Source organism: Leptosomus discolor, chromosome 10 (genome assembly GCF_034619465.1).
Source record: "Leptosomus discolor isolate bLepDis1 chromosome 10, bLepDis1.hap2, whole genome shotgun sequence".
Lineage (NCBI taxonomy): Eukaryota > Metazoa > Chordata > Aves > Leptosomiformes > Leptosomidae > Leptosomus > Leptosomus discolor.
Genome location: NC_141400.1, coordinates 13814870 through 13884167, shown reverse-complemented (window position 1 = coordinate 13884167; position 69298 = coordinate 13814870). Strand labels below are relative to the sequence as shown.

Genomic DNA, 69298 nt, shown 5'->3' with positions numbered 1-69298 from the left:
GCGCTGTCATCGGGCTGCCCGGAGGTGAACGAACGAGCTGCCAGGCACGGGACTGACGGCTCGCCCGGAGCCCTGCAGCAGCTCCCTGGCTGCTCACTGAGGCAAGGACGTCTCTCCGGTGAGGGGACACTGACCACGGCACCCTGGGCACCCCCGCCGTGGCACAAGCAACATCTCCCCCGCCTCTGAAGCTTTGCGGCTTCAGAAACACACAGATGAAAGGGTTAAGCCAGGCTGGACAGTTGGAGAGGAGAAGGATGCTAATCCCCCTGCTCTGGCCACTGCTAATTATTTGCTGATTCAGCTGCCGAGCTGAGCCCAGCTCCAAAGAGGGCCTTGGCCCGCGCCTGCTGTCAGCACTGGGGATGCTCAGGGCTCAGCATCCCCTGTGTTCTCTCAAGAGGCAGAGCTGAGTGTGGTGCCCAAACCCTGTCTGCCCTTCTGCCTTGAGAGCGGCAGCCTGTCGCAAGCAGGTTTTGCAGGGAAACTGAGGCATGGGTTCTCCCTGGGCAGACCCAAAGGAGTCATGTTTTTATCCTCTCTCATCTTCCCATGGTGCCCCTGGTGAGCATGAGAAAGGGGGCTGAGGCACTGCGAGGGCTCAGTCCCCTAGGAGTTCCCTGAGCCCCAGCAAGGACTGGAGCTGTTGCCCACCGCGACAGCACTGGAACCTGCAGGGATGTGTTGCGGGGGCAGAGCCAGGCACTGCACTCCCACCTTTGCCGCCTACATCGCCTCCCCTCCTTTAATGAGCACAAGCTTCCAGCACTTCCCAGCATCAAAATCCCCTGAGGTTACCACTAACAAAGTCCCCTCCAAAGTCCATAAACCCCCCGTTGTTGGCTGCCACCTTGCCCTGGCAGCTTCAGCACTGAGTTATGGCCGGGGAGCTCAGCTCTTACCGGCGAAGTAGAATGTGCGTTCGGTAGCGGGCGGTGGCCGTAACTCCTGCCTGTACAAACACCTCCTTGCCCCAGCTCCTTCCCGACAGTGCTGCGACAGAAAGCAGCTGCTTTGTGGGAGAAGGGACCTTCGGGCTGCGGCCAGCAGAGGTGGAAGGAGCTCAAAAGATGAAGGCAGGTGCCCGGTTGTGCTGATGGGGTGATTGAACCTGAGCGAATCCGAAGCGACATTGGATGTGGTGTTGTGGGGTGGGAGGATGGCTGAGTCCATGGGGCACACAGCTTTTCCTTCCCATTGCTTCCCACTGAGTATGCTGGTGTGGGAGCAGAAAGTCCCTTGGAGAGGTCTCACCCAGCCTGCTCCCTGGCTCTCCTGCATGAGGAGGTTTGTCTCCTCACAGAGTTACCACAGGTTTTCCCCAGGGGGTGGCCATTCCTCCAGCCCAGCGGCTGAAATCGGCCCCGCAGAGAGTGTGCTGCCTCCAGCAAGGCCTGAAACGGAGAGCAGAGCCACTGCTTCCAACACAGTTGTCTTGTGGTACCTAAATCTGTGATGGGATGGTTGGACGAGATGGGTCTGAAATCCAGCTGAGCTGAGCTCCTCCAGCTCTTGCCCAAGTGAACTTCGGTGACGCCCAGGTGGCACCCCAAGAAAAACCAGCTCCTTTCGCTGAGGCACCCAAAACAAGATAAAACCAGCCCCTGGCTCCTGACCCCACAGTGCAGAGATGCTGGTCGCCCGCTCCGGACATGGCTGGACGTGATTCCCTGTCCCTGACTCTGGCGATGGCCAGGGTAAGGCTTCAGTAAAGGTGATCTTATTCCATTCTTATGAAACAAAGCAGGATTTCCATCTCAGGAAAAGTAGACAGCATCCTCCTGCTTCCAGCTGTTTAGGGGATGGTTGGGTTTTTTTTTCCTGTTGCAAATGGGTAGCTTCATAAAGAAAAAAAAAAAAAGACCGCATTCGTCTTGCTTTGAAAAGGCTGTAAATAAATCAATTCACTCCCAGGGATAAGCTCTGCCTTCTCTTTGCGGTTGACTCCTGCCAGTGCTAATTGGAGCCAATAGGCACATCATGAGGGGAGCAACCCCCTTTACAGGCAACACTTTAGCCTGGCGAGCATGTTTACAGCCTTATTTCAAAGCCTTAAGGAGGAGGGATCTGTCATAAACCCTGGCAGCTTTTGCTGAATGAACAGTGCTGCTAGAATATTTTAAAACCTAGCATTTGGGTGGAAAAATATAGAAAACATATGTGTTTCCATGCGAACTCTGCTGCTGCTCAGAGCTGGATTCATGGCAGTGCAGGGCAGCCAGGGAGCCTGGCAGGTCCCGAGGTGATAAAGAGCTGTCCCTGGCAGGGCTGGGGGACCTGGGCCCAAGGGCACTAATAGCTCAGAGTGGCCCTGAGGACCACCTAGGACCCCCATATAAGCTCAGTACAGGGCTCAGGGAGACATATTCCCTATACTGTGCTTCTAAAATGAGCTCTCCAACTTTTGGGGTGCTTGAAGACAGTGATTTAGAAGAAAACCACCTTTCCCTGTCAATGAGAATTTGGTGTTGGTTTGTTTTTTTTTAAAGAAAGAAATATCTTGGGGAAACTATAGAAGTTAGTAAAGATGTGTTCAGGATTAGTTTTATCTGAAGAAAATAAGGAGAGATTTCCTGCATTAAAAATGTCAATAAGGTTTATAGGAAAAGCACTGGGGATGGGTGAAGGAGCCATGCTCTGGGTACGGGATGAGGCAACCATGGCCACTCGGGCTGGAGGAGCAGCAGGATCGGCTGCAGGCAATGCTCCCCGATGCTGGATGCTGCATCTCTTGCTGCGGTGCCATCCGCTCAGCACAATTGCCTCATCTCTAACCCTTGGGGATAAACCAGCTGCAAATAATGGGCAATAAATCAGCTCTTCCCTGTGCAGCCCTCCTGATGGTGCCCTTTGCCAATCCCCCCTGCACACAGTAGCTAGCGGTGCTATTTCCCACTCTCCGCAGGGTTAGGACCTCTCTGTCCCAGCAGGTTAGGGAGCAGGAGGTTGGCAGGACTCCAGCAGGGACACGGTGCTGCCACAAGCCTTCCCCCAAAGATGAATGGCTGCCAGTTTTCTTAATCCAGCCACTTTGGAAAAATTGTTTGTTCTCATCCTGTTTGAAACAGCTTCAAAGTGGCTCCAGTCTAGACTGTGCCAAGATAAATTACAAACCCAAAGCGCTGATATAAACCATAGGGGAGGGAGTCATTTGCTCTAATGTAATTAAAACAAGGTATCATAATGTATGTAAGTATGTATATGTGCAGGCACGCTCTCTCCTGGCAGGGGAGTGGGGAAGGTAAAGGATGCTGCCAGGCTGCTCCCAGCAAAACCAGGACCATCTCCACCAGGGTGGGGGCTTCTGCCCCCTTTAAAGAGGGGTTGAGCAGAGAGACCACGCCCCCAACACCCGACAGCCAATCCGGCTGGGGCAGCCACCTTTGATATCACCACCTCTGCGCTAAAAGGTGAAGGGGCTGAGCTCCACTGTAGATGGGTGGTGGTTGTTGCGTGGTGGTTGGTCACATCCATGATCCTAGTGCATAGTTGGTTGTGTCCATAATCCTGGGGCATGGTAGTTGGTCGTGTCCGTGATCTTGGTGCACGGTGGTTGGTCGTATCCATGATCCTGGCGCATGGTGGTTGGTTTTCAACATGACCTGGCATACAGAAAAAGCTCAATGAAATTGGATCCTGTAAAGAGAAAAAGAGGCAATTACCAGCAAAATTGTGTGTCATTTTGTTCGGTAGCATTATTACACATGAAAATTAAGATATGTGTATCTACAGCTGGAAGTTAATACATGTATAAACACGTGTGTATGCACACATGTTTGTGAGCGCATATATGTCGCTATACCTCATCTCCCCATACTGCATTCCTGTTCTCCCACCGCTGTGCTGCAGCCTGACTTTAACGTCCCTCGGATCTCCTCTCTGGGTCTCTTTCCCTGCAGCTTGCAGCAGCAGATCATCCAAACACCGCCTCAGGTGGGAGATGCTTTCACCCCTGTGTTAACCACAACACAATTCTTTTTCCAGTTAGCCCTGAAATATCTTTTCCCCTGGTGCTGCCCAGATGCTGACCCTGAGGGCGCAGTGGCAGTACCGATGGGGTGGCAGCAGCCCCACAGCCTTGATGCCCCGATGTGATGTTTGACGGATGCGTGTGGAGTTTCAGCTCATGCCACAAGAGGTCTCACAGAATTCATTGGGACCACCAGAGGAATAAAATCCCTGTTAATGCGAGCAGGGGTAACGCTCGTGGGACGTCTCCAGCGCAGGTGGATCAGCCTGGGCTCTTACTCTTCTCGGGAACAGCCCTAAATCTGCTGCCTGACAGCCCGTGAGCCGGTCTCCAAAGCTACTTTATGCCTGGTGAGAAAGATGCACGCACAAAAAAAATGGCCCTCATCGTTCCCAGCAAATCACTCAGAATATATTTTTATGGGATGCTTTGGGAGCCCATGGGTGTAGAGAGCCCACAGCCACAGGGCACAATCCTGCCTGGTACTGAGCTGCTGCTTTCACCATATTTGCCCATAGTAGTGCAAGGTAACCTGCTTTGCTCCTTGCCTGCATCCCGTTTACACCCCACAAGAGACCTCGTTGGAACCACAGCTCCACATGGGCAAACTGTGGCCCCGGCACCATGTCCTGCCCACGGCCCCCTGCCGGGCTCTCTCCCCCCCCCTACCCCGCCAGCACCTATACGGGCTCTGTGGCCACATAAATTTCAGCTCGGTGCTTTGAAGTCCTCAAGGAGGAGAGTTGTTGTTTTTGTTTGCAGTGTGGCTTATCGCCGTGATGCCTCCTGCCTGTCTCTCACCGCACGGCCCCGGCCCGCTGTCCGTGCAGCCCTGCTGCCAAGGACCGTCGTGCTGCCAGCGCTGGCTGATAAGGATGATGGATGGGAAGAAGGCTGGCTCCACCACAGCCCGGCTGCTTCCTGGGAGCTGGAGCCAGCCCAGTGCTCCCTGAGCCTGGAGGAATGTGTGTTCAAGGGATAGAGAACCAGCACGGGATGCTGAGCCCTCCTCCAGCCCCAACAGTGAGGGTTGGTACCACACGTGGGTACCCCCGTACAAGCCTGGGTCCTTTCCATATCCCCTTGCCCACAGCATGGCGTAGGCAGCACAGACCCAAATCCACAGCCTGGGGAGGGGCAGAGGTGGAGATATCCACCACCCTGCTCCACCACCTCCAGGGTGGCTCTGCAGCCCACCCTGGTCCCCTCTGTAGGATGAGGGCAGTGGGTGGCTTTGGCAGGAGATGGAGGGGGACAGCCACTGTGCTGCCAGGCTGGCACTACACCTATTAGCAGCAGCCTGATGGCACAGGGAGATCTGTAAGTAGATGGTCCTTTCTTGTCATGCCTGGGAGGTGCTTTTGTTGAAATGGGGCTTCCTGGGGCAGGAGCAGGGCTGAGCGGGCTCTGCACACCCTGGTCCCTGAGGTGCGGTGTGGTGGCTCCAGCATCAAAAAACCCTGGGTTTAGGGCATCCCAGCCAGGAAACGACGCTGCAGCACATCCCTTCATATCTGAGTCTCCGTGGCCTTTGGGGAAGCTTTTGCAGTGATTTTCAGAGCTGAGCTGTTGCTGATGTACCTGGAGCAACTCCCTCCATGGGTCAGCTCTTGTTCCTCACTCAAAGCAAGTCAAGGGAAACATTTTTGTGCAGCCACTGCAAGGACCACATTGTAGTTTCTTTGCAACACCATTCTTGCTTCTTTCCCTTACCACGATTTTTCTTTGCCTCCATTTGACTCACACCTCCCTCCTTTTTATATTTCTTTCCCATTCCCTTTCTCCCAACTTGTGCCATGGAGGACTAAATGCCTCTGCTCTCAGGCTGGAGCTGCAGAAAGCAGCCAGCCCAAATCCTCTGCCCGTGGCAGGAGTCTGGATTCGGTCCCCTCTAACGGGCAGGATAACGAAGAGCCCAGAGCACAGAGATTACTGCTAGCCCATTCCCCAAAGCATCGCTCACCGAGTCGTGCCAAATGCAAACCCGGGATAAAACACACTAATTGCAGCGCCTCAGTCAGACAATGGAAAAATTGGATGCCTTTCCACGCCAGCCTCATTACAAGGGTTTCTTAAATGGAGGTTGTGCTTGTAATTAAATAGCCATATCTTGGCTCCCCAAGACAGGAGGAAAAGGCAATTTGAAAATGTATTAAAACAGGGAGTTTGGCAATTCTCCTGGATTTAGAACAATTCATGGATTTAAATCATTCCATTTCAAATATGTGTGCTTGCTTTCAATGGAATTAAATAAAGATGTGCAAGATGGAGGGAAGGCGGCGCTTTCCTGGATGCTTTTCCCTCTCTGGCTATCAAGGGAAGGGGTAACGGCGCTGAGAACTTCTTTGGCAGCAGTGTGTTTTCTGGGCTGCTCTGTGCGGCTGATGCTGTGGCTGACTCAGCTGATGAGTACAGGAAAGCAAGAAGTCCTATTAATGCCAAGTATTCCAAAGTTTTTCAGCTTGGCTTCTGGTTTTACGCTTACCTCCTGCACTCCCTACTGTGCTACTGCCACCGGTGGGACCATCTCCCCAAGCACAAGCTGTGACTGTCTGGGGATGGACAAGCTCCTCTTCTCCAGCTGCTTTTTCTGCAGAGATGCCACATTAAAAATAATAGTCTAAAGTTTGATAACAAAGGACTCCTTGGGTACTGTGCCTTTATTCACACCCTTTGATTTGGCATGAAACATTGGTAATATTATCATTATACAAGTTTCCACATCTACAGGGAGAAATGAATCAGCTATTTGAGAACCACATGAAAATCGAACACCTCTTTTACTCCAAGAAAAGAAAAAATCCACCCTTATTTTCTTTTCAGACAGCAGCTCTCATGCTGGGAACGTTTGTCTTTGCAATACCAGTCAAAGCTCCTCACTTGACTGTGGGTAGCTCCTGGGGAAGAAGGGTCCAGCAGCACCCCAAAAAGATGTTCCTTCTTTTAGGTAGCTCCCAGAGACAGCAGCCACTTTGCAGAGCACACTAGCACACCTTTGCCTGCTTGTGCATTTGTTAGTCACTTATTTCAAGCCCAAGTAAACAGAACTGTCCTCTCCCTGCTCCCTCTGGCTCCTCTGGCATCGCGTGTGTGTCAGTGGGCAGCTGAGAAGTGAACAGGAGATGAACTATGAGACGACTTACTCAGGCAGCAGGGAGGATGGAGAAGTAGTTTGAATCCAGCCCAAATCCTGAGCTCTGTGGGTTTAACATAAGCATTTAAGCCTTTGGTTGGGATCTGGCGATAGAAGAAGGCTGGAAAGCACATTTCTTTTGTGGTTAAAGGTCCTTTTGTCGGTCCATAAATCCAGAGGGAGGTCTGTTTATTCTGTTTACTGCAGTTACCTAACCTGTGAGCCTCCGTGTAAATCATGGCAAGCCATGATTTAGAGGGAAGCTGGTCTCCTTGTGGCGTGTGCACCGTGTCCCTGCCCAGACCCCCACGCAGGCAACGTGCTCCTCCAGAAGCCGGGAGATAAGAGTAATAAAAGCTGCAGCTCTCTCTCCAGCACCACTACTGCTTCATTTTTTTTGGCATGATCATGCATTACTGCTAACCGATGGAAAAAGGAACCCAAGCCCAAACTTTTTTAGGAAGCAGCAGGCATTTCGCGAGGCTCCCTGGCTACAATGTCCCATTTCCACCCCATCACTCCCAGGGCTGTCCAAGCACTGCTATCCGATGGGGCTTGGCCAGACAAGGAGGTGGCCAGGGTGATAACCCCCCTGTGGCTGCCCGGCGTGGGCAGCTGGTAACTCAGCCTTCCTCACCTGAGAGGTGCTGACTCCCCGGAGCTGAAATCAGCCGCCAGATAAGAGAGTGACCAAGATAACAGCACCAGCTGCTCCATATGAGCCCTCCGGCCCCCAGGGAAAACTGTCTGTGTTATCTGTCGGTAGAGCACGGGGAGCGAGAGGAAGAGGAGGGTCTGGGCAACTGAAGGGGGAAAAAAATCGCCTTTGAAACCCCAGCCCTGGCACGCTGGGCTTGGACACGCAGGTCTGGCGATGGAGGAGGGATGTTGTAAAGCTGGAGGACTGCAGCTGGGGAGCCAGCTCACCCCAGGGTGAGCAATCCCTCAGCCCGGGGAGGTCCTTGCTTCCCACAGTCCACGCTCCATCCTCCAGGGTCCCTTCAGCCCTTCCTCCTCCCGCCCGCCTCCATTAAGCAGCCACAGGATTCACTTGGCCTTCTCCGTTAGGATGTTGCTGCCAGTTTTGATGCTAACCATTGCGCTCCCCTGAGCCCCCCCGATTTCCAGGCCGGAGCGATGGAGAGTCGGATCAGCCTGGGTCCTCGCTGTTTAGTCTACCGATCAGATTGGTGACGAGGAGTCTAGCAGCTGGCAGAAAGCACTTTTATAATTGCTCAGATGCCGGCTTTGAGCTGTTTGCCCAGTGGATCTTTCTTTCTTTAAATCCTAGAGGAGGGGGAAGGGGAGGATGATTGGCAGGGGAGTGGGTGAAAAATGTTATATCCCCAACATTGAAGTCTGGGCAGCTGAAGAGGGCTCTCTGCTGACCTCAAGTGCGGAGGGATTTGATGTGTCAGTCAATGGGAAAAGTAAAACCAAGAGGCAGCTGGGCAAAGCACAGCATCCTCCGGGCAGGCCAGATTGGCTCGCTTCACCTTCAGGTTGGAGCACCCTTGGCTGAAAAGCTGGACAGGCAGCACATGGCTCTGGGTGTGCAGATGTGCATACAGATGTGCATGTGCATTTGCTGGTCACTCGCAGAGAGGGTGAGGGTCAAGAACAGCTCAGCCTGGAGTGCGTGGGCAGTTTGGTCCCTCCAGCCCCAGTCACGATGCAGCATGATGTCCTGCCTCGACTTCAAAGCTTGAAGGGTTGAGAAGACCATGCCCCACGTCCAGCAAGGGATAAATCCTGTTTGCTGGAAACCAGAGCTGCGTTTCTGAGCAGAACAGATGGCGGAGTGCTTTGCTGCATGCAGCAACACTGAGATGCACACCGGGGCTGGTGTGTGCCGAAGGGGGAGCCCAGGTGGCCAAACCTCTCTCAAAGCCTGCAAGTCATCTGTCTGGCTTCAACTCCTGTGTACGCTCCAGGGCATAGGCAAAGCAAGCAACCTAGGGTGGTCTTCAGAGTGTTGGGGTTCCTCCCTTGAACACCGATCAAAGTGAGCTCTACAGGGCTCAGGGCTGCTAGCTTGGGGCAGGATGCAGACGCTCGGAGGAGCCAGCACGGTGGCAGGGATGACGAAGTGGATGGTCCAGCCTGGCCAAAGAGATGGGGTTTGTTTTCTCTAGAAAGCCAGGGACAGAGGGGGACATGATAAGAGCCTCCCAAGACCTCTGAGACAACAGTGATCAATTGGTCTCAGGGTCTGCTGGAGTTGAGCCAAGATGTAATCAACTTAATTTGCAACAAGGAACCTCAAAGGTTAGATATTAAGACAAACAATTCAGGCACTGTAGGAGGACAGTCAAGCCTGGGCCAGGTTACATGAAGGGTATTTTAGAACTGACCTGGATGAGGCTGTGTGGGGAGCAGTCAGGTGCAGGTGTGGGGCTTGGAGGGACTTTAATCCCCTGAGCTTGGTGGCCAGGCAGGGGACACACAGCAGTGCCATGTTCTGAGGACATCCCTGCCCTGCATCTCTGGCTGTCCCCATTCCAGCAGTTTTGTCTGCCTCCAAATTGGCTGGACAAGCTTGACCCAAACCGTCCATCCCTCTGTCACAGCCCAGTCTGGACCGTTCAACATCCCCCCGGCAGCTCCTGCCCTGTGGTGGGACGAGGACTGGTGAGACCTCCCCAAGCCCTGCTGTGCCCCACAGCACTGCTCTGGAGGTGGCATTTCTAAGCCCAAGACAGGGAAGCTTGGAGGCTTTTAGACACTTACAAGCTATTTTACAGGAATTTTCTAAGCCTTGTTTTGGGCTGGTGCCTTTTGGCATTTTAAAGAGAAAAATTATGAGGGGGCTGAGGCTTATTAAAGTCCAAAACTCGACCACTCCTGCAAAAACAACTCTGCTTGTTCCAGGTTGGCTTTCATGGCTGTTATATATGTGTGATAAAAACTGGCTGGGGCTAGCGGCAGAGTGGTGTGGCTATTACTATATCCCAAACCGCATGTTCACGGGTGTGTTAGTGATTTGCTGAAGTGCTCCAACTTTGGAAAAGCTTCATTCAGAGAGGGTGGGGAGCAGTGCTTGTTTGAGGTTTCGATGGCTCTTTTCACATGAAGTTAGATCTCTGGTTAAAGAAGCAGAATTAATCAAGATTAGTAAAAGAGAAAAGCACTTTCCTGACTTTTGAAGGGTGTCTCTGAGGCTGCAAGGAGCATGCATGCTCCGTAGCCACCAGCTGCTGCAGAAAAACTCCCAAATCCTCTATCTCCCCAAGCCCGTGCTCCTGCCCGCATCCTTTTGGTCGGTGCCTGATGTCTGCTGGTGACTAAGGAGGTTTATCTGCAGGGCTTTGCAATCAAAGGGCTGTGATAGCCTCGGAAGGATTAACCCCAGAAGGGGAGGAAAATCCCTCGCCGGCCTCCTGCCCCATACATCAAACGCAGCAGTCCTGAGGCTAATCTGTAGCGCAGCCCAGCAGTTAATCACGGAGGAGCCCGATCGTTTGAGACAGAGGAGACCTGAGCTCTGGCTCCTCCAGCCACTGGCTAGGCTGGCACGGGACCCTCCATGTACCCGCCTTGGCCTATCCTGGCCTCATGGCAGCCCATCACCCTCCTCTGGGCTGCTCTCCTGAGTTCTCCCATGCCAGACCCTGGTGGGGCTGTGGGTGTTCATTTGGTGTCGCTGTTTGTGCAATGGGAGCCTGGCGGGACGTTTTGCCCCATGGCCATGGGACAGGTCGGGGATGGGGTGTTGGACACGGCCACTCTTGGCAGCCGGGCCGTGGGCAGCTCCAGCCCCCCAGCTGCCCACCGAGTCTTCCTGCAGCCCCAGCCTGGCCTTGGCTCCACCACTGTGGGGATCAGGGTCAGGGAGTCCGGGGACCAGGCGGGTCCTTAGCTCCATCTGTTGACAGGCAACTACAGCAGCCGGCACCAGCGGTAGGCTGGGAGAGCTGATCTCTGCACTGCTGGCGTGCGGTGCTGGGCAGTGCTGTGCCGTGCGGTGCAACGCAGGGCAGGACAGTGCAGGGCAGGCAGGGCGGTGCAATGCAGGGCAGGACAGTGTGATGCAATGCAGGGCAGGGCAGGGCAGGGTAGGGTAGGGCAGTACGATGCAATGCAGAGCAGGGCAGTGCGATGCAACGCAGGACAGTGCAGGGCAATGCGATGCAACGCAGGGCAGGACAGTGCAGAGCAGGGCAGTACGATGCAACGCAGGGCAGGACAGTGCAGGGCAGGGCAGGGCAGGGCGGGGCAGTATGATGAAATGCAGAGCAAGGCAGTACAATGCAATGCAGGACAGTGCAGTGCAGGGCAGTACAATGCAACACAGAGCAGGGCAGTGTGATGCAACGCAGGGCAGGACAGTGCAGGGCAGGGCAGTGTGGTGCTGGGGTGCAGTCTCCCCCAGAACTGGAGTGTCTCCCCTGGGGGTGCAGCAATCTTTAGGAGCAAATTGAAGCAGAAGTGATGTGATGGTGAAGGCCAAGGTGGGGCGACCCAGCTCCCTGCAGATGTCAGGGATGGTGGTGAGACCAGGGATCTGTAGAGCTTGGAGGGGATGGGCTTTGGGGACAGCCCTGTCACACACCCCTTGACTCCCCAGCTGGAGGCAGGAGCTTGGAGGAGGATTAGGAGGGAGACTGCAACATCCCCTTACCCTGCAATTGAGGTGGCTTGTGAGGCTACCCTGGGACCTGCCCTTCAGCCTCCTCTGCCTCATTTCATGGCCCTGTACGTGGCTTCCTCCCACATGGTTTCCATCACACAGGCTAACGCTTATTGCTGATTACATTTTTGAAGCTTTTCCCAATTACCATGAGGGGCAGCAGCCTGCAGCACAAACCCCACAATCCCGCACGTTTATGAACTTGCTACCTGTGTGGTTCCCCCCTTCCTTTTGGACAAACCTGCATGTCCTGCACCCCAGCCCAGCCCTTTCCTCCGGTGCCGAGTGCTGGATCACACCCGCTGCAGGCTGATGGTGGCGTGATGTAATGCCACACGGGCAATGCCACCATACACAAATGGTGCCATGCCGCACAGATCCCCCCAAAAGGTTAATCCCCACCAGGATTTCAGAGGGGAGTGATGGTGGCCCTGGGAGCTGGATGGATATGGCAAGGAGAGTGCACACAGCTAATGCCTTGGTGCCTTGCTGAACACAACAACCAAGAGCAGCTATAAAGTCCATCCGGCAGGTGAGTGGACCCTGAACAAGCAGTCTGGTATTTGGAGAAAAGCTCAAGGGTTTTTTTATGGGGAAAGATCCTGGGTTTGCAGCCGTAAGTTTCCTTAGAGGAGGAGGTGGCCATCCCCCTGCCCTGTCCACAAGCCATCCCATGGGAGGCAGCTGGGCATGGATGCTCCAGGCTGAGCTTCTGTAATCCATGGCCACGTCCGATTTAGAAGGAAAAAACCCTAAGACCTGCGTGGCAGCTGGGAAGGGAGTAACCAACCCAGCACTGGGGATTTGTGCTGCTGCTCTGGCAGCTGCCAGCTGAACAGGTTTTCAGGCAGCTGCTCGGTGATGGCCAAACCTCTGGAGAGCCAATGAGTCTCCCACCTCCCTTGGTACGTCATTCTGGCAGTTCATCCTCACTGCTCATGGAAAGGACCAGCGCTGGAGCAAGAGCGCTCAGTCAGGCAGGATGCAACTGGCTCCCAGGGTGCAGGCAGTGCAGGCAGTGCAGGCAGGCTGGCAGCAAGCATGTACATCCCTGCTCAGTGGGTTGTGGGAAGGCAGGACCTCCGAGGGGGGCTCTGCAGAGCAGCACAGGGTAGTGCCAGGCAGCACAGGGTAGTGCCAGACCCACAAGTGACAGGAGCTGAAGGCCAAGCAGGCAAGCCTGCAGCTCCGTCTTGTCTCCCTGCTTATCCGCAGCGGGAAAAACTCAAAAGGAGCGATGCAGCATGCAACGGGTTGGCCATGCTGCAGGGACTTCCCGACTACGGGTGACCATCACCTGGCCAGCAGCATCCCTGGGCAGGAGGTGACCTGGGATCAGCCACGGGGCCCAGCCAGGAGTGCTGGATTGGGCCAAACCCCGAGTGGAGCCACTGGCCACAGTCCACATGTGCCACCCCCTGGACACTCGGCGTAAACGACTGGAAACCACCGGATCTCGCAGCAGAAACCTCCAGGTCTGCCTGCTGTTGGTGAGAAAGGCAGGTATTTGGCACCCCTGGGACTCACCTCCCGGCACAGTGGGACCCAAAGGGGCACCGGGGCTCAGAGATGGATCCCTGGATGAGGGGGGCAGTGGGGTGACTTAACCATGTCGCCCCGCAGCCCTGCCAGTCCTCAGCACATCCTCCCAGCCGGGCTCTTGCTGTTTTGGGGTGGGTTTGGCACTCCCATCCCTGAGGAGCACAGGAGCACTGTAGGGAGCAGCAGCGTTTAGTAAGCGTTCCATTAAATTTTCTCCAGATTTGCAAAAAGCATAAAACCTCTGGGCTTTTTCACCCTCAGGTTGCTGCCAGCCCAGCGCTCCAGGGTGAGCTGGGGTGTCTGCGCAGCTGAGATTTGGGAAATGGGGGAAAGGAATCAGCTCTCACTGGCCCCAAGAGCAGAGGACACAGAAACAAAAATTGCCTCTTTTGGGAATCCACAGAAAATGGGATTTTACATAAATTTATTGCACATATAGATATATGGATCCATACGTTCACAAAGGCTATCACTCTTGCAGAAGCGTCGCTGTTTCTCCTGGCACCAGTGCTGTGGGATGCTGGCTCTGGGAGCTGAGATGCTATCTCAGGGACTAGCTGGCAGTCCCAGTCAGAGCCAGGGCGTACCAACCTGTACTGCTCTGAGGACATTTTGAAAATGTCTTGATGTCTTCCTGAGATTTATTTCTGGGCAGAGCCAGGCAGGAGGAGGCTTTCTCCAGGCAGCTGCCTGCCAGCAGAGCTTTCCCCGCCCCGGGCTAGCTGCTTTTCAAGCAAACCCTCTGTCCCCGCAGGTCAAACGTCTGCCTTCTGAAAGAGGCAAAGGGCTGGTTTTAACATTTTTTTGGTTGAAAGGAACATTCCCCCTGCTGAGCAAACCGGTGTTGTGGGTTTCTCTCTGAGCTGGGCGGTGCTCGGTCCCTGCCGGGCCGGGCCGGGCCGGGCGGGCGGCAGATGGCAGCAAAGCCGGGCTCAGGCTGCGCCTCTGCTCCCGGGGGCTCTCCGCTCCCAGGCCCGGCCTGGAGGAAGGCAGCAGCAGCAGCATTTCCTTCCAAACTGATTTTCCTTGCCGGGTAAGGGACTTTTTCTCCAGCTCTGCCATGCCTTGGCTCCGTTCCCAGCAGGAAACTGGTCAATTCAACCTGGCTCTGGGCTGCTGCCCATCTCCAACCATCCCAAAGCCACCACCGTGACCTCACCAGGGCTCTGTGGGGCACAGTGACAGTCCAGATATCTCTCTCCTGGTGCCATCCTGGGGTCTTTTCCCTCCTGGGAAGGATAAGCAATTCCCACTGTATCGAGCGGTGGTTTCTGATCCCTCTCAAGAGAGAGCCCTGTGGCACAGGGAGAGCGGGAACGCCCCCCGCCCCCCCTCGCCCCCCTCCAGGAAAATTTAAAAAAAAAGCAAAGCACAAGGCTGTGAGAGCCGTAAACAGATTTTCAGTGGGTTTTTGATGGCACCTGCCTGATGGCTGGGAGCACAGCCAGAGCCCATGGGGGTGCATGGCTGGCCAAGGCAGCCAAAGCTCTCCCTGGGCGCCTGTCACCAGGGTGATGCCAGGAAGGGGCCAAGGACACCCCACTTCTTGGGATGCTATGGGGTGCCTGTTTGCAGGGGCAAGTGGTTTTGTTGAGTAACAGGTCGGGGCTGGTAAACACCCAGTGCTGCTCCATCAGCTGGACAGAGGCTTGGGGCTGTGCCACCCTTGAAGAAAAGGTGAGGGGAAAAAACTGTAACCCCTGGCAGGGAGCTGGGAGCATCTTCTCCAGCCTCCTGGGCTCCTCTAACACCTCACTTGGTTAAAAAAAAAAAAAAAAAAAAATTAAGGAGAGAGTAGCAATTGCTTTGTGACCATGGAGCTCTTGCTGGTGGCTCCTGCCAGGAGGGTGGGCATGGGGATGGGGTCGAGATGTCCCCAGAGGCATGGTGGGGGCTGCAAAGCTGGAGCCAGGCCCTGCTTTGGTGCTGTATGATTTTAGGAAGCCCAAGCCTGGCCGCAGGGGCACACAAAGGCTGCTGCAAGCAAATAGTGAGTCCCCGAGTGCCTCTGAGCAGGGGAGGAGGTGGCTGGAACCAGCTGGGGATGCTGGTGGTGGAGGACCTGCAGCCTCCAGTGCTGAGCCACCTCTAAATGTCTCTCTTTTACTTGCTGGTTCTCCTCTCCCTGGAAGCAGGGATGGGGGGATTTCTACTATGGGGGCCTGGGGCTAGGGAGGGAGCACCAGCACTGGCATTGCCAGGTCCCGAAGGACTGACTGTGCAGGGAAACCCACCACAGCTGTATGACTTCTTGGGCTGCACCAGGGCCTGCCAGGGTGGGAAATTCTCCCTGTCAGAGGCAGCCCCCTCTCTCCCTCACCAGCTCTGCCTCCTGGGGTGCTGAGTTATCTCCGGCGCTGGGGTCCTGGGTGCCTGTGTCACCCCACCCAGCCTGGCTTGCCAGAGATGCAGTTAAGAGCCGGGGCTGCCCTCTCCTGATTACACATGTGGGTGCTGGAGCTTTTATCGTGGGCAAAGCCCTGCTCATTCACTCAGTCCCTTCAGCCACTTCCGAGAGCCCTGTGTTCAGAGCCCATCTGCGCTATCTCCCCTCTTCACATGAACCACACAACTTGCAGCCCGCCTATCTGAAAAGCAACACCAAGCAGGACAGGGTCCCTGGCCCCTGCCCAAGGGAAAGTGTCATTTGCAGCTACCTAGGGAACTGGTACTTCCAGGGAAGGACAGATCCTGATTGCTTTCATGCTGGTGTTGCGACCCCCTAACCATCAGAAGCTGCTCCTGGAACAAGTCCAGCCCAGGAGCTGGCTCCAAGCCCTATCGCATCCCCGGGAGTGAGGTGAAAGGGCAGGATTGCCCTCCAGCAGCCAGCAGACCTTCAAGACGGGATGAAAAGGGTTATGCAGTCTGTTAGAAAAATGTATAAATGTGAGCATCTGACGTCACTGCAACTTCCCTGGGCATTTTTCTGGTGTTTGGGCTATCACACAACCAAGTAGGTCATTAGAGGGGTTGCACTGGAGAACAGCTTCACTAGGCAAAGCATCCAAAATATCAGCACTTGGGGAGGCTCCACGGGACCATCTTCCACTGCCCTGTGAAAGGACAGTGCCATCCCAAATAGTCCCCAAAGAGCAGCTGGGGCCCCTGCATCGGTCACTGGATGCCCTGCTTGGAAAGCGGACAACATGGAAGTGTTTCATCCCCCAGGGAGCATGGGGAGGGGTAGACAAGCTGGAGACCCCTGGGAGGAGGTATTTGTGTTTGAAGATCGAGCAGACGACATGCCCAGGTGCCCTGCAGTTAGTATGAGCACCAGCAGCTCAATGCTCTGGCCTCCGCCAGTGCTATCGATAGTCGCACTGTGCTGTCACCATGTGCAGAAAGGCAGGAGGTGCCTTAATGAGGTTCACTAAAGTAAATTATTAAATTAACAGCTAAGGCAGTACAGCTGCAGAAACGACCCGCGCTGGCACGGGAATTGCAGTGCTGCTTGGAGCAGGATGGCTTGTGCCTGCTGGAGGGAACGTGTTGGGCAAAACTGCCTCGGGACCCGCTGGGAAGAGGAGCAGGGGAGCTGGGGAGCTGGCAGGTGCAGGAGGGGAGGGATGCGTGCGCAGGGACTGACACTGCTCTGGGTTTTCCTCTCTCTGGTGGCCTGGTCCCACGAGGCAGGAGAGAAAGTCAAAAGCGGACTCTAATGTGGCTTTTGTCCTATTCTCGTGTTGTATGGGTGAGGTCTCACATCCCACCAGCGTTAACTGTCCCTGGCTGCTCTGCAGGCTCCAGCTGCCATCCCGCTCCAGGCTCTGGGCCACTATCACGTGCTCCTCCCCACTCAGATAAACTACGGAGATGTTTTGGTTTGGCACGAGCTTTGGTTTTGCATCTTTAGGAGAGGAATTACAAAATAATAAGATAAGGCTGCAGACTGGAAGCAAGCTCAAAAAAACTGTTTCAAGTGTAATGAGGTCTCTCCTGCCCAGCAGGCTTGTGGGGTGATCTCGGTTTAGGACATAAATTGCTGCCAAGGGTTTCTGGAGAGCTGGAAAGCCCTCAGTGCTGCCTTGGGGTGGTCCTGTGCCAACCTAGTGCTGGCTCTGTTGAAACAGAGACAAGATTTTGCTGTGGCAGCAGGAGCTTAGAAGCAACTTGAAGGGGTGGAGGGGGTAATATGGGCTTTTTCCTCTGTTTTTTTTTCTGAGGATGGAGCGGACCTGAAAGGTGTCTCTCTGAAGAGGACGAGCTCCTTTCAGGCTCTTGTTCTTTCCACTCTAAAGTCCTGGCACTGCTTGCTGCCAGATGAAAAGGTGTTTAGGAACAAACAGGGTTAGCTGAGAAGCATGAAAATCGAACGGACTGAAACATAGGCAAGAAATCCTGGCTCCAACTGCATGTAACTTCACGTTGCGTTTATTTTGCTCATGATTTAACTTCCAAGTCTAACAGCCAGCCTGGCAGGAGGTCAGACTCCCTTACAGGTCAGCACCGTCCCTCTCACCAGACGAGGGAAAGTTCTCGTATCACTATGAAACCGAGCAGCCAAAATATAAGAAAATTCATTTGCAAATTCTGTTTCTGGCTGGAGCTGGTTAGCAGTTGTCTCTACCGCAACAACCTCCACCAACTAACATCATGGAGATTTCTTCATTTGCTTGATATAATTGATAGTGCTTGATATAATTGTAAAAATGAATGCATCGATGCAGAACATAGCCACTGCATGCCCAGCTTTGCAATTAAAACTTCCCATGCCACATTAATTTCCACTGACAGTGTTGGAGGCAGAGGATATCTCAGGTCCCTGGGGTGGGTCTCTTTTTCCTTCTTGCTCACTTGGCTGCCAAGAAACTGAGGAGCTCATTGGGAAGTACAGGGGCAGAAGAGGCAAGGGCAAAGATAAAGTCATAAAACACAGTCTCTCGCAGTGGACTCCTGGTCCACTGGCTCTCTGTGGACAGTGGATTCAGGATCCTTCTGGATGCTACACAGGAGCCTGTCCATGAGCATCCCGTAGTCTTGCTTGCCCCCTGGAGCTAGGAAAGCAGACATGCTATATTCTGGGGTTAATTAGAGATACTCTGGTTGATGCCTTTGCAGCTGCTGGTCTCAACGAGCCTTTCCCACAGCAACGGCTTTGGGCTGACTTTTTGAAACTACTGACGGAGCCTCCCCTTTCCATTGCTCCCATCTCCAGAACAAGGTGAGGTTCTCCAGCCCTCCTGAGGGCTGCTTCAGAACCAGGGAGCTCCATGCAACCTTCCAGGCACTACAGCATCGTTTGACATACCCAGCCCAGGTCTCTGCAGGGAGGGAAGCAGGGGGACGTGGAGGGTTTCCCTTGCCCAGGCCAATCTCACTCTGCCGTCCCCAGCCCTGTCACCCCTCTGGCTGCTTGGCCGAATGGAGGGCTGGCACGGATGCTGCACGACCGCCCCTCCACAGACCATTCCCATCCCTGATGACCTCCCTAGAGCCAAAGCACAAACACGAGCCCTTTTAGCTGCCGTGTTTGTATACACAGGCCTGCTGCTGACACAGATCTCTTAATCCCCCTGCCTGTGTCCCACGAACCGTGCTTGTACAACGGTGGCCATGGCTGGGTGCTGGCACTGCATTTTACTGAAGCCCTTTTACCTCTGACTCGCTGATCAGCTGCTGACAGGGTGTTATCAGGAGGCTGCGGCAGGCTCTGTGGCGGTGCCAGCATCCTGGCTAAGGGGACTGTCCCCAGCCTGACTCAGTGGCACCAGGACAGGATGCCGGGGGGTGAGGAGGACCGGTGTGTTCTGCTTTATGTTTTGGCATTGCTTTGCTTCCAGTTTATCATCTCTCCAACTTCGTGGGCCTTCAGCTTGAGGGTGAAGGTGGCTCAGCTCACAATTCAGCAGGATCATGTTTCCTTTGCGCCAGCAAAATATTTGGGAAAGCAAACACAAAGCTGGTGAAGCTGGGTGGGAGTTACAGCCAGAGATCCCGGCTCGCTGCAGGGCACAAGTGGAGAGGAGGGGATGCTCAGAGCAGGCTGGAGCCGTGGTCCCCCCTGCACCCTGGGTGCTGAGTGCACAGGAGACCGGCGCTGGCTGGTGGGGGAGCTTTTGTGCAGGATGGAGCTCTCCCCAAAAGACCACGTGGGGAGGAAAGCCAGGAAAACCTGCTCAGCATGGAAACCTCCCTGCAACTGGAGCAGGGGTGGGAGCAGAAACGTGCGCAGTGGAAGAAGATCCTCACGGCACCGGGAGCACAGCAGCCCTGTGCAGTACATCCCCGCAGCTAAAGGGAGATCAGTTAGTCACACCTGGGGGTCAGGCAGAGCCGGGCACGGAGCTGCCCCTGCTTCAACCTCTTTGTTCACATGCATGATGCAACTTTTGGCCACAGAGAGATGTGCTATCCCCTCCGGGGTCCTCTGCCACCTGCGGCGTGATGGCAGGTGCTTGGGGCAGGCAGACAGGCTGGGCTGGGCAGGGGGCCAGTGTGTGCAGACCCTCCGCTGTGGGTGATGGGAGGAGACCTGAGCGCTGTGTGGGAGAGCTGGTCATTCAGGACTGGCTCTTGATGGGGTTCCTGCCCGGTTCCTCCTCCTCTGGTACCACTGTGATGCTCACTGGAGCCTGGGCTGCTGACTGCTTCTGCCTAGTGCCGGAGCTGAAGGAGCTGCAGAAGTAGGAAGGAAAGCGTCGTGGCAGGATGCCTGGTGCCCTCGAAAGACTGAACTCTTGCACATATAATAAGAAGATTTTAACTTTTCTTCTCGCTGTTTCTCAATTCCCCAGCTATCCAAGGAGGAGAACAGCGCCCGTTGGATCCGTACGTATCGGTGCAGTGCACAGAGCCTAGTGTGCTGCCCGCCAGAGAAACATCCGGCAGCGATGCAATTGTGCTGTGGCTCAGGGTGAGATTTGAATGGCAAAGCCCAGGGCTTTGCTTTGACTGCAGAGGGGTAAAACAATATTTAAATAACTGCCAGCCACTGAAAGGAGCAGAAGTCCCATGGGAAAAGAGAGAATTTGCTGCTGTGCATGGCTGATGCTTTTATCACGAACATACAACCTGCAAAGGGAGCGAATGCACCTGCTGGGAGATGCCTCTGATTTAGTATTTCATAACTTCAGTGGCTGACACCAGGCCTTTTGGCTGTTAATTATCCTTAGGAGCTTAAAGGAAAATATCCCAACAATTCCACCCGTAAATCTTATTGATTCTCACCTTGAGTCTTTGGGAGCTTTCAGGGCACCTGCACAAGCTGCCACCGTTTGAATTAATTGAACTCTGTAGAGCAGCCGCTGGCTGGTGCCTCCCTGCACATTAGGCACAAGGCAGCAAGATGTATGTCCCCGGTCAGCTCTTGCACAAGGCGCCGATGGCAGAGAAACGTGGACTCCCGGGACCCACAGCACACTGCCAGCAGGCTTTGTTTCTCCATGGGAATGGCACATCCCCAGCTGGGCTGTGCCAGGGGCCTCTGGGGTTGCTGTGGGCAGTCGGGACCTGGGAGGGATGCAGGACCTCTCATCTGGAGCACGGATTGCTTACAGCATTTTGAAAAAGGATGCCAGAGCATTAATATCTCATTTCTCTTCATAGAAGTGTCTGAAATATTTTTGCTGAAATTTCTGGTGGCAGAGGGCTGGCACAGAGGGTAAATATCCATCGAAGAAAGAATCAGCCTCAGTGGTCAACTTACGCCGTGTTTCCACGAGCACCTGGGAACTGAAATGATTTAGGGGACATGTTAAGCAACCTCGGGCTAATGTATCTTCAGCAAAATATACAAGGTTGGAAATTCTGGTCTAGAGGAGGTATTGCTTTCTACAGCCAATGTCATCAATAACTAGGAAATAGGGGTGTTTTCGGAATTTTTCTTGAGCAGAGTGGTTATTTATTGGCTTTGGGAGAGTCCTACAAGAACTGTGGCTTTTGGATGAAAAGCTTGTGATGATGAAAGCAGTTATTTATCATTAGATATTCCCTCCCTCCAATCAATTTATTAAAAACATGCAAAGAACTACATAGCAGCCTTCAGATTTTTAATTACAGGATATTTACTTTCATTTAAATCTAACATCTTAACACCAGGAAAATCCATGCAGCGCTCTCTCGACACCGACACGTTTGCAGCACCACTTCCCGGTAGGCAGCAGATGGGTGGACGCGGTGAGGGGCCAGCGGCTCCTGCAGAGCTGATGGGAGCTGGTTTCTGCCCTGTGTGTGGCACGAGTGCCCTGCACGGTGCCTTCGGCCGGGCTGCAACATCAAACTGCTGAGCCCAAGCCCCTGGGCCGTGGAGTCCTGCTAAGTGAATGCACGTTTTAATGGGGATGTAATGGAACTCGTTAGTGTCTGCTGGTTTATTACACAAGTTGGAAATTACTTGATAGTGTGAACGCATTCACTCTTCATGCTGATCGTTCATGTGTTTTGTTAGAAGGGTCCAAGCGCATTTATCTCAGAGCCAGGGAGTACCTTCCTTCTCTCTGGATCACACGACTGCAGATAGAAAAGGCCCACAGGACTGTCCACGAGCACTCGGCGTGTTCTCATCCCCTTGCCCTGGCAGGAGAAGCAGAGAGTTTGCTGCTCTGGCTGTGTGTCCTGCTTTCGTGCATGACCCCTCTCCCCAGAGCAGGGACACAAGCTCTGTGGTCAAAAACTGGAGCAAGAAGTTCAAAGTCGGCTTAAAGAAGGAGATGTTGGAGGAGGTCTCTCCAGCAGAAACCTGCAGGAATGGGCACTTTCCTCTAGTTCTGAGCTAAAGCGGGTTGAAATGTCAGTATTTGGGGTAGTAGAATAAAAGGTTGGGGTGTTCGGTATTAGAAGTACTCAAGTCCTTTGTGATGGCCACAATGTGCCACTCCTGGGTGTCTGCTGGGGTTAGGAGGCACCTGTCATGGCAGGGTGACAGGGACTTGCTGGCAGCCTGTCCTCGGCCCCACTCACCGCTGAGGCTGCAAACTGGGACTGGCATTTGGACTTCCACTGCTTTGTGGGAGAGAACCTGATCCAAACAGAAATGATTGGGTTAAGAGTTTCCTGATAAGGATGCTTAGGGCAGGCTGGGTATTTTTCAGTGGGAAACTGTCAGGTTTTCCAAAACTGGAAATTCCCATTTCAATCTTAGGGTTGTAACTGGTGGCCCAGAGACCTGAGAATGGTTCTGCACCAGCATACACACTCTTCTGGAAAGGAAGACGTTTCTCTTCTGCGAATGAGCTTTGGGTGCCCTTTGAAAAGCTCTCCCCCCGTGGATGCCAGAGGTAGCCCTGCAGTTTGGTCGGTCACGCTGCATTTGCAAGTCCCTCGGGAGCAGGACTCTGACACCCCTCTGGGGCAGCTGGGTTCACTGGAGGGCAGCACTGCAGGGCTGCTGCAAGAAAATTTGCCCAAGCTTCAGTGCATCGTCCCTGACAACATTCTTGCCTGGCAGGATTCACGGAGCAGTAACAACTACGTAAATAAGTCAAAGCATATGACTCAGGGTAGGAAGTTTGGGCTTTTCTTGGCAAAACCCCCTTTCTCTTTTGCAAAGCGTTAAAGGTGCCTGAGCCTTAATATTTTGCCATCCACATGTAAAGCTTGGGCTTCACTCACCTCACCAGGGAACAGCAAAAGTAAAACTGTAGGAAGAACGTGTAATGGTGATCTCCTGTCCCCAGCACCAGACAAAATTAGGCAAGTGGAGCCTGAGAAAGGGGCTGAGCTACCATCCAAACAGGACAGTGGAGCTAAGGGGTGTATCAGTCACATCGGCTGCTTTGTGCTTTCCCCCCAGGCACACCCTTCGCTCCAGACCACTGAATTAAAGCTGTTCCTAAAGGGAGGGTCAGGACCTCAGGTGAGGTTGCCAGACGGGCAGAAATGAAACTGGGGATATTCAGGGCCAAGCAAGCCCCAGAGACAGTCAAAGAGTTAACGGCCACCATCAAAGCATCTTTAAACCTCCAGGCCAGTGTCAAAGCAGCCAGGCATCTGTGATAAATATGCAAGCCACGCTTCAGTCAGGGAGAAATAAGTAATCTGTTGTACACATAGCAAGGGAGGTGGGGAGCTCCTGGCCAAATCACTGCTTGGCAGAGGAGTTTCCCCAGAGACTGCTTCCTCAGAGCCTGCACGGGGCCAGCACAGGGCTGGGAGGCAGCACCTGCAGCCACTTGGCATGGCCCGGGCAGGCACGGGGACACACCTGGGGTGAAGGATGAGGTGGAGAAGCAGGCTTGGGGATGGCGTTTAGGTGCTTTTGTTGTATTTGGGGAAAGCAAAGCTGGATTACTTCCTGGTGAATTGTGCTGCAGAAATGCATCGACTTCTTGGCTGCTCCTCAGCAAGTCCCTGGAGCTGAGGAGCAGAAGATCCTAGTGCCGTAGGTGCTGGGTAGAGCAGGGGAAGACGGGTCTGGTAGAGATGAGGAGACTGAGGGAGCAGTGGGGCACGTGGAGCTTGCTAGACATGGCCAGTGTGTTTACACCAGCTGGAGTTGGTGCACACTCAGCTTCCCTTCACGTGAAGGATGGCTGTTTGAGAGCTGCCCAGCCAAGGTGATTTGTCCCTATGGCTGATGCAGAAAGCTTGCACGGACACTCCCCTTTCTCCTCCCCTCGCCCATGCATCTATCTTCTAACATTTAAAACTCTGCTGAGGTTTGGCCTGGCTGGCCACCGAGTGAGCATGGAGGGTGAGACTCACCCAGCTCCCTCCTGCCTGGCAGCTCTGGAGCCAGGTTGGCTCTCAGCCACGGTGGGCTCCTTCCCACTCACGTGGCAGGCAGAGCGGCGTCCCGAAGGGACTGAGAGGCTGGAACACTGCACCCCAGCTGGGGGACAGGGCAGGGAACCTTGGCTGCAGCCACCTTCCTCAACCAGCAATGGGCTGTGCTCCCCACCCAAAGACCCATTCCTAGAGAGGGTGAAGGCGTGAGCCTGGCTGGCGGGGAGGGCTGCCCAAACCAATGGGAGCTGTGCAGCCCCCAGGCCGGGTTGTGAGGAGCGCAGTGACCCGCCGGCAAACAGGGCACTGGGCTATACAGAGTACAGGACACGGCTTCTGTTATTGCAGCTCAGGTATCAGCGCATCCCTCTGGGTGTTCAGCCAGGCCAGCAGCCCGCTCTTCTGGAGTTATATATAAACCACCTCTTGGAATTTTACTGGCCAAATTCTGCAGTGTATTTGGGATGTGGCACACGCTGGCAATTCCCGAGGCTGTGGCCCACGAGGGTGCTCTCTGAGCCACGAAGTTGGACACCGAGGGATGCAGGGAGCCGAGATGGTCTCAGAGGAGCATCCCTGACAGCCTGAAACTCCCTCTGCAGATCCGCCAGACCCTTGACGCTGCTGCCCTTCCGCGTGGAGCGCTGAGCTCACGTTTGTCTCTCACCCTCTTCTCTCCTTCTAACAGCTCCACTGTGAAATCAGCTTTTCATCCTTCTCCATGCACCATCAGCTGGGGGCTACATCTTCAGTGCCTTGTCACGCTGCCGGGTCTCCTGGGGCTACAGGACATGCCGAGGCTTCCAGACGGACCTTTCTGGGGAGAAGTGGAGTGACGCGGTCGCTGTTAGAGAGAAAAGGTCGGAGGAGGCTTGATACGACTAAAAAGGGCACTGAGTAAGGGCCACTGTGACTTAAGCAGGTTCTGCTAAATGACATGGGCAGCGCCTGTTGCCTTTTAAATGTGTACAATTGGTGCGTACTTACACACAGGGTTTGGACTCTCGGTAAAAATTAGGGGACAAATACCTAGGACGTTGGCGACAACAATGAGCGAGCGACATCCCATCCGCTAGAGATCAATCCAATATTTTAACTGCCTCAGAGGAAGGTCTGAGGGTTGTGCCGGGCTCAGGGCACGGGAGGGGGTTTCCCCAGCACGGGGTTATTTCCCCAGGACACGCACTGAGCCCTTTCCTGCCCGTTCCGCTGGAGAAGGAACCACCCGCAGCCGCCCGGTCCGTTATCCCCGGGCGTGGGTACCCGAGAGCATCCCCACCCCTCGGCTCCGGGTTGAGGCGTGCAGCAACACCCCCGCGGCAGCCGTTGCCCTCCGCTTCACACGACCACCACCCCCCCCCCCCCCCCCGTGTTTCTGCAGCAGCGGAACCCCGAGCCGGAGCAGGGTCTCTCCCGGCCGGCAAGGCCGGGGTGAAGCCCGGCGGCGGGGCTTGCCCCCCAGCGCGGAGGGACGACGGATGGGGCCCGTACCCGCGCCCGTGCGGCCCCTTTAAGCGCCCCCCCCACCCCACCCCCCCCCCGCTCCCGCCGCGCAGCCGGGCGTTGCATCAGGCACGTGCGCGCCGCCGGCCGGCCCGCGGGGGCGCGCCGCGCCGCGCCCCGCCCCTCCCCTCGCCGGCGGCGCGCGCGGGCGGGCAAGCCGGCGCGGCGCGCGCGCCCCCGCGGCAGTCGCGTGGTCCCCGCGCGTCTCCATATTGCGGCGGCGGTAGCGGGGGGGAGGGGGGGGGGCGGGTAGAGCGGCGGCGGCGGCTGAGCGGCGGCGGGGGCTCGGGGGCGCCGCGTGCGAGGGGGAGTTCCCCGGCGGGGCGGGGGCGCGCAGATGGCGACGCAGGTGGAGGCGCTGCTGCCCGGCGCCCCGCTGCTGCCCGCCGAGGAGCGCGCCCTGGTGCTGAAGCCGCCGCAGGACGGCGGCCGGGAGAAGGGCGAGTCGCCCATGGGCCCCGACGGCGGCCCCGCGGCGCCGCGGCCGCCCAGCGCCAAACAGCAGAAGGAAGAGAGCAACAACCAGGAGAAGGAGAGCCTGCTGAGGGCGGGCGGCGAGGCGGAGGACAGCGGCGAGGCGGGCGGCGCGGGGCGCCGGGAGTTCATCGAGGCCCCGCCGCCCAAGGTGAACCCCTGGACGAAGAACGCCCCCGCCGCCGCGCCGGCGGTGAACGGGCAGTCGCCTCCAGGTGGGTGCCGGGGGTTGGGGAGGGGGGCGCGGGGGGTGTGTGTGTTAGGGGGGGGGGGTTGGTTGCGCCGCCGACCGCGCCCCGGCCGGCCGCGCCATGCGGCACGGCGTGGGGACGGCGCCGCGCGCCTGCGGCCTGCCGGGGAGCGGGGCCGCGGCCGGCGTGAGGGGAGCGCGGCGCCGGGGGGCGGGGGGGGACGGTGTGTGGGGTTGCGGGTGTGAGGGGGGGGTCGTTGGAAGGAGGAAGCGGCGGTGCCGTTCGTGGCCACGAGGCGGGGAGCGCCTGTGTGCGGGGGAGGGGGAGCGCGGCCCGGCCCGGCCCGCGGCCATGAGGCGGGGGGGGGGGGAGGGGGGTGGACGGGGACGCTGAGGGCCCGGCGGCGCCGCGGTGGGCCTGTGCGCTCGGCGGTCGTAGGCGCTCCATGGCCGGGCCCGGGCGCGGGCACGCGGTGGCCGCCCCGCTGCGAGCGGCCTCCCCCCCCCGCCCTCCGCTCCCAGCATTCCGCCGCAGCGAAGGCAACGTGGTCGCTTCCCCGGGCGCCGCCAGCGTGCGGCTTCCCCCGGGAGCGCGGCCCGGCCCCCACCCCCGGGAGGGCCCTTCCCCGGCCCGCGGCCTGGCGCTGCCCACGTGTGCGGCGGCGGCTCCCCCGGCGCGCAGGCCGCGCCGCCTTTCTCTGCCGACTCATGGCGGCGGCCGGGCCGGGGGCTCTGCCCCTGCCCGCTTGCAGCCGTGAATCGAGGTTGTCAGCAGCGAAGCGTGCGCGGCGGGGGGGGGGATATGTGTGGTTGTCCCCAAAAGGGAGTCGCGTGGGGAAGCAGGGGGTGGGGGCAGCGTCCAACGGTGGCGACGAGGCGACGCTGTCCAAATCACGCTTGTAACCCGCTGCTGTCGTCAGCAAAGGTTGAAATTGCAGAACACCATTTCCTTGGAAGTTGGGATAGGTGCTGCTGTTACCAGGAGGGCATCGCTCATGCCTTTTTCAAGTGAATCGGTGCTAAGAGGGAAACACGGAAGTCTTCATTAAGCAGCTTGTTTGGAAAAGGCTCTTAATTTTTCCGGCCTGCCTCTGTTAACTCTAAAATCACATTGCCAGATATGACATAAGATTCCCAGTTACTGTCTGAGTTAGTGTTTTGCAAGTACTGTTACTGCCTAGCATGATGATTCATCAGAGGTATTGATCTTTGGAAGATGGACAGCTCTGCAGTTTCCACCTGGAAAGCTGACATCTTAATGGAGAATATAGAGGAGAAGTTAATTGTGCCAGGTAAAAGTCCATGTTCAGATCGTTTGGTGGTTTGTTGTTGTACACGCCAACATAAGCAAAGCCGAACGAAATTCAGGACAGCGTTGCCATCTGCATTTCCCACTTGCAGTCCGACGTAAAACTGGTCGCATCGCTCCTTTGTGTGAAAGCTGCACTCCACCGTGCTGCCTCCTCGGGTAACAGTCCCTAGAAATAGACCAAAAGATGCAAAACCACAAGATTGAACATTCTTGGTTGAGGCTCACGTCTAAGGCATGTCCAGGTTCATTACCAGGCCCGTCGCAAAAGTGGGTGACTCGTCAAAGTGAGCAGAGATGAGGCAGTCTGCCCAGCACAAGAAGGGGGCCCTTGCAACCCCTGAGATGATTTTTTTGAGGAGGAAGAGTGTGCCAGTAGCGTGTCCACCCTACGGTACGGTAAGGGAGCGGTGCTGCAACACTCAGAATTTTCTTGGGCCTGGCACAATTGTCCCGGTATTCCCGAAGGTGTTTAAATAATGGAATTGGCTAGTGGTGCATTTTGGGACGCCTGGCAGGAGTGACTGGTTCCTGCAGCGCCCCAGACGCTGCCACTTGGCTCTCCTCTCTTGGGGCATTGTTTCTTTTCTGCCTGTTCGTTAGCAGAAGAGAAAACGTGTAAAATAAACATGGCTGGCAAACTCCCACGAGAGGCGGGCTGGCAGCTGACCTTGCCTGGTGGCCCTTCGCCCAAGTGTCCCTCCTTGTAGAGTTTGCAGGCTCCTGTCGTGTCCTTGCTGCTTTGAGTAGAGGATTTCTTTTGGCAGATGCTTCCCCCCCCCAAAAAAAAAAGATCCGGAGTGTGAGTTTGTGTGAAAGATGGTGCTGGTGAGGTGAGTTGTCATGTTGCAGTGACCTCCAGGAGGATTGCCTAAGGAAAGTGGCTCCTTCATACACTTGAAGCAGATTGAGAGCTTTTAAACTCTGGAAAGCCACCACTGGATGTTTTTGGTTTTTAGCAGAGCTTAGAAAACTGTGGCTCGTGATCCAGCAGTGTTCCCAGAGCAGTGCTTGTGTGCTGGCGATATCAAATGTTTCCAGCCCTGCTCCTGCCAGAGGAAGTGAGGAGACCAAGGAGCCTAGTGAGGGCAGCTCCGTAAAGATAAAGGGTTCCCTCTATGACTTGTTTTACAGGCTTTGAAAGCCCTAATTTTTTTATAATGATTATATTAATTATAGACCCGTAGAGCAGATTTAATGGACAAGACCTACTCTTTAGGTGTTCACCCATTCTCTAATGGTCTCTGTTGGAATTTGAGCTTATAAAAGTAAAGGCATTGAGAAAAGAAGAGCCGCCTTCAAAATCTTTGTGAGACTCTGCTGTGTGGGAATATGGAATAGGGAAGAGTTTTAACAAATCCACCTTTGGTTGTTTTGAACTGTTTGACTTACTGCAGCTGGGAAACTTGAGTGCATTGAGGGGCTGGTGTAGGGACTGAAGAACGGTGTCCTTTTTTGATGGATTGGTATTTATCTTCAGAAGTTGCTGTCTTGCCTACCTGCTGCAGCATTTTTGCGCTCAAGGTTGGCAGGGAGGTCTGTAATAGGGTGTTTGAAAAAGTTTTTCTGCTTTTTCAGGAAGGAGGACTATTGAAGCAAGGCCTCTGCTTGCTTCTTAACCCCTCCTCCCAAAAGCACAACGGCGTGGCAGTAAGTGGAGCAACCATTTGATCAAGTTAGACAACAGCGATACTGCTGATGCTGTAAGTGGAGGCTGAGGCTCAGCTGGAGTGGCACACCAGAAAATTTTCCTCGTGTCTTGACAAGATGTGTGTTATGTTTCAATTCACACGAGTTTCAGAGTTAGGGTACAAGAGAGCAGAGGGGATCCTTTAAGTCCTGAGATAACACACGGTCCTATCCCGTGGGGCGAGGCTTGTACTCGATGCTTACTGCTTGTGCGGGACCCTGGCAGAGCTGGTAATGATGCCTCGCTTTTACTCTCCAGTGATCTAGTAATGAGCTCTGTGTGACTGTCCCCTCGTTGTTACACGTTCTCTTCTTAACATTTAAATAAATGCGGCCAGCAGCCCGACTGGCGAAGCCATGATGGTAGCGTGTGTGTGTCTGCAGTAGCGAAGGAAACATTTTCTGGCAAAAACAGCTTTGCACTTTTGGCTATAAACCAAATGCAAAGTATTTTCTCGAATTCGTCTGTAGAGAAGCGTGTGGCTTGCAGTTAAGACAGCTCGACCTTCTGGAACATGTCGTACTCCTCTGCTATGCCCTGCACCAGGGCTGGTGCTGATGCAAGCATTGGTGCAGACAGGTGTTAACAGCACCCTGTTTTGAAAACCTGCTGGATTTATTTCAAGAAATGTTGCATCAAGGCACTGGCACTTCTTAATTCTTAAAGCCATTTACATCTTGGGAGTAAGTTTAATGACTGGCAATTGCCGAGCTTTGCCCGTACTAACTCTTATGCCGGTTTTCATTCTCATTGCAAATGCTCAGCCAGGAGACAGCAACCTATTTCCTAGTGGAGATGCAGGAGGTGTTTTAATTTCTTGAGTAGAGTTTCTTGCTGGCTGTTTGGCAAATGCACTGGGCGGATGAGCAGTACTTTCCAGGAGGCACACCTTCATTGCTAGCAGCAAGCACCAGAGGTTAGCTGACTATTGTTCAGAGAGAGTGTGTGTTGGCTTATGCCAGAGCGAAGGCTGGGTTGGCTACCGGTACTGAAGAGGACGCAGAGGAAGGTTCATTAGCTTCTCAGCCCTCGCTGACTAACTCCCCATAGGGCTTTCCTTGAAACCAGCCTCCAGTATGGGAGATAAGACGTGCGGGAAGCTTATTTTACCCATGGCATTTCTTTGCGTGCAGGGTAGACGCGCGCGTCTGCCTGCTTGGGCATCCAGCTTGGTAGTGCTGCACACACCTATTTCCAAAGTGTTAGGCAATGCTCGCTCTGTCGTGGCATGTAATTGTGGAGCTTTCTTGGCTGTTTGTTGCAACAGAGCTGCTATCGCAGCAGGAGTCCTCCCGCCCCAGCCCCGCCCCAAGTTTCCTCTCTGAAATACTGTTTTGTTCCGATCCTGCGTATCACATTTGAGTAACTCTTCCCATCTTGTTGGGAGGATGAGGGTAACTGGAACTCACTGCTCCAAAAAACTGTGAAGCTTAGTGTTTTCCCTCCCCTGCATACCTTTGCCCTTCAGCTTTGTGCTGGACCTTTGCCCTGTTGTGCACTGTTTGTTTCGGGAAGGCTGGGAAAGGCAGCGCAGCTCCCGAGAGCTGACTCACTGGCCCTGGTTGCTGGGCTTCAGCGCTTGCTTCTGCTGCGACCTCCAGTCCCAGATCGCTAGGTCCGAGGTGCCGCCGGAGGATTCTTGCCAACCGCCTCCTTACCCTCACGACTTTTCTTTTCAAGCTGTTTGTTGCCTGTGGTGCCATGGGGATTTCACCGGGATTGTATCTGGATTGGGCAGCAGAAGGACTTGGGTCAGACGTAAAGACAAGTGCAAAAAGCAGGGCTGGGAATGGGGGCACTGGGGTTGCAACGCTCTGCTCTCCCTTCCAAATTACGACACCTGATCCTTTCGCTGTGCTCAAATAGTGTGAAACTATCCTCAGGGGAATGCCAAATGCCGGCTTGGATAGAGTTAGGTTGTTCTTTGCATACTTGAAACTACTTTGTGATGAATCTCGGACACCACCTCAGTGGTAGTCCTTGTTTGGCTATATAAGGAATGGGCATTTTAGTAGAAAGCTGTGCTGTCTAGACCAGGTTGAATGTTTTAATCCTTACAGTTACCACAGCTGCAAACAGCGAAGGTTTTTAAAAAAAAAAAAAATCATCTTAATGAAGTCTTAAATACACTTGAATGCTGCTGGAGGATTGTGGTGTCCTTTTTGGTGGTGTGCCTCTCAGAGGAGCTCTGCTCCCATCTCAGTAACCAGGTAAACAGAGGTACAGTGGCCTCGGTGTAGATCTGGCAGATAACCTATAGGAGAGCTGGGAAGGCTTTTTGCTCTGCTCTTGCCGTAAGTCCAGTTGGGAGTGGTGAGCCTTGTTCATTCCCAACCACATATGCATTTATATTATGCTCTTTAAAACGTTATTTAGCCTCTGGTCATTTTGGCATTGGAACCTTTGCTGACTTCCTACCAAGGGCTTAAGTCTCCACGCTGCTGGCTCTGTCAAATCCCTGGCTTGCTGTGCACACAGGGAGCTTGGGGAAAGAGGTGCTGTAACCTCAGTGATACCTGCTGGGCTTTCTCATGGTGGCAATGCCATCTAGGTGGAGCTTTGCAAGGGCAAGAAGTTGTCTCCTGGGGTTGGGTAAAGCTCTGGGTACTCTGAGGATGTGTGGTCTCTGGCATGGCCAGCTCTGCATTTGTCCTTTTCTTCGCACGAGACCAGGCATCAGTTCCAAACTCATTCTGCAGGTCCAGGTCCTCGTTAGCAATCTCTGAATGGAGTTGGGAGACTTTTCTCCTTGCATTGGAAATAATTGGCTAATCTGCACATGTAGTCGCAAGCGATACAGCTGCATGACTTGAGCAGGTCAGTGGAGAGGTAAAGGAGAGGCTTCAAAGAAGTTGATGTGAGAACTTAGAGCAGCTGCTTGAGTATTTAGGCAATAGTAATTGGTGACTAGAACAAATGGGAACTGAATTTGGCCTTGAATAAATCAATTACCAGACTTCTTTGTAGGGAGAGTCCTGGGTTAGGGTTGGTCTGGATTGCTTGGCCGAAAGTAGTGGGCACGCACATGAAGGTCCTGCAGCCGTGGAGTAAAAACTGACACGAGGCGTTTGGTGAAAATAGGTTTACTGATGGCAGATTCTAATACTGCAGAAGATGCACAGGAAGGGCTGTGGAAATGGTGGTCGAGTGTCAACATGTTTCTAAACAGAGGCTTCTGCTCTAGTTGTAGGTTCCCAGAAGATCCTCCTAACTGAGCTTTCCTCTGTCGGAGCACGCGTTTGTGCTACAGTTTGGGGGGCTTCTGTGGGCAGGCCTGGTGGATTGCCTTTTCTGAGCAAATTCTGCACTGGGCTGCCAGTGCTGGTTGAGCTGCCGGAACCATCCTTAGCAAGTTGTCTGGCCCAGCTTCAGTGTGACACTCACTATGGATTTTGCCAGGATCAAGAGCTCTTCCTGCAGCATTAAAGCTACGTGTGCTGGGGGATATTCTGCTGTGACGTACAAGGAGAGAGAGGAAGGGCTGTGAACTGGGTGATTTAATACCTGCATTATCAGTGGTTTACCTTCAGCGTCCTTCTGGAGCAAAGCTGACTTAGGAGCAGCAGCTTGCCTCAACGCTTCCATGTGTTGCAGCACTGTACAGGAACGCGCAGCGGGCTTCAGTACTCTGCAGTAGTTGTGATTTTTATTTTTGCTTTTTTGGTTTTGAGTCATCCTGTTCCTTTACATGGTTACAATTCGGAAAGATTGGTAGAGATCTCTGCTGCGGATAGCTTGGGGCTGACGGTGTGTGGGAGGCGACCATGGTGGTCTTGGCTGGGTTGGGTGCTCTAGCACGACGGGTGAGGTGGTGGAAGCCTCCCTTTGCTTTAGAAATGGGCAGTGGAGGTGGCTGTTGGTGTGACTGAGGTCTGTCAGCACCGCTCGGTCTGGTTCTGGTGGCATTCGGAGGTGACACAGGCACCCTTTCTTCGCTGGATCTAGAAAATGGCACTCAGGTTCCCTCCGGAGCGTGCGTGGTGTGCACAGCGCAGTGGCGGGCCCAGCTTGCCCTGACCCGTGCTCCTGGGGAAGCACGTTCCTGCCAGGCACCCCTGGAAGTGGCTGGGAACAGGTCTGCAACCTGCTGCTTTAGCAGGCGGAGCTGGCCCGTGACCTGGCTGCAGGCGCTTCTTTCCACTCCTGACTTGCTCCCCAAAGTGTCCCTGGTATCTATCAGGGCCCAGGAGAGGCATCCCTGCCCCATGAGAAAGGTGATGGAGGAGAAGCATCTCTGGTGCTCTATAGTGTTACTCGTTTGGTCTCTGCAGAGATCCTTTGGCGACGGTGAGAGCGATAGCCAGTGGGGCACTGGGGAGAAATGGGGGCTCAGATGGGGCTTGTGAACCTCACGTGTCCTTGACACATGAGCCAGAGTGAAACCGTGATTGGAAAGCGGGGCCGGGGTGGGGGTGGAAATGTGCTGTGTGTCCTTCCTGATGGGCAGGGGCTGCTGATCTCCAGAGGGGCTGCGTGGGCCTGGGGGGCAGCGTGCCCGTGGGAGCCTGGTGGTGCTCTGCTCTTTCCTGCCCAGGTATGGGGGTGCAGCCCCGGAGGTTCGGGGGGTGGTGGGAGGAAGCAGAGTCCGTCCCGAGCACACTGCTGAGCACATTTTTCCAGCTGAGCAGCGGCGTGTGCCGTGCTCCTGCAGAGTGACTCTGCATTCTGCAGGGCATGGCTGCGCGCTGGAGGGGATCTGCCGGCGAGAGGGAGGGCGCAGGGGGCTGCTGATCTCTTCTTCTCCTTGCCTGGTAGTCATTTGACTTCTTTGACTCTGCTGCTGGATGCATGCATGGAGACAACAGAGGGTTTTCAGGGCTACATAAGTTAGGTTTTAAGAAGTCTGAAACACTGAGAAAAGAGGTGAGTTCTTCCTGACTAAATATATGGGAAACAAGTATGAAATGGGAAAAGCCACAAAAATGAGGAAAGGGCAGAGTTTTGTTGATGGGAAAGTAAGAGAAAAGGTGTGTAGGGAGATTGGTGTCTTACCTTACCTGCCTGGTAACTTGGAGGTACTGCCAGAAGGTGGGTACATTGCTAAATACTTAGCACTGTCTCTAAGCAGATTATTTGTAATATATATTCAGCCTTCACAGTAAATTCCCTCTGCTTTTTTTTTTTTTTTTCCTTTGTAACTGTGCTTTTGAAAGCTTTTGGTCAGTGGTGCAAACGAGTGATTATTAATTTACCAAATGTTAGTTACCAAACCGTCTGGTTTGCGCACTTACGGATGGTGAAGCTAGTGATGGAATGAAATATTGAGAACTTACAGTTAATAAGCAACACTCAAGTGTTTGATAAGCCAACATTCACTTCACTTCAAACTACAGGAAATTAACTTCTTCAGATTCTCCAAGGTCAGATCTTCCATTTCTTGTATTAAATGTTGCAAAAGAAGCACTGAGTTTATTCCTGCAAGACACTTAGGATTCTCACTACATTAAATTTATACTTTTACTGTAGCCCTTCCAAATAGTCGCAAAGTCCACATAGCTTGGGAGCGGTGTCTGTTTATGTCAGTTCTCCTGGCCTCACAGAACAAGCCTACTGAAAATGAAGACTTGACCATAATAACAAATAGCAATGCTCTTGGCCTCGTCTAGCAAAAAAGAGATTTTTAAAGGAGTGACTGAAACACTTCACTCTACCTGTGTACCTCCAGATGGGCTTAAGTTGGCAAGGTAGCTACAAGGCTGTGCAAGGGGGCAAGTAAAGGGAAAAACAGAGCAAAGAATTAAGGGTAAAGAGTGACACCAGTATGCATGATGCTGAGAAATGATGTGACTGTAGCAGTAGGTATTGAAATGTGGAGAAATACATCCTAAAAATGTTGTTGGGAGGTTTTACTCTGGCTGAAACAGAAGTGATAGGATATTTGTGCACGAGATCCCACCCAACAAGACAGAAAAGCGAATCACAGAGGTGCCTCCACGATGTGCTTGGATGACAAAGCATGAGACTTTGCTGGCTGTAATTATATTAAATTTCACTTCCCAACTCCCAGCTAAACCTTGAGAGCTCGGGGGAGTACCTAATATGATCTAACACATCTTCTGAGTGCTCAGAAATCCTCTGCCACTGCAGAGGGTCTTGCAGTTAGCTGAACAAAAGGGGGACTGCTTTTTTTTGGCTTACCAATGTCAGGTGAACTCTTCTAGCTCCTCTCTTTCTAATCGGAGAATAACAGATGTGACATTTGCATGCTGTGCAGGGAGGAATTTGCTGTAAGTGACCCATGTTTTTTAAATGTGAAGTTAAGCCTCTAAGTACAACTGTGAAGATGATTTGGAAGAGACTTGGCAGATTACAGGCAGACAACCTCTTAACTTCAGTTGGAGCTGAAACCTGAGTTAATCTAATTAACAGCAGAGAAGTGGAACCAAGCAAGGATGGAGTTTCGAGGGTGATCGGGAAAAGCTGTGTGTTTGATTAAAACCAACCAGATAGCCTGGACCAGAGGGGTGGAACATCTCAGACTGTGAGTCTGATGATTTCTAATTCAGTTAAGAGATTTAATTATATTGTCTTCACTATGCTGCCTTGTGTATCCTACAGACCCCCTGCTTGGCCCTCTGCCTGCAGCCCTAAGGTAGAGAGTGCCTTGCAGTTTTCAGTTCCTGGGGTTTTCACAGGGATTTATGGCATTCCTGCCTGGTATTACAGGGCATAGCTGTGATACTGGGGCTTTTGAGGAGGTGGAGGGAATCCTCTTTCATGGAGAGGCTGGATTTCTGGTTGCAGTAATGGATTCTCCTCTGTAGGGAGAAGGATCTGTCTTACTCACTACTTATTGAGCTGTCCTTAGGCAAAGCGTTGCTGTGGTGTCTGAGACTGCCTGCCCTTGATGCACACACCAAAAAGCGTGTTGCAGAGCAGTGTGCGATAACCCTGTCAGAGGGGAACACCATCCTGCGTCAGTTTCCACAGCGTGGGATCCAGTTGGCTTCTGGGGCACACCTAAATGGTTCCTGTATTTCTACAAGAGTCTATGAAACATGTTGATTTTGCTTGATTATGCCTGAAATTTCACTGCCCATTCAGTATCCAGTAGCTTAAAGAACTCTTTGGGGAGGGTGACTGATCATTGGGCCAAAACTCACGTAGGGTTGGTCTCCTGGAAGGCTGGAGACTTCCAGTGGTGTCACTTCAGGCTTACTGGTGATGTGAGGCAAAGAGCTGGGTCACGAGCTGCTTCATGGGAAGAGTAATCAAGTACCTTTAAGGTGCCTTGTGCTTTCTCTGCAGCTTTTTTTTGGGTGTATGGATAGGAGCGTTAGAACTTACACTTGGAGCAGCAGCGCTTTGCTGCTTCCCCATTTTGGAGATGGGGGGGAGAAGGGGTTAACGGGAGAGAAGACCCAGTGTTTGTTCTCTCCAGTGCAAGCACTGATAAGTGGATGGGAGAAAAAAACAGCCCTGACCTTACAGTTACTCTTTTTGTGCCTGCGCATATGCGAGTGTTGCATTTGCAAGACTGTCTGTTTGGAGAGCTCTCGTTTTTTCTGGTCAGGTTGACCAGATGCATTCCCCAGAACCCTGTTGGCATCTCTGGTGCTCAGAGGAGAGACCTGGACCCTCTTCCAAACACATCTCTGAAAGGTGCTTTTGCCAGGCATGGTGCTGGTCCCAGTGGTGACAGTCTTCAGCCAGAGTCACAGCCCTGCTCCGTCAGGTGTGCTCTCTTGTCTGGAGGTGATTGAACATCAGGATTAAGGTACTAACTCAGTGTGTGGTGTGAAGTTAAAGCTAGGGAGCTCTCTTGGACAGTTAATGCTCTGATTTTGAAATAGGTGATTTTTTCCAGGGGTGTTTCTCTTGCAGCTGGGAGATGGTGGAAGTCTTCATTCCCTTTCAACTACATGAAGTTAGCAGGGGCACCCCCGCTGAGCTTTACCAAAACTACGGTCATTTATACACTGAAAACCTATTTCAAGCATTTGTTTCTGTGTGCTTTGTGGGAAATTGATGTCAGAGCTCACACTAGCTGCAGCTCTTCAGCCTCTTAATGTAGGTGGTGGGGGTGCCTGAGAGGGAAGCAAGCCTTTCCTCTGGATGGAGAGCAGAAAACCACTTACTGGGGGTGTGGTGGTCTGGATACACTTGCGAAGAAACTGAGAGCTGATAAATGCTTCTATAGGTTTTTTTTTTCCTTGCACAGATCTTGGTGTCTTAGGACCTAACCAACATCAGGTTAGGGTTGATCCATCTGGCTTGGATCTTTTACCCATCTCAAGCTTCAGCTTCTCTTTGAGAGGGCAAAGAAGCTTCTTATTACAGTAGCTCAGCGTTGTTACGAGGCATGGGAGATGTTTGCCTGGACCTGGCAGCTGGGGAGGGTTGGGAGGATCTGGATGGCTGAGAGCCGGACCCTCCCCGAGCCTGCTCAGCAGGTAATGAAGGAGGGGAGCAGGAAGCAAGCAAGATCTCAGGAGGGACATAATTGGCCATGCTAATCTTTGGGTTTGGGGTTTCTCGCTTTGCTACTTTTTCGTAGCAGACCTCGCCCCCTTCTCTACTGAGCATTGCTTTGAAGAGGCCTGTAACTGTCTCAGGAACCTGTGCAGTCACTGCCTTGGCCTCTGAGGGGAAGCCAGGTGATACAGATTTGAGCTGAAAAGTTGCCTGGGGATGGGGAAGAGATTCAAGCAGCACTGATCTCTTTGCAGCAAATGCTGGACTATGTGATTTGGACCTTTCCCTCCCTGACTGTTTGCACTGGGAGTATTGCAGTCGTAGCCAGAGGAGCAGAACTCAATTGTCCCCTGCCAGGCGGCAGGTCAAGTTGGGAGGAGAGATCCCTGGAGATCCTGCTGCCTGCCAGCATTTCCCTTCTGTGTCCCTCTCCTGGGCAGCCAGTGTAGCACTGCATCTTTTGAGCCATTGCAACTGAGTTCTGGTCACGTCTCTGCTGCCGAGTCCCTGTGTGACCTTGAAGAGGTCATTTTTTTTGCTGACGTCCAAGTCTTTTGTCTGCGAAAGGTGGAGGATGATTTAGTTACAACTTCATGGGTTGAAAGCCAGAACAAATCAGCTGGTGCCTTCCCATAGCAGTGGCAGTGTGGATGAGCCCTGTGTCCCGATGGGAGCGGCTGAGGAGCATGCCATCATGTATGCTTTTACCTGTGCATGCAGAGGAGCAACCCTTGCTCAGCACACCAGTGCAGTGGTACCAGTCAGCGTGCTTTGGTGACCAGCAGGTGAGGTTGTTTTTCCCCCAGTTTGGAGAGCAGAAGGGTAATTGCGGGAGGGGGCAGGGGCAGTGGGGTGCAGGGAACTGGTTCTCACTGGCACTTTGCCTGTGGCTGCTCTACCCCTCTTGGCAGTTACGGCTGCCGAATGCTGTAATAACGAGTCAGTGGTACTCTTGCATCAGGGCTAACGAGCTGCTCTTCAGCTGCTGCCTCTCGGGCCCTTCTGGGAAGAAGCAGCATCTGTGGATGAAGAGGGGTGCTGGTGGCAGAGGGGCTGGGGACAGGCAGCAGGTGGTGGAAGTCCCTTTCCGGCCTTTGCTCCTGAGCAGGGAGAAGGCAGGCTTCCTCTGAGGGGGTTTGGATTTGACGCTGAAGCATGGCTGGTGGAAGAGCCCGGTTACCAGCATGCTTCTGCAGTGAGCAGGGGGAGTAGCAAAGGGGAGATGTGGGCTCTTAAATGGGATAGCCTTTCTGGACCTGTCCCAGTTACCTGAATAGCAGGAGTGGCCAGGTAGCCCCTGGGGAGGGGGTATGTGTGTGGATGCATCAGCTTTTCTCTTTTAAATGCCCCATTTTTAGCATATGGTCTCCTGAGTTTAAAAATACCATCAGGCAAAAACTGGGATTCTGTATCCACCCCCCAGCACCACGTCAAGTAAGAAGGACTGCCCTCAATTTGGTTATGTCTCCTGGGCTTTTTGTGCAGCAGCTCTGGGTATTGGTGTTCAGAGCAAGCACCTCTGTGTGCTGCCTTTGCACCCTCACGTGACAGTCCTGAAAGGGATGCTGCGCACCCGTCCCGACATCCTGCCGGCTGCAGTGCGTGCCCTTGACCTCCTCCTGCTCGCTCCACCCCTCTTTGCTGATAACAGGGAGATCCGTGGAACGTGGTTTCCGCTGAGATGTTGTAGGCTGCATGGATAATATACAGAGCTGAGGAGGATGGTAACGGGCTCAGGAAGTACCTGGCTCAGCAGAGACTGGAGCTGTGATGATGTGATCACTGGTTCCTGTGGTGATTATAATCCCTCTGTTTAGATACCAAGTCTTTCTGGTTTTGGGTCCACGGTGAGGAACAAAGTGCCTGTATGCAAGAATGGGAAGGCAATGTGAGACTACAGGGCCCAAATTTCATGGATCTTCTTGCGTCGTGATGTTGCTACTTCTTGCTCCTTCCCATTTGGCTGCCTGGGGGCTATTTTGTGTCAGCCCAGTGCGGCAGGCTGGGTTTGGCTGGGAGGTATGGTGCAGGCTGCCTGGCTCCCACATGGGGAGTGCCTGCTGCTGGGCAGGCGGTTGATCGGATGGTGGAGAGCTGCTGTGGAGCAGCATCCTCTGCAGCATCTGGCCTGCATCAGGGTACCTGGCATCGGGGTGACTTAGGGGGAAGCAGGCAGGAAGGCAGTGTGTGTGGTGGGAGGAATTGCTGGCTTCAGCTTTCTGTGTTGGGACTTTGCTTGAGCAAAATCCCAGCCTGGCCTCTATGCCTGGGTTTTTCGTGTTTGATTTTTAACCTTGGGAGCAAAGGGAGCTGACCTGGACAGGCAGCCTCAGTCCTGCAGTGTGCTAGACAAGCTCCTTGGAGAGCAGCCGTAGGGGGTTATCTTTGCCCTGCGAGCCATGGGCGTTTCTGCCTCCTTCCCCACCATGGCTTTCTTGGGAAAAGAAAGCACTGCCTGATTTAGACTTCTCTTGGGCACCTCAGGTGCTGCCCTTAATTGGCAGGCTAATTTCTAATCTAGTCACTTGTGCTTGCAAGGGAAGAAGGCGTCCCAAAGGGTTGTTGTGCCTGGCAGTCCCTGACCAGCCCTGCCTCATATGCATCTTCCCAGCAACCCTATTTTTCAGAAGAGCAAGTCCTGCAGACTGATTGCTCTGTGCTTGTTCTCAGCAGTGGGGAAAGCTGCCTGAAAGCCCAGTGCTCTGGGTCTCTGCTCTGGAGAGCTTGGAGTCAAATCTGCATTAATCGTAGGCGTGATTGAGTTGGACAAGCCCAGTCTCTCCCAGACAGGAGGGCTGAGGACTGGAGGCAAGTGTCCTTCCTCAACAGGAGCTGCACTGACAGACCTCTCAAGGTGAATGTGAGCAGTATCTGCCCCTGGTCATCATGTATGGTCCTTACATTCTACTGAGGAGCTTCCACTGCTTTTCTAGCAAATGTGGTGGAAAATCTCCTATCAAGTTGTTACAGTTTCTAGAAGAGGGTAGCCTGGACCTCTTGTGATGGCTGGTTGTGCAGAGGGCTGGTCAGGCTGTGGCATGCATTTGATGAAGGGTTAGTTGGACAGCCTAGCAGGAGTGCAAACTGGAGAATTGCACCTGGCAGGGGCATGGCAAGGGGAATGGTTGCCGAGGCCTGTAGTTCTTGGCTGGCACAAAGGAATTGTAGTACTATTATTATTCATAAGTTTTGGGTTTTGGTAATAGCTGGTACAGCTAGCTGATCCTAGTAGGTGGGATACGCATTAACCAGTGCTTCCACCTTCTTCCTCTACAGAGAAGCTGCCTGAGAGTTGCCCAAGTAGGAGAACGCAGAAATTGCCTCTTGTTTGGGACCTGCTAGATCAAGTACAGGGTGTTTCTACTCATTGTTGTAGGAGCCTGACCTTGTCAGCAACCATCCCAGAAATACAAGATGTTTAGATATGCCTGGGTGATGTGCTGGTGGAGAGTTGCAATGGAACATACAGTCTGCAAAGGATCCAGACTGGTGCTTGGAGGCTTTTCTGGATGTGTTGGCTTTTCCCTGAGATCATGCCTTTGACGTGGCCCCAGACCATAACCCTACATAACGGCAGAGGGAGTTTTGATGATTTTTTTTTTTTTTTTCCTCCCCACTTGCTTCTGCTGCTCCTACAGGGATGAAAGCATCCCTGCCTGAGAATGCCTTGAACGTGGTGCACTGTTAAAGGTAGAGAAATGGGAGCTCTTTGGTAGAGGTGTGTTTTTGCTGTTTCTGCTTTAGATGAGCCCAGGCCAAAGAGCATTGCCCTGTCCAAGAGGTAGTCCTTGCTGCAACTCTTGTGACTTTACAGATGAATGTGTGTTTTGGGCAGCTGATAAGCAGGAGCCAGGGACTTGTCCCTGTCCTAGGAGGACCTTGGCTTGCTGGCAGCCTCCCCTTCCCACCCTGCCCCCCCCCAAGGTTCCTTGAAGAAAACATGGTGTATTGCTCTCTCAAAAGTGCTGGATTTGTAGCTTCTTGGGGAGCCTTTATCAACAGGATTTCCCCACACATGCTGTCCTGTGTGCTTCTCAAAAGAACAAATCTTTTGTCTGATCCTTCCCAGCTACTTTAGTGAATGTCTTCCAGCAATAAATAGAGTCCATCAGGAGAAGGACCTGTACCTCTGTCTGGAAAAAGCTTGGGGGGTGGGAAGGTTGAGTAATCTGTTTCAGCATCTGAAACCCTCCAGACTCCAGCAGCTCTGCACAGCGGGCTGTGCTTGCTGGCAGAGCCACCTGAGATGGGAAGGGGAAGGCGAAGGCATTCCCCCAGGGTGATGAGTGATGTGCCAGGGCACCGGGCATCCATTCGGGTGACGGCTGCATGCTTCTGGCTCCCCGTTCTTCGGTATAGGTGCTGTGTGGGAGCCAGGCACAGCTCTTGGTGTCCCTCGTGGCTGCAAAAACCATCAGGAAAATGCTTGTTTTGCTTTTGCTTTGGCTGCCACCTTCACTCCCCAGCTGGTCACTATGTTAGATGTTTTCTATGCAGGTTTCCATTTGATAATGCTGGCTAGGGGGGAGCGTGGGGGTGCCACCGACTAGCTTATTGTGTGGAGCTTTGTACATCTCATGAGCTTTTTATTCCTCACTGCTGTCTGTTAGAAGCCAATATAGAAGGTTATTTATGAGAGTAATACATTCAGGTAAACACTGTCACCTTCAAAATCTTTCTCACAACAAGTGGTTGAATTGAGGTGGGTTCCAAGCTGGATTGATGTTTAACTTGGGATACTAAGAAAATACTTCCTCTGTTTAGCTAAAGCAAACAAATCAAGTGAGGAGGAGCCTTTTAAATATGATTCACACTCCAGCTGCAACCAATACTGATTGTTTTCTCTTTTTTTCTTTTACAGATATATTTCCAACTGATGGCCAGTCTGGTATGTATTCATTAAAAATTGAGTTCTTCAAACCTCCCTCTCTCTTGCCTTCCCTGCACTTCTCTTTCTAACCAGATTTAGAAGATTGGTACAGGAATATGCAACAGACATTAATTTAAAAAACAAACAAACAACAAATGCTAAAAACCCAGACCAAAAAAGCTCCTAAAAAAAAAAGTAACCCCAAACAAAAATAGCCCCTCTATTATTTGGCCATTCCTGCATGGCAGTGACGTGTTTTATGCTTTCATGTAGTGATGACTGCAACCGCTGGAAGGTTACTTTCCTTCTGTACGTTGTAGCATGGCAAATTTGGGTGCCCAGGGTGAAGGAGTTTGGGAACTTGTAGGTCTTGATCATCACACATAACTGAAAACATTGACGTGTTTTCACGTGAGATGCAGCTGAAACTCAGAATTGCTGCTGCTAGTCTGTGTGTTAGTTGTGTACAGCTTGATGCGTCTGTGAACCTGAAGATGTATGTTTGAATTGGCAATACTTTGAAAAGGTGCAGACTTCCCCCTTGGTTTGTTTCATCTGTGTGTTGCTGCTGAGTATCACTATTCATGATGCGTGCACCCTCGCTAGGAGGGACCCTGCAGAAATGAACTGGGGTCCTCAAGAGGGAGGGGAGGCTACTTTGGGTGGAGGTCCCAAATCTGGACAGGGATGTAGTTTTTAAAATCAGGTATCAATGATCTCAGTCCTTGCCTTTCTCAAACTGCCAGGAGCTCTTCATCCAGGTTGATGTTGATGAAGTGCCAAGACTGAAGGAAAGGTTAATGTTTTACCCAGTGATACCAAGACCAGTCAGTAAGATCCTGTTGTCTCAGAGCTGTAGTGCCTTGTGGAGATGTCCCATAGCAAAGGCACTGGGAATGGGGGTCAGTGCCTGGCCTGGCCTTGTGTGACCTCAGACATGTCACTGTGTCCACCTCCTACCTGAATCTTTGGCTTTGCATGGGATCACATTGCCCCAGTGCCTGTGACAGTGTGAGGATAAGTCGGTTCTGATTTGTGGAGGCATTGCGTGGTCAGGATTTGGAAGTATGGAAATCGGCTCCATTGTCTTAAAGCTGATTTCAGTAAAAATAACTCACTGGTTTTGAATGGTCAGGTATTTGAGACACTGTAATTTGACTTCATGAACTGAACAGACGGCTGAAGTTGTGCATGTTTCCAGAGCTCTAGGCAGCTAATGAGGGCATAGGTATATAACTAGATCCACTGGAGCATTGCAGAGGATGCCTCTTTAGGTGTTGAGGAAGTAACCCAAGTAGTCAGCCAGCCCATTTGTAAGTCTGTCATGATTTTCTTGCTTTCAGAACATGTGTGAGAGTGAAATATAAAGGCTGGTTTTGAAGGAACAAAAGTATGTTCCCATGTGTTGAGTTCATAAGAGGCTTTTCTCCACCCTGCTGAAGATCTGCTTTCATTGGGTGTTGGGTTTTGTCTGCCTGTGCTGCAGACTTGGAGATGTCCTTTGGTTGGCACAACTCCATCCTCTGCTCTCCAGCTGGTTGGGGACCTCCACAGCTGCCTCCAGGGTGGGGCATGAGCGTGTGTCTGCAGAAGATGATAGTGTTTAGCAAGTGCATGTTACGTGTCAATAGCCTTGCAGAGTACATCACCTACAGAGCTTGGGGTTTTTATAAAATTCAATGTTTTTAAAATAAGTGAAAGCTGAAACAGGGTTCCTCGTAGTGGTAGCTGCACAGGATGCTGCGCAGTCCTTTCTCATGCCTTCTCCAGAAAAGCCTTAAAGCTGGTGCCATGCTCTTTCCTCCCATGCACTAAGCTTATCTGGAAGCCCTGGTATCTCAAAACACAGTGAAATGTGAAAGCGGCAGGCGAAGGCAGGGTAGCACTGCTGGTAGGGGGGCAGCAGGCTTGCCTGGAGCATACCTGCTCCTAGCATCAGCATTGTTGTGCACTCCTGAGGCTGTTTGTTTTGATTCCCTCACTTCCCTTTCATTGCTGAGGTTGTTTAACAAGTTAATTTGCTCAAGTCTGTTACTGCAGGTCGCCAGGACTCCCATATCTATGCCATTGCCTATTTTTTAAGGTTAATTTTGTACAGCCAGGTGGGTCTGTATGGCTGGTTTCCTCTCTTGGTGAGAAGTCCGTTGTTCTTCCGCCAAGGAAGCAATTAGCATGGTGACAGAGGTTGCTAAGTTGTGGTAACAGAGTTGGGACTTGCATAGGTGGGGAGCCTGAGCCAAAAATCAGCCATTTTGTAAGCACAGTAGCTGTAGCATGCCCCAAAGCATGTTCTCACTTGTTAGTGTATGGGTGCTGGAGGTGTTCTGCCCTCAGCCTGGTGTCATGTGCAAACGCTGTGGAGGTGGAAGGGCAGCGGTGTTTGCGTCCTGGTTACCTAACAGCGTTTGGAAATAAAGCTGTTCTCGGAGAGAGGCGACTGACTTTCCTTCTCTAGCACAGCAGTTCCTCGGTCCTTTCCTCTCCCCACATCCAGCGACTAGGATTTAGCAGTTGTAAGGGTGCTTTCCAGAAGAAACCACTTCAAACCTTGTGATCTGGAGTTCAGGTGGAAAGCTCAGAGCCTTCAACGCTCTCGAGAGTTGCTGGGCTGGACTTGGCGGTGTAGTGGCAGAGCAGAGGGGTGGACTCTCATATTCCCCAGTTCTGCTGTTAGAGGAGAGCTGTGAGGGCACATCTTTACCTGGACCTCTGTGGACATGGTGGCTGTGAACACCTAACCTTGCTGAGGCTGCCAATGCTGTCCACCTCCCAGGACTTGCTGCCACGTGGGGTGAAGTTTGCTGCCTGCTATTTAAGGAAATACTTTTGCTTGCTTTAAACGGATCTCCTGCTAGCTTCCTGCGTCCTCCTGGCATCATACGCTACAGCCAGTCCTCCTCCTCTTGGTGGTGGAGGATCCCAACCTTTTCAGTCTCACTTCTCAAGGTTCTGCCTCTGGGTGATTAAATTGCTTTTCTCTGTGCATCTCCAACACTGCTGTGCCCTTGTTGATATGCCAAGACCAGAGTTGACTGCAGGGTGCAGCTGTGGATATGTTGGTGTTCAACAGAGCAGCAAGTGATGCTCTGTCTTCATCTCGCTGCTCCTGATATTTTTTTTTTTTTTAATCTTATACTGCCCCCCGAGCTGATAATTTTGGAGAATAGTCAGCAGAGGCTCAGATAGCTTTCTTGAATTATAAATGCCACTTTGAGTTAAGTGCTATGAATCTTTTCATAAAGAGATGTGGCTGATGCTCCCACTGCAAGGAAGCAGTTTTTAATCCTTTATAAAGAAAAGGAGGGGAGGTGGATCTTTAAATTAGGAGCAAAAGTGCTGTGTTGCCCTCTTTTGTAGCTGGGTATTCCTGACTCCTTTGGGAAGGCTCACTCTGGTTAGCGTGGTTTTACTCTTTTGTGCTGTGTATTGAGACAGGGGAGGCAGCCACCTGTAGCACTAGGATTACCTGGATTGGAGAGAGTGGTTTATGCAGCAGGATCCACGTGATTGTGCACCCAGGAAGGAATTTGGCAGCATTTGTTGTATCAAAGTTATTTAGAAAAATCTTGAATTTCACTGTGTCTGGCTTGAGGTGGGGGGCATAAGTCGTATCTTGTGCTTGGAGAGCACGCCCTGAAATCAGCTCAGCTGAGGTACAGTAATCCTTAAGTAGCCTTTCTGCCCACTCTCAAAGATTGCAAGGATATTTGGCTGCCTTGTTGCCCTGGTTTTAATGCTCTGGAGTCCCTGACGGGAGGAAGCCCCCATACCTGCGCTTAGTTTAATCCAGGTGGTTATAGGACTGTAGGATTTCTTCAGCTCATTTCTGGAGACACCCTCCTTAGTGGGTGACTTAGGTCTGGCCTCCCTAAATTCCTGGGACTGTTTGGTGCACCTGATCCCACCACCAAATCCATGTTGCTTTGCCCTGCCCCAAGAGAATGGGGCTGGATTTCTGCCTGGTGGTGGCTTTGTCTTCCTTGGCCTGGCAAGCTGAGCTGCTGCTCGGTCTCTTTTTGTTACACACAGTTGGGGAGGCAGGTTTGTAGCTGACCTGGTGCAGGCTTCGAGGGCAAGGTCTCGCAGTCGCTTTGCAAGTGGCCGCTCTACAGGGGACACGTTGGTCCTGCAGAGATCCCTCTGCAGAAGTAGCCAAAGTCAGGTACAGGAATCACAGTGGGGAGGAACTAAGAATGATGTTGCTTTAAATTGCATCACGGTCTCCTTTCTAGAAACCCAATCCCTTGCTCTCTTCTTTGAGATGACAGGTTTTCCAGAGGCATGTTTTGTGCAGAGTTTGCACCTTTGCCTTGTACAACCCCTTGCCCCCCTCTGCTGGCGTGGGTGGTGGAAGCTGCGCAGTCCCCTCCTAGACAGTGCGAGTGCTCAGAGCTGGAGGGTCTCACGGCAGGCACTTGGCTCTCAATTCCTGTCTCTTTGTTGTTAAATATTTAGTGAGACGTACCAGATGCTTCCCAGGAAGGGTTTTGTCAGCTTCCAGGTCCCCAGATGCTGCTGCAGAAGAGGCTGACGGCCATTAAAGGGATCACATCAGTGCGACGCCCTGGGTTTGGCAGCGACGCGGTGACCTCTTCTTGCTCGTGCTGCGGGTGCCGCTTGTTGTGCTGTCTCATGGGCCGCAGTGGGATGCGGGCATAGAGCACCCCACTGCTGATGACAAGAGATTAATGATGTCTAGTCCTCAGGCTTTTTTTTTTCTTCTCCTTTAAAGCTCTTCCACTGCAGTGGGAGGGGGAGCGGGTGATGCTCTTGGCTTTTGTTGCCACACACCTTTTTTCTGGGACTTTCTCTCCGCAGCAGCAGCGTGCGTGTGTGACTGCTGCCTGGCTGCCTTTGCTCCCTCTCTGTTTTCAGCATGGCTGTGTCTGTCTTGTTCGCTCAGAGAGAGGGGTGCGTTGATCCAGGCGAGGCAAAGTCCTGTCACCAGCACTGAGCATCACCAGCCCTGGGCATGCAGAGGCCGGCAGTCAGCATGTCACTGCTGAACGCCGCTCTGTGCTGGTCACACTGGTCAGGTTCCTAGTGCACCTCCCACTTTCGAGATAAGGTCCAGGACCTTGGGCTGGGCCCTGTTTGTTACTCTTGGCACTTATCAGCTTTTGCTGCTGACAAGGTGACCGGCTGTGCAGTGCTAAGGATGGGGAGGGAAGGTCCCCCAGGCCGCACGCTGTCTGCACCCCCTCGGACAGCCTGTGCGTGTCCACGCTCACTCCGGTGCTGGGCATCCCCATCTTAAAACTTACAACATCCCTGTGTTACAACTCCTGGCTGGATGAGGGACTGCCCAGGTGCCCTGGAGGTACGATCTCTGGAGGTGGCAGGTCAGCTCCTCCGAGGGGGGGCAGGGGAGGGGCGGGCTCGCTAGGTCATCGTTTTTCCAACTAAATATAGTTGCCCGTGCTTTCATAAGGCCTGGGATTTTTGCATCACGTGACTGTCTTATCCCTCCTGGCCTGCAGTCGGTCAGAGAAGGGGATCGTGTGTCTGAATGGGTAATAATTAACTGTTAACTAGCTTTTCATTAGAGCCTGGCAGAACAAGCAGAGCAGTGCAGCACAGAGGTAAGCAGGACTGGAGGAAACTGCTCCTGGCCCCTCCTGGAGGGTGGACACCCCCCTTTAATTTACAAATCAGTTGCCCCCAAAGGTGAGTGGGTTGGGATGTTTTTTGCTGAGCTTTATAAGGTGTTGTGAGTCCTGCCATGCCTTATGTGTCTGTCCTTGATGTCGCGTAGTTCTGCTCATGTCACCCCTCCCTCTCCCCCACCACCATTTTTTTTGTTTTGGGTCATGAACTGTCAGCTGGTCTTCAAGCCAGCTTGGAGGAGAGCCTGACCCTCATCTCTTCCACGATTTGGCCTGCCTGCATGGCCCAGGCCTTCGCAGCCTTGTCTCGGGTGCCCTCCTCTCCCAGCGCCGAGGTGTCCTTGCTGTGCCTTGCCGCCCTGCGTAGCAGCTGGATCAACTCGCGCCCTTTCTCAGGGGCCCCAGCCTGCCCATGACAAACTGACATGGCGTTTGACCGTGAGTGCTGCCAGCTTTTCCAGCCCCTCTCTGAACCATTTAACCCAACAGAGTGTTTGCAGGTGTCCTCGAAGGCTTTTCTCTTCTGTGATGGCAGAGGAATTGCTGGCTAAATGCTCTGCCAGTTGGGGACTTGTCTGCACCAGACAAGCTGGGTCAGGCACTGGTGCTGGAATAGCATCTCCTGCAGGGGTGGTGGGGTGATGGTTGCCTTTCTCCCCGCTCAAGGAGAGCGGGGTGGCTCAGAAACTGTGGGGGCCTGAGCCAGCCCAACTCCCTCGTTTTGACAGTTTCTGGAGTCCAGTCAGCCGGGTGACCTTGGCTGCGTGTCCCCAGTGCGATGCCTCCTGGGGTCTGGAGACCATTGGCTTTCCCAGCAGAGACCACTTAATTTAGGGCTTAGTTTTCCTTAGAAAACTTGGGGGGTTCCTGTGCCGTCTAATTCTGTGTGAGCCTGGTGTCTCAGGGATTGGTGCAGTGGTGTAAGCGTGGATCATGTGTCAAAAGTTTCCTAGAAATCCTCTTCAGGGAAGAGCATTGCTTGAAAAGGCAGTGGAAAGATGTCACTTGCTCTTTGAGAGATTTCATTTGCTACCTTTAATAGTAGCCGTCTGTGCCAGGAAGAATCCACGGTGCCCTCACTGACACTGTTAGTGTTAGAAATGCCCATTGGCATTTCATAACCTGCCTCTGGAGTGTAGCTTTGCCACAAGTTGAAGCGTTCCTGTCTTGGACTGGGAGGCTGCAGGGAGGGTGGTTATGCATCTTTGGTAAGTCCAGACCCTTCCAGCCCCTCGTCTGCCCTGCAGTTAATTTTTGTGTACAGAGCTTGTAACAGTTACATGCATTTAAAAAGCAATACTGTTCCTCAGCTCCTGGTGACCAGGGCTGCGTTGTAGTTGATGCCACTGCCTGCTCTGAAGGTCTCTGTGCAGGTCTGTGCTGTCTGTAGGGTGCTGTCAGCAGAGAGACAGGCTCTGCAAGTGTCTTGAGCTGTGTTACCCACCCCCCCTACCCCGCTCTAGGGCTGTCTTAGGAGGGAGTATCAGCTGAGGGATGCGAGGGCTTGAAGAGCTGGGAATGTAACTCGGGTGCCCACACTCCCAGCCTGTGACGGTGCTGTCCCAGCAGACTGTATTGGACCTGCATGTACCCCTGGCCTTTCTCCCTGCACTTCCCCAGGGCAAACTCCCAAGCTCTCGGAGCCCGTCTAGGACACCCAGGTGGGAGTGTTCTCATGCTCTCTGCAGAGCAGTCAGATGCCCTTTTTGAAGTTATTTTTAGCGAGTGATCTCTGCAGCAGATGCAGAGCTTACATTGCAGAGAAGTGTAGGCAGCTCCCTGCTTCCTTTGCTGTTACAGTAGGGCTTGTAAGGTGGAGTTATGTGCTGAGGAGCTGCAGAAAATTGCTTGGAAGGCTTTGAGCCACAGTGCCTGCAGCTTATCTTTTGCTCCTGCTGAACAGGCTTCCCACATGCTTTCCAAGCCCGAATCCCACTCAGCCATGCAGCTTAAGGATCTGGTCTTCTGCTTGGTCCTGACCTTGACCATTCTACTGCAGTTTTTCTTGCATGTGCAGGAAACTTCTGATGTTGCAGAGGTGTTGCAGATGTCCCTCTTACTTCTATAAACAAGGCCAGACGCTGTGCTGCCCGCTGGGAGCCGTGAGACCACATGCTGCAAGCGGTGGGGCCAGCTGTGGTTCTCCACAGTCCTCAGGAGCAGGTGGGAGCCCCTGTTGTGGAGAGACTCCCTTATGCTGGAAGATGTCCATGTGGTAACATCTCATTTAGAGCTGTTGGAGAACTCCATCCAGTGCCCTCTTGATTTCCCCCTCCATGCATGAACCTCCAGCTACAAGTGCGATTTGTCAGCAGGTAGAGCCGTAAAATGTGGCAGACCTAGAGGAAGTGCAGTCCGTGTGCCCAGTTTGCCCTGAGCCTTATGATGTCTTCAGCAAAACATGAGCATGCCAGGCAGTCAGTGCTGTAAATCCCAAGCTTTTCTACTCGTGCGTGGAGCTGCAGAGACAAATGTTTCCCATCTCAGTCTGGCATTAACTCTGCACATGGCTGAGGCCAGTGCTGAGAGCAGCTCCTTGGGAGGCAGAGGTGGAAGGCGCTACTTGATCTCTGAGGGTATCCACATCTCTCTCTGCACACAGAGTTGCTACCAAATCGCTCCCTGGGGGGCCTGAGGTCCCCTCCTGTCTGCCCATGCTTCCCAGCCCCTTTACAATAAGGGTGTGTTGCCCACTGCTGCTGTCTTGCTGATAAAGAAACGGGTGTAGCAGCCACAGGAGGTGAGCAGAAAGTGTTTGCCTGTCCCTCAAGGCTTCTCTGCTTGTAACTTCAGGCAGGCCCTCTGGGATGGACTCTCGACAAGAAAAACATTCAGCGCTGTCTGCAGCAGGTGGGCTGCTGGTTGGAGGGGGAAGGCTGTTGTGGGCTTGCAGGTCACATCTGGCCTGCAGGACTGTTCCTGCAAATGTCTCTGAAGAAGGTGTGGTGTTGGTGGGCGTGAAGCTCATCAGCTGTGTCCTCTGATGGCTTGTTGTGCAGTTTGAGTGCATGGGCAGTGATGAGTGCCGCAGGAGAGCCTCCAAACTGGTGTCTTGCCCCTTCTGCTGTGTGGATCAGGCTGCCCTGGGAGAGTTTGCTTGAGGCCTGGAGGAAGGACAGGGACAGGGTTGGTGCTGGTTTTCCCTGTTGGCAAGGTGGGGATACGCCTTTGTGCAGCTGTTCTCTGATAGCTCCCTAGGTCTCCTTTGGGGCCACGGTGGGGATTCTTGCAGCTGCAGTGGGGTCCTGTCAGGCTCAGCTGTGGCTGGCTGCCTGCTGGGTCTCTCTTTCTTATGGCAATTGCTTTGCAGGTTGGTGCTGTCCCACCACGTCTATCCTGTCTGTCGTACCCCAGGAGGGACTCTTGTGCCTTCGTGGAAAGACTCTGAAGGAGCTCTCTATCTCCATGGGAAACAGCTAATCCCCAGGCTGATTTTCTCTGCCTGGACAGTCAGCGTGTATACACAAATAGCGTAACCAAGTACTAGTCCTCTTTGGTGTGAGCTGTCTAATGGTTTCTGCCTTCACTCTTCTCAGAAGTTGTCATACCTGGGTGTCCGCTGGCTTCTCAGGAGGTTAATGCAATAACCTTTTCCTTGCTGTGTCACTTTGACTGGGGCACTCTTCTCCCTCTCACTTGCAACCTGCCCAGACCCCCAGGCTGCTCATGGCTCAGCTCACCCTTGCCCAAGCTGCACATGCTCTTTCTCACCTAGACACCTCGAAGAAGCATGGCCAGAGCGAGCGCCCCGTGGTGTTGGTTGTGAGCTGCAGTCCTCATGTGCGCCAGAACTGTCCCATGGAGTGTGGGAAGGAGGGAGGATTGTTTGGAGACTGTTGAGTAGTGAAGAGGATCCCATTGGACCGCTGGGCGCATGGCCGGCTGTCCTGCGCAGCACCCTCGGGCTCCTGCCAGGGCTCTGGGGAAACTGGGGATACCAGTTCAGCTCTTCCGGTCCCAGCAGGACCAGCGGCATGGAGCATGCGCCCCTACCTCAGCCTCTCCAGCGCAAAGTCCGGGCTTTTGGCTTCAAAACCGCCTTCATCAGCAGTTTCTGCTAAGGTGCCAGGCTGTGGGCTGGAGTGGCTTGGGGGCGGGCTGGCTCCTTCCTGTTGACTTGGCTGCCGGGGAAGGAGGGGTGTGCTGTGTCAGGGACTGAGTGTGTGCTGGAGCTGAGGGCTCTGCATTCCTGCTGGGAGCCTGGGCTGCCCTCTCAGGCTGTCCCAGCTGATGCTCTGATGCTCTGAGCCCTTCTCTGTGTTGCACGAGTGGTACACTGGGAGCAAGCACTTACAGCTTGCTTGCTAGAGGGGCAGATATTTCTGCAGTATAGTGCCAGATCTCTGCCCAACCATGTAGATTTATTCCATCACTTACCTTCTCTAAAAATTCATTGCAAGCTGCATTGGATGTAAGAAAAGTCAGGAAACCGGGCTGACAGGTATTGGGTTCGATTTTCCCAGGAAAGGTAGTAAATATGTCTCCTACACTGAGCCCAGTGGTCCTACAGTACATGTCCCTCTCGGGGGTGAGGGGCACATGTAGCTGTGGAGCTGCTGTCACCCTGGCTGTCTCGTCCTTGTGCAACAGCTCTTCTCCTTCCAGGTACGAGGCATTTGCTCACCTGGACGCCCCTGTGAGCTTCCCGCCTCGAAGGCTGCTGTGCCCCAGCCAGCCGCAGGCTGGAAGGAAAGCACAAGGTGTCTGTGCAGCCTTGCCCATCCTGGTGCCCGCCGGGTGCGCTGAGGAGCGAGCGTCAGAAGCCAGCGAATGCTTTGGCTGTGCCTTGGCCATGGGAGGGGTTTGGCTGCAATACTGAGATTGGGGCCACGGTGCTTCCACCTGTGCCATGTCCCCTTGGTTGTTAAAAAATAACCTCCTCGTGGCTGGACAACCCCACGGGCAAATGATCTGGTTCTGGCTGCAGGCAGCGCATCAGAACTCTGAGACCTGCTTTTCTGTTCATGGCTGTGCCAGCATCTGCTCTATGGCCCAGACAAAGCCTTTCCTTCCTTCCCTGCCCGCTGTCCCCTTGCCAGTCGCACACCACTACAGCCCTGGCTCCTGCTGCAGCTGGTTTGTCTGTCCCCTTGCACGGAGGAGTCCTTTTTTTTTTGGTGGGGGAGGGTGGTCAGGCAGTGCTAGTGCAACTGAAAATTACTTACTGCCACCAAATAAATGCAAAAGGACGTTTCTGAAGTGCCAGGAGGTCTGAGATGTCTGTCAGCAGCTTTTAAGGGCTCAGGTATCAACCCGGGCAGTATCTAGTATTCCTCGCTAGCCCTGCTTGTCCTGGGCACCTGTGTGGGGCTGAGCAACACCCACTTGCTCTCTATTTCTCAGTGACATAAGGGCAGTGAGGTTTTCCTGCAGCAGGATTTGGCAGGGGGTCTTTTCAGCTGTGCACCACAAGATGCGTTGCTGTTCTTGCAGGAAGGTTTTCTTCTGAAGCCTGAGCGCCTGGGTGGGCCTAAATGTGGTTGGGGTGGGTTGGGTTTGGTGTTTTAAACGCTTGGGTTTTCTAGAGTCTCTGCAAGGGAACGTGAAGAGCCATTTTGGGTTTGATGTCCAGGAGCTTGACTACAGAATCGCTGATGGGTTGGAGCTGGGGCCCTTGGTTAGGCTCGCATGCCCTGGAAGGTGCCAGACATGCACAGCTTCTGTTCCCTGTGGCTCTTAGCTTTGTGAATGGTGTGTCTGTCTGTCTATCCTCTAGCACAGTCATACCCTCTCAGTGTCCTGCATTGGTCTGAGCAGTCTCCACCGTGACTTGCAGATCTCTGCTCCATCCGCGCTGGCAAGAGCCGCCTGCTGCTCCCGCAGCGGTGCTGGCCTGGCTGCGCTCCCTGGAGCAGCCTCCCTGCCAGCCTGCAGCGCTGTGCTTTGCTTTGCTTTGTGTTTTGTCTTCCGCAGCGCTCTGCAAATGCTAATTAGTCTTCTCAGCACCTCAGCTAGATAAGGGATCCCTCTTCCTATCTTGCAGATAAGGAAAGCAGCAAAACTTGTTTCAACAATCTTCTCCCTCCCCCACAAAGATGCTGGAGTCCGTGGCACCCACCCCTGCGGTCTATGCTCCCGATTCCTCTTTCACTAGAGGTTGTGAGGGGACCTGTCTTGGACTGGTCCCCGAAAAAGCACAAGAACATCTGTGGCTGTGAGGCTCCTGAGCTGAAGCGTCTGGAGAAAAGAGGTGGACACCATTGCTGTAACCCCCAGGGCTGCAGTGCAGTGGGAGCAGGTGCCCAGTGGGATGCTCACAGTGAGAGAGGGAGCCCTGTTCTCCCCCAGCCAGAGATCGGTGCCTAATCAGGCTGCAGAACAAGTTCAGTTATTTTCTTCTGCAGTGCCAGGCATGCCAGTGCTGTCGGAGCAGGCAGGGGTGCTCCGTACCTGTGGAAAACCAGGCTGGCTGTGGGTTTGTGCTGTAGCACTTGGTGCCTTTTGAAGCTATATTTAGTTGGTGACATGTGTGGGCGTCGAGTGGAGGATTTTAAGGGCTGTTTTGAAAGCTCTCGCTCTTCCTACACTAGCAGGAAAGTTTAAAAGCCTTGTGGCAAGCTTTGTGCCGTGGAGCCGGGATTCTCAATAAGGTGCACGTGGAACAAATGAGGGGCACATGGGACTGCTGCTGCTCATGGGGGAAGGCAGTGTGGGTGGGCTGAGGAAGCCCTGGGGGGGAAAGGGGAGGATTCAGGGACCTAGCTGAGAGCTTGGGCTCTCCTGGGGGTGAAATCCCCCACAGGAGCCTTAGGGAAGGGAACCAGGGAAGGGGAGCGCACGTGGCTCTGTCCTGCCATGTCTGACTCTGCCTTATTGACACTTCAAAGTCTCCAGTTCTGAGCAAGGCTGGGCCGGCAGGATGAATCACAGGTTTCAAGGCTAGGAAGGGGACCATTTTTGATCATCTAGGCAAAGTTGTCCTGCTTTACACAGCAGATCAAAGCCAGCTTTGAGTGGAGCTGGGTAGACTATTCAGGGTGTTTCCTGAGGCATCCCCGGATAGCCTCTGCTGTGCCTCAGGCTCTTCTCTTCACCTCCCTCCCACCCTCACCCCCAACCCCAGTCTGGAGTGATTTTCTTTGAAACAAAGCCAGCGGAGTCAGCAGAAATGCTCGCTCCTGCTGGCTGTGTGACAGCAGGCACGGGCTGCCCCGCAAGGCAGGGGCCGGCAGGCTCTCCTCTCCCACTGCTGTCAGGGAGGAGACCTTCGTACTTGGTCATCTCAGGGCTGGTTTGTGTTAGGCAGCGGTGTGCTGCTCTGTTGGACTGTGTGTGTGTCCTGCGTGAGCCTGCTCCTGATCCAGAGACCTTGCAGCCAAACCTGGGAGGGAAAAAAGTCAAATTTCTTTTTCTGCTTGCGAAGAGGTGGTGCGTGAGCAGGAGCCAAGGCAGGTCATGGTGGGGCTTGACTTGCTGCAGGTCTTGCGTGAGGTCCATGGTGGTGTAAACCCCAACAGTTGGACTCTGATACCTTAAAACACCCCAGAGGCACTCAAGTGCCTAAATACTTTTGGCTGTGGCAGGATTTAGGCACTACTTCCCAGATCTGGCTCCTTCTCTCTGTGCATTCCCTCTCGTGAACTTGCTGCCCGATGCTGGGATGCACTGGAGATCAAAGCACAAGACAAGCAGCACCCGCGTGCCGCAGGCTTGCGTGTCCCTCCCCTGGGGAGGGCTGACCACAGCTGCGTGGGGATGGGCCTTGCCTGTTCAAGGGCATGTTTGTTTGGCCCTGTGTAACAGCAGATCACGTTCTGCGTGGTGCTTGACAAAGCGAGCTGAACTCCTCGCCACCCGCCTCCCTGGCTAGCAAGGCAAAGTGGGGAGGGCTGAACTAAGTCAGGGAGTGCCTTCGTGTGGCAGGACGGGGTTAAAGGTCCATTTCTTGGCCGCCTGGATTGATCAGGAGTCTCTGATCTTGATGGGGCCCTTCTGAGATGCAGGTCAGAAGCTGGCTCTGTTTTCTGTTCACCTCTTCCCCTTAGCCCTCCTTTGCTGAAGGGAGAGCTCGCTTGCTTCCCACCTGCTTCTTCCCTCCAGAGCTAACACTTCCACAGCCCTCAACTGTGTTTTAACAGTTGTGTTCTCCTCCTTGTTTTTGTAGAAAATACAACTCCTGCGAAAGTGGTGAGGGCTGCCAACCCGAGACAGCGGAAAGGAAGCAAGGTAAGCTGTGCCTGCTGTCCCCCTCGCTGGCCACCAGCTTCTGGTGCAGTTGTGAGCCCTGTGTGAGTGTCTTGAGGGTCTGGTGAGCAGACAGCTTCCTTTGCAAGCCTCGTTGTGGAGGGGTTGACGTGCTGGCCTGGCCGCTTGCAAGAGCGTGGAAGAGGACATCCGAGTTCTCCATCTCCTCTTCAGCATTTTAGTGGTCTCGCATGTTGCCTGGACTGGTTTTCTGCAGGGGAGACCTTCTCACCTCCCCTCTCACAGGGAGGCACTTGGAACACAGTACTGGCTATGGAGAGCCTCTTCCCCCCCCAGCATCCCAAGGATACCCCAAGTTGCTTGTGGGCTTAGCCAGTGCCTCGCTTCGCAGTGCAGACAGGGCGGTGGTGTGATAGAGCGGTGCGTCCCCGGGTCCTTTCTTCCCTGGGCAATCTGTTCTTTTCTGGCACACAGAGAGCCAGGGTGATTGATTTCAAACAAAGCAACTTCTTTGGAGGAACCAGGGCAATCTGTTCCAGGGGATCAACACGTGATGGAGAGACAGTTGCTTGTGAGGATGTTGCGTGCAGCTGGGGCACAGCTAGGGACATGGGCTGCTGGTGTTGGCTCCCAGCAGCCAGTGGAGATGCACCTGAAACTTGGTACAACTTCCCTTAACTGTTCCATCTCAGGGAGAGGAGGGCCCTGGGGCTTGAAGGTGCTACTGTCTGAAACAGGCATGATCCTGCACTGGAAGTGGTTTTCCCAGGAAACCTGCCTCCTGGGGAGAGGGGCATGGCACTTGAATGTGGAGATACGATCTCATGGGGGACTTGGTGATGCCAAATTAATTAGAAATAATAGCTCCACAAGAACGAGGAGGAGTTCCTGTGCCCAGATAATCTTAAACTCAGTGCCCGGTCATGATTCATTGTGTACCTGGGCAGCTGTTTGGGTCCTTTCCTCTCTGTCCTGCAGGTCCTCTCTGAAATGATGGTAGTGGCCAGCTCACTTACTCAGCAGAGAAGTGACTGGTGGTCCCCCATGTGGCCGTGGGGTGTCTGGAACGAGGGAGCTTCCATCACCATCAGATACCTGCTTGAATTTTTCCATCAGTTCTACATGATCCCTTGCTTGTTGCCTGCACTTGGTTGTAATTGGGCACTTAAGTGAAGCTATGCCTGGCTGTAACCTGCCGCTAGGTGGAGGCAGCTTCTTTAATGGAAGGTGGATTTAGGATGCTGGAAGCTGTGTACTTTCCGTGTGCAAAGGACAGTGCCTGTGATGAGTGAGTTACTTCAGGCAGCTTGGTGCCAAGTGCTGCTGCTGGGGCAAAAAGTTTGGTGGGAGCTGGGAGGCTGGTAGCTTCTGGGGCTAGTGACAGCCTCATTACAATTCCCGACAGACATAAACTTCTCTGCAGTTGTTTGGGATTAATTCGAGACCCTGCTTGGGTGGGGAGAGGGGCTGTGTATATGCAGTTCCGATGCCAACCCCAAACCTCTTGGGGACAGCCATCTGCAGGACACTGGTGGGTGGTGGCTGTGACAATGTGGCTGGAACGGCTTCTGGCTGCTGACGCAGGGAGCAGCACCCGCAGCTTGTGCACTAATGAGACCTTTCTCTTTGGATATAAGGTTGGTGACTTCGGTGATGCCACAAATTGGCCAACACCTGGAGAAATAGCCCACAAGAGCGTCCAGGTGAGAATACAAAATCACTCCAGGGAGCAGGATATGGCCCTTGCAGACCTCCCCGTCCCTCTGGAAGCACTGGGTGAGCCAGGCCATTTGGGGTGCTGAGTGTCAGTGCAGAGGCAGCCAGGAATAGTGTGCAGGGGATTTCCTTTTAGGGCTGCCCTGCATGTTAAGCTCCCTCCCTCGGTGCTATTCTGGGAGCCTGGAGACCGATCTAAACGCCTGGACTGGGTGAAGCAGGTAGGGCAGCTCCCAGACCCACTTTCCTCAGGGCTGCTTGGTGCAAGAGGGAGCCTGGGCAAAAGTCAAGACTTCCACAGGAGAAACTGAACACGTGTGAGAAAGGGCTGGTGTGCCTGAGGGGCATGGCCTTCCTCTCTTGCTACAGATGTGGGTGTCATCAAAACCTTTCTATTTTTGGATGCTGCTTTGCCAGCTCCTGGTTGGCTGTCAGGGCATGAGGGTCACTCACCCTTTTGTCATGGGGGCAGTCTGGTCCCTTGTAGGACACCCCCATCCAGGAGCACCAGGCCTCCCTGGCAGTCTGTATTGGTGGGTTCTGTGCCTGGGGCTTGTATCTCAGCTCAGGCACTTCCCAGCATCTGTAGAGGCCCTTGTCCTGCTCAGACATATGCCCTTCCCCAGGAACAGGACAGCTCGGGGGGGCACAGAGCAGGGATGCTTCCAGCCTAGGGCAAGGTCCTCCTGTTCATGCTCCTGCAGGGACAGCTGGGGTCTGCCTCCAGCTCTTCAGTTCTCCCACCTCTCACATCTTGCCTGCACTGGTGTGTCTCCAGCAGCCGCACAAAGCACCATCCCTCCGGAAACTGCCTGTCAAGAAAGACATGAAAGAGCAGGAGAAAGGGGATGGGAGCGACGGCAAAGAGAGCCTGAAAACCAAATCGGATGAGTCTGGAGAGGAGAAGAATGGTGATGACGACAACCAGAAGTCAGCCCAGAAGAAGAAAGGTAAGGCAGGACCTGGTGGAGGCCCCAGGGCTCAGCCTGGCTCCCCCTCTGCAACCCACAGCCAGGTGCAAGCGTCCACTGCCTTCCTTGGGGTCCTTGCTGCAGGACGTGGTCCCAGCACGAGGGCAGCTGTGGTGAAAAGGTGTTTGCAGGCTTCAAGGGGGCAAAGTGTCATTTTGGTGGCAGCAGGTGGAGTAGGGCCCAAGTAGGGGCGTCTGTGTATCTGGGGAGTGTCGCAGTAGTCTGCCCTCTCACGTGTGCTCCGTGGTCACACAGAAAAGCCCCTGACTGTGGTTTGCATCAGCTGTGGTTGACACACGGGCTCGGTCTGGCCTGAGCCTCGGTGGGCAGAAAGGGGCAGAGGAAGGACAAGTGTCATGAAGCAAGAGGGGAGTTTTGTGTTGTGTCCCTCCATGCCCAAGAGTCCTGATCAGAGCCTTTCTGCATCCAGTGAGGCCTGGAGGGATGTCTGAGGGCAAGGTCGTTCCAAAAGGCCCTGCTGCTTTCTCTCCTCCGTATGTGGGGGCTGTGTGGCAAGAAGGGGCTGTGGGGGAGGAAGTAGACGCTCTCTGAACCTCTGTCACACCCAAACCCTGTCCTTTTGCAGGCAACAAACACAAGTGGGTCCCTTTGCAGATAGACGTGAAGTCAGAGGTGCCTAGGGACAAAACGGCCTCTCGGAACAACCGGCAAAATGAGCAGCACAGGCACCCCTCCAACAACCGCAGCGAGCTGAAAGGTGGGGGCTCAGGCTGGGGACCCGCTCTCCCTGCCCTGGCTGCGGGGCAGAGCAAGCCCTGATGCCCAGGCATGGAACGGGGCAGTGGGCACGTTTCCTGTGTTCAAAGGGCTCCGGGTGCAGCGGGCTGACTCTTGGGAGGTGCTTTCATCCCATAACACTCCTGCCTCTCCTTCCCCGTCTGCTGCAGGCTGGCACCCGGACAACAAGCACGAGCGCAGCTGGCAGGACCATGATGAAACCTCCAGTGTGAAGAGTGAGGGAGGAGCCGTGCGAGGGACCTTCCGGGGCCGAGGCCGGGGCCGCGGCAGGGGCCGTGGCCGTGGCAGAGGAGGTATGTGTGGTCTTGTGACAGCAGGGAGAGATGAGGGCATGTGCTGAAGTGTGCAGGGCTCTGTGTGTGTGTGAGACCTGGGGCTCCAGAGCAGGCTGGGAAGGGCAGAGCACTGGTGGTACAGGGTAATGTGGCAGGCCAGCTGATAAGTTGAGCTGCTTTTAATAAAAGCAAATTATTATTAGTAGTATTTTAATAAAGGCAACTGTCTTTCCGCTACTCAGACCAAGCTCTTCCACCTGTTTCCTGCCCCTTGCAGTACCCCTGTGTGCAGGAGTTGAAGCATGCTGATACTCTGCGTAGGCTTTATGTCATGTTGAGAGCTAAGCAGGAGTCATGGCTTGGATGGGGAAGAGCATCTGCACTGGCATTTGACAGGGCAGTGTCTGTGCTAACCCTGGCACAGCTTCAGTGTAGGGCCTTCGTGTGTCACCTGGGCTGCCCGGTTGCTCCTGGGTAAGAGGGCTTCTGGCCACTCTTTGGATTAGTGTGTTGAAGTTTGGTGGGATCCCTTCTGCGGCAAAGGCTGAGAGCAGGAGGGTGAGTGGTGTCTCATTGTGGGCTGCCATGGGGGCCCCAGAAACAGCACAGAGGGAACTATTTGTGCAAGAGTCCAGCCCCATCTGGCAGCACAGCCTGTGTAGCAGCTCCCAGGGGTTCTGTGCTGACCCTTACTGGTGTCCCACAGGGCACTTCGACTACCAGTATGGGTACCGGAAATTTGAGGGTTCGGATGGCTCCCGCACCCAGAAGTATGCTAGCAACATCACTTACTACTTTGACAACATCAGCAGCGCCGAGCTCTACAGTGTGGACCAGGAACTGCTCAAAGACTACATCAAGCGGCAGATGTAAGCACCATCTCTTCTCCTTGTCTGAGCGTTCGTTGTTGGTGGGATGTACACAAATGCCCTCCCTGGAGACTGCGTAGCTAATCGTGTGGGTGGGGTTAGAGCTGAGGAGTGTTGACTCTGTGCCACACAGCTTACAGCACCAGCTTGCCCCAACTCTGGGCTCCCCAGGCTGTCTCTCTTCAGCCTTGAGTAGCAGAAGTGTGGGGGGTGCCTCAGGGGTGCCCAGAGGAAGGTGGCTTGAAGCTGCCCCTCACTGACGTGTTGTCCATACAGAGAATACTACTTCAGCGTGGACAACCTGGAGCGAGACTTCTTCCTGCGTCGCAAGATGGACTCAGACGGCTTCCTTCCCATCACCCTGATCGCCAGCTTCCACCGGGTGCAGGCGCTGACCACCGACATCAGCCTCATCATCAAGGTGAGGGCAAGGAAAGATGAACTTTGTTCCTGTTCTGCTTCTCGACACCCCTGTCTGAGGCCTGTTTTTTATCTGGCCTGTGGGTGAGATGCAAGTGGAGCCTTCCCTTGTCTGTGACTTGCTCCCTCCTCCTCTTGCTCCTCCTAGGGAGGAAGGGCTGGGGCTGACACTCAAAATGCCAAGGCAGGGCCCTAGGTTAACTGGGTATCACTTGGTTCCAGGCTCTGAAGGACAGCAAGGTGGTGGAAATCGTGGATGAGAAGATCAGGAGAAAAGAGCAGCCAGAAAAATGGGCTCTGCCTGGCCCTCCTATGGCAGACTACACACAAACAGACTTCTCACAGTTCATCAACTGCCCTGAGTTTGTGCCCCGGCAAAGCTTCCAGAAAGAGACAGGTGAGTACTGGGGGAACGTGGAGGGAGGTGTAGGCTGCCGTGTTGGTACTGTAGCAGGGCTAAGACCTTGAGAGTCAGGAGTGTTCCCCAGGGCAGGGCTCTGCTGTTTACTTTCTGCTTAGTGGTGGGAGCTGCTATGGGCCCTGTCCTCAAACCCCCAGAATGCTGCTGCCTCTGTACGTGGGGAAACATGGAAGAGGCTGAGTCTGTGGCTTTTCCTCTGTGGGGGCCGAAGGGACTCGGGAAGGGTTGGTCCTGCTGGAAATCTCTTGGCTGTGCCTGGAAATACTCTGCTGCTGGTGGGCAGAGCAGGGGATGGTTGTGAACCCAGCTTTTCTGTAATTGGTGAGATGTTGGAGCAGGTATGGAGCTGTCAACCGAGTGCTAGGGAAGGGTGTACTATCCTTCATGGGCTGCCCCCTGCCCTTGTCTCCCATCCCATGGGGGCTGGCAGGAGCCCAGGGCTGGGCCCTGAGAGGCCAAGTGGAGGGTCTTGGTGCTGTCGTAAGAGATAGTTTTGGCAGGAAAGGATCTGTTCCAACCATCTTGAGAAGGTTTGCCTGAGAGCAACAAAGCACCTGCTTTAGGGCTTTGTGTGTCTGGGAAACTGTGACCTGCAGAGCTCTGTGGCCACCATCAGCATTACAGCCTTAACTGGAGACTTCCCCCCTTCCCCGAGCACTTGTAGGCAATGTGCTGATAAGCCTTGGCTGCTGGATGCTAGCTAGTCCTGCAAGCTGTGCCATGCTGCCAGAATAACACCCTCTTCAGTCAGGTGCTTTAAGTACGCAACCCCCCAGGCTCCCTCCCTCCCTCCTTCTGAAGCACCTTGTGGCTCTTGTTGGTTCTAGAGTCTGCTCCTGGCTCCCCGCGTCCTGCCAGCCCGGTCCCCACCAAAACAGAGGAGGTCAGTAACCTGAAGACGATGCCCAAGGGCCTGTCTGCAAGTCTGCCAGACCTGGATTCAGAGACGTGGATTGAAGTGAAGAAGAGACCTCGGCCCTCCCCAGCCAGGCCCAAGGTAGGTGGCGATGTAGGAGCTGTTAGGGTGGGGGTCTCCCAGTTGCCTGGGTGACTTAAATCATAAGTAGGCAATTTTCAGATCAAATGGGGTCTGTTGGCCGTGGGAGTGGTGTCCTAGTCTCTCCTAGCCCCATCTGACCCCCTTTGGAGTTGCTCCTCAGTGGTGTAAATAAGGTGTTCTCCCCAGATGGGCAGCTTCTGGCTGTGATGAGGAAACAAGGGGCAATAGTTGGATCTCCAGACAGTAGGCTTGTGTTGCTATGCAGTCTTTACGCTGTGTCACCCTTGTCCCTCTACCTGTAGAAACCAGAGGAGTCAAAGACACCTCAGCAGCAAAAGCAAAAGGACCAAGATGAACCTGAGGAGCTCGACTTCCTCTTCGATGAGGAGATGGAGCAGATGGATGGCCGCAAGAACACCTTCACCGACTGGTCGGACGAGGATTCGGATTACGAGATTGACGATCGGGATGTGAACAAGATCCTCATCGTGACGCAGACGCCTCCTTACCTGCGCCGGCATCCTGGCGGGGACCGGACTGGCAACCACACTTCCAGGGCTAAAATGAGCTCAGAGCTGGCCAAGGTGATCAATGATGGGCTGTACTACTATGAGCAGGACCTGTGGACAGAGCAGTTTGAGCCAGAGTATTCGCAGATCAAGGTGAGAGTGGCTGATCCAAGGAAGGGGGTGCGTGTGGGGTGCGGGGAGCCTTATGTGCAGCAGGCTGGCTGCCTTTTTGGTATGGGGTGGAAAGGGCAGTACAGTGGGTTACAGCCTACTCGTGGGTAGAACAGCCAGGATTAGTCCTCTTACAGAGCTTGGGATTCTTGTCTCCCAGTGTCATGCTCTGCTGTATTGGGGATAAACAGAGCTCTGTAACATGGCGTAAGGCTGCAGCCAGGTAAACAAAGTGCCAGTAATGAGGTGACCTAGAACACACGGCCTGTTGCTCTCCTGTCTGCCAGGGTCTTGGCAGGCCGTGCCAGATCTGTGGGGGAACTGGGTGTCTCTGGACTGTCTGTAGTGCCCAGCGTTCCATGGCATGGTCCCTTGGAGACCACACTTAGTGGGAATGGGTTCATAGATGGCTGGGTTGCGCTTGGCCTGTATTCTTCTCCATTTTGGTGCCAGTTTGCATAGACTTGGGTTTTTAATAGAAAGCCCATCTGCTGCTTTGAAACATTTCAGTCCCAGCTTGGTGACTCTCACAGTCGGGGACTTGCCTAGACTCGTTCAGCGACGGAAATTATTTTGGCTGCGAGATGGGATGGCCTGTTGGAGCTACCAGCTGGGCTCAGCTTTCCCATGTCTGGTACCTGGCACATTGCTGAAGCAGTGCTGCTTGCTGAGGTGGCAGAAGCTGAGGGTATGGGGAGAGCAGGTGACAGAGGGACAGTGTGTGGTGAGGGTATAGGTTCTTCAAATACAGCGTGACTATAAGAAAGCAGGGAGGAGGCTCTAGGGAGGGTGTCATGGGCAAGGGGGTCCTGGCCAAGAATGGGTTACGGAGCTTGCCTTGAACTGTGTTGCACTGGTGCTGACCTGGGTGGGTAAAAGCCTGAAAGAACCAAGCAATGGTTAGTAGAGGTGCCTTGTGGGATCCCCAAAAGCTTGGGAGAGCAGCAAGTGGCTCAGATCTGGCCCATGCAACACCCAGTTTTCTGTCTGTTGCATTTCCCCTTCCTGCCTCTGCGCAGCAGGTTCCCCTCCTGGGCACCCAGGCCCCATGACTGCACTTGGTGCCCAGTGTTGTTGTTGTTGTACAAGCAGAGCGGTGGTCATGATGAGCCGATGGGTTGAGGGGAGAAAAGGGCAGTTGGTTGCTTCATCATTTTTCTCTTCCAATACAGCAAGAGGTGGAGAACTTCAAGAAGGTGAATATGATCAGCAGGGAGCAGTTTGACACCCTGACCCCAGAGCCCCCCGTGGATCCAAACCAGGAAGTCCCTCCTGGTCCCCCCAGGTTCCAGCAAGGTAAGAGACAGGGGACACAAATGTGTGGAACTGAATTTGTCACTATTTCTCCTGATGAGAGGTCCTTGGAGGCTGAGTAGCAACTGGGGAGAAGGAATTGGGGCCACAGGCGTGTGGGTTACCCTTCCCAGAGCAATGCTCTTCTCCCAGCTGAACATTTTGGGGCTCCAGAAGAGGAGGCCCAAAAGCAGGTGTCCCAGTTGAGTGAGGAAACCTTGGTAGACTTTGATGTCACTCCCTCGAAGTGATTTTCCTCTTGGACCCTCTCTGAGTGCCTGGAAGACAGCTGCCTGCTGGGCCTTGTTAGCCTGCACGTGGCACCTGGTGCCCTGTTCTTCTCTTGGGGATGGGGGATTTGTGGCTGCTGTTAGCCCCTAGCAAGCGGGTACCTGGTGGGAAGCTTAGTCCTTGGATCTGCTGCTAGGCTTTGGGCTTTCAGGCCAAGCTGGTGACATGCTGGGTTTGAAGCTGCTTGTCTCGGAGGGCTGGAATGTATCCCTGTATTCCCACCCCTGCTGCTTCCCGTCTGCCAGGTGGATGTGCCTTGGCTGTAGTGGTGCTCTCATGCTCAGAGCTCAGCTTGACCCGAGGTGGGGGGTTTTCTCTGTGCAGTACCTACAGACGCTTTGGCTAACAAGTTGTTTGGAGTCCCTGAGCCTTCAACCATCGCCCGGTCTTTGCCTACGACTGTACCAGAATCGCCCAACTACCGCAATGCCAGGACCCCCCGGACCCCTCGCACGCCTCAGCTGAAGGACCCAACACAGACGCCCCGGTTCTACCCAGTGGTGAAAGAGGGCAGGACGATAGACGCCAAGGTTGGACCAGGGCTGGGGAGCGCGATGGAGCTGGGGTTTCCCAGCTGGGGCCTGGGTGGGAAGGGGACAAGTCCCTGATAGACCGTGTCTTGCAGACTCCGCGGAAGAGGAAGACGAGGCACAGTTCGAACCCCCCGATGGAGTGCCACGTGGGCTGGGTGATGGACTCACGGGAGCACAGGCCCCGAACTGCCTCCATCAGGTACCAGAGATGGGCGTTACGGGCGTTGCGGGGTCATGGAGGAGCCAGAAATGGGAAAGGGAGCGAGTGTGGGAAGGAAGGGGAAAGGCAGCATCTGGTCTTGCAGGGAGGGTCTTCTGTCAGGTGGCTGCAGAAAGGATTGGGACCCAACTTGTCCCTGGTGGAACGAGCTGAGGAAAGTCTGAAGCCTTGGAATAATGAGATGAGACTTGGCTGGAAACATTGGTTCCCTTCCTAGTAGGGTACCCCACGGCTCGGGTCCCAAACCCAGAGTAGACAGTCACAGGGAGTTGGTGGGACCAACAGACAAGTGCCATGGCGTGGAGCGAGACCCCACCCTGCTGTCAACTGGGTCATGCTTAGGAAGGGGATTGACAGGAGTCTCTCGTGCTCAGCTCCAGCCCCTCGGAGGGGACCCCGGCCGTCGGAAGCTACGGCTGCACCCCGCAGTCCCTACCCAAGTTTCAGCATCCTTCACACGAGCTGCTCAAGGAGAACGGCTTCACGCAACACGTCTACCACAAGTACCGTCGGCGCTGCCTTAACGGTAGGGTTGGCTGCACCGTGAGGCGTGGGGCAGGGTGCGGCCACAGAGCGCATGCACGGAGATAAGCAGGGTCCGACAGGACAACCTTGCTCGTAGCTGATGTTTCCCCACAGTTTGTGGCGAGCATGAGCTGTCGCTCAGGGTGTCCAGCACTGGGGCTGGGCGTAGTCACAGTGACACAGGGTCCTCCTGTATATGAGCCCCTGTGCATGAGCTGGCTCCCTGGGAGAGGATCTGCCTTGTAATCATCCCCTCTTCCCGAAACAGAGCGGAAACGACTGGGCATTGGTCAGTCCCAGGAGATGAACACGCTTTTCCGGTTCTGGTCCTTCTTCCTCCGAGATCACTTCAACAAGAAAATGTATGAGGAGTTCAAGCAGCTGGCTGTGGAGGATGGGAAGGAGGGATACAGGTAGGAGAGGAGGGGCAGAGTGGCCTTTCCTGGGAGGGACGTGGGGGAAGACGGGTTGGCATTTTGCAGGGCTCACAGCAAAACAAAGGCAGCACCTCTGCCTTGCTCGAAGGTGGGACTGGGGTCACCCTCAGTCACCTCCTGCTGCTGGTGCACAGCAGGGCTCTTGCCTAAAGAGCCCCTCTGCCCAGGTGTTGCCTGCATCGGTGTCTGAGCACCACGTGCTGCTCTGTTCCCAGGTACGGTCTGGAGTGCCTTTTCAGATACTACAGCTATGGGCTGGAGAAGAAATTCCGGCCAGACATATTTAAGGACTTTCAAGAAGAGACCATCAAGGATTACGAAGCTGGTAGGTGCCTCCTTTGGCCTCCTCTGGGATTGGCAGCAATGTAGCCCAGCTGCATGGCTGCCCCTGAGCCTCTTCTCCTGGCTTGGGGGCAGCCACGTAATGCTGTACACTAACATGTGCAACAGGGACTGGCTGGAGTCCTGTTGCCTGCCTTGCAGGGTTTAGTGGGTGCTCGCTGTCCTGAAGACTGCTGGGGGGATGGAGGAAGGCAATGGGAGGCTGTGGCTCTCCCCGAAACATTTCTCTAGGGGCACCGGTTCCTCTAGGATTTCTTAAGGCCCTGCAGTGCTGAGCCTTGTCACCACCAGGTCAGCCAAGCCTGGGGACATCCCCTGTCAAGAGGGCTGCCCATTACCATTGCTTCCCTCCACGTTCTTCATCTTGACTCGGTTGTGCCCACCGGTGGGACAGGAGGGTCTGTGGGTCGAGTGGTGGGGAAGCCTGGAGGAAAGGGTTCTGACGTCTGGTTTGATTTTGGTCCTGCTGACATCTGGTTTGGTTTTCTTCCCCTCCAGGTCAGCTCTACGGGCTGGAAAAGTTCTGGGCCTTCTTAAAATATTCCAAAGCCAAAAATCTGGACATTAACAGCAAACTGCAAGAATACCTCAGCAAGTTCAAGCGCCTCGAGGACTTCCGAGTGGATGTGAGTAGACACAATGCCTGCACCACACTGATGGCCCCTGCAAACACCCCTCGGCCCCCTCCAAGGACGGAGGATTTGGGGGGCTGGTCCCCAAGCGGTGCCAGGCAGAGGAAGTCAGTGACACCTAGTGTCATGCCCTGTCATTGCAGCCGGGCCAGGAACAAGCTAAAGAGTTTGAATATTGCAAATCCACTTCAGAGCAGCTCATTGGGGAACTGGATGAGCCCAGCTTCCCTGATGAGCTGAGGAGGGAGGAGGAAAGTGAGCCGTGGTGGGTTGAGTGGAGCCAGCATTTTGTGGAGCTTCAGCTCCCAGACTTCTGGACTGTGCCCTTGTGTGAGAAGAGGTGTCTAAGAGCACTTGTCACCCTTGTGCTCGATTGGAAGTCACTCTGTCTTTCTGGCAGCGGTGAATTTGGAGAGGAGGGCAGCTGTGTGCTTGGGGTGAGTGTGTGTGTGTGTGTGTTCATTGTGGGTCAGGGAGAGAAGTTGCAGCTGGAGGTTTGCAGGAAGGCTCTTCGCTCATCCAGGGGGAGGGCATCTGCATCTGGAGGAGGCTGTACTGATACCGGGGTCCTTCTCTTCCAGCCACCCATGGGGGAGGAAGGTGGACACAAGAGATACCCTACAACGTCAGGGGGAGATGGCAGGAAGCGCTACCCATCCCAGTCTTCCAGCAAAACGGTCAGCCAGTGCCCATCCAGCCAAGCCCACGCCTCCCCCAGCCAGCCTGCACAAGAGGATGCCAAAAACCTGAGCCAGCAGTCCGCCGCCCCGTCGGCTGCAGAATTGCAGACAGTGGGGAAGTAGAGAGGCTGCAGCGTCTGCTTCCTGCTGGGGGGATGGATGGGGTGGGTTGGTGGGGGACTGGCTCGGAGAAGGGGAGACATGAGGGGGTGGGACAGGAAGGGAGCTGGAAGGTGGGTGCCCAGGAATAGGCTGCTCGGGAGAAACTTCAACGCACACAATTTTTTTCTCTTGGGGCTGGAAAGCAAAGACGATCTGCATCTAAAAAAACATTTTGCTATTACAACCCTGACCAGAGCCAGACCCGCTCCCAGCAGACCTACCCTTTGCTTTCCCTTCCCTCCCCTCCTGTGCACACACTCATGTCTTAGTGTCTCTTCAAAAAGAAAAAAAATGTTCTGGCTGGGTTGGAAAGGGGAGATTTTTTTATTATTATATATATATATCAAGTTTTAAATTATTGCTAGAAGTTTGTCTGGATTTACCAAAACAAGTCTGCTCTGTGCAGCCCCAACAGCTCCCCTCTGTGTCCCCCCTCGGATCGCAGGGCAGCCCGCTCAGGAAGCTCGGAGGAGCGAGGTTCCCCGATGGGGGACCGAAGCCGCAGCGTGTGGCCATGCTGTGGAGCCTCTGATCTCCGTGACCCGGCTGACGTCTCCCATTCCATGCACGGCGGTGCCTCTCCGACACCAACCGCCACGGCAGGAGCATCACCCCGTTTGTTCTCCTGGTCCCTCCTCCCCAGCATCTTCACCTCCAACCTTCCTGAGGTGTTCTGGCTTTTCCTCTGCCCGCCTCTCCCTTCCATCACGGACAATTTGGAAGTCAACCAAAGGACCTTTGCCAAGGATAGGCTTGTTCTGACTCCTTCCTGCGAGGACGGCTGGTGGGAGGCCGGCAGGCACCTGGACTCAAGCCTGCGTGGATGGTGCACCCGCTGCCCCAGGAATGCCCATCGATGCAAAGACAGGACTTTGCTGAAGATTTTCTCTTCCTTTTCCCTTGGAAAAAAGAAACAACAACAAAAAAACC

At 53.9% G+C, this 69298-nt stretch overlaps 1 protein-coding gene across 1 annotated transcript; it reads left to right on the top strand.

The window, feature by feature from the left end:
- Positions 1 to 25780: 25780 nt before the first annotated feature.
- LARP1 (La ribonucleoprotein 1, translational regulator) lies at positions 25781 to 68333 on the top strand. The gene is made up of 20 exons (XM_086471290.1): positions 25781 to 26132; positions 42383 to 42409; positions 56102 to 56163; positions 57780 to 57845; positions 58637 to 58808; positions 59416 to 59547; positions 59738 to 59881; positions 60570 to 60732; positions 61009 to 61153; positions 61375 to 61549; positions 62401 to 62570; positions 62876 to 63235; positions 64426 to 64549; positions 65162 to 65367; positions 65463 to 65569; positions 65965 to 66116; positions 66384 to 66528; positions 66768 to 66877; positions 67393 to 67520; positions 68108 to 68333. The coding sequence occupies exons 1-20, from the start codon at positions 25781 to 25783 to the stop codon at positions 68327 to 68329; spliced, it is 3162 nt and encodes a 1053-aa protein (XP_086327416.1). The 3' UTR covers positions 68330 to 68333.
- Positions 68334 to 69298: the final 965 nt, after the last annotated feature.

Excerpts from the sequence above, each read along its gene's own strand:
- LARP1 (XM_086471290.1), top strand. The coding sequence starts at position 25,781 with ATGGCGACGCAGGTGGAGGCGCTGCTGCCCGGCGCCCCGCTGCTGCCC. Across the intron at positions 58,809-59,415 it reads GTCAGCCCAGAAGAAGAAAG|GCAACAAACACAAGTGGGTC; the intron begins GTAAGGCAGGAC and ends GTCCTTTTGCAG. Across the intron at positions 66,878-67,392 it reads CATCAAGGATTACGAAGCTG|GTCAGCTCTACGGGCTGGAA; the intron begins GTAGGTGCCTCC and ends CTTCCCCTCCAG.